Here is a 71,852-nt window from a genome sequence, read left to right as displayed (position 1 = left end):
TGTTTTCAGAGCTTCTCATATGCCTGCTGCTTCTTAAAATAATCAGCTCAACATGATCCTTTTGACAAAGAGGCATACTTTGGGGTGGCATATTCTGCTACCCTTCATTACACATGGTATCATTCCATGATATGACATTCTGGAAAAGGCGAAACTGCAGGGACAGAAAACAGACCAGAGGTTGCCAGGAGTTTGGGGTAGAGAAAGGGTCTGAATGCAAAGGGTTAGCATGAGGGAATTTTATAGTGTTGGAATTGTTCTTTATCTTGTCAGTGGTGATGGTTACAAGAATGTGCATGTGTTAAAACTCAGAGGTTGGGAAGGGAGAGGAAGTGGGGATTCTACTGGGCTCTGGGCTCAGGGGTATCTCTCTGCACCTCAGAGGGACTGATCACAAAAGGCAAGCTCAAGGCACTAAGGGGCTAGAGAAGTCATCAGATGGTCCAAACCAAGGGGAAACCAGACAGGGCTTCTGCATCAGGAGCTGGGTGTGAGGCAGGGATTGGTCATGGGAACTCGGGGACATCTGTGCCACTTGTCCCAAAGCAGATTACAGAGCAATTCCAATAAAGCCAGCTAGGTGCCCATGCATCAGGGCCTAGAGCTCAGATTGGTTTCACAGCCTGGAGTGGTGGTGCCAGGCCTGCAAGTTGGGGTCTAGAGGCTCTGCTGGGGAACTGGAGTGAGGGAGAGGGCCAGGGAGCTGGGGGTGACATGATGTGGCCAGCTGTGAGGAACACATGTGTTGGGAGCATCAGGGAGTGTGAGTCTAGAGTCGGATGTTACCAGGGATGTGCACTGGGCCAGACTCTGCCCCTCCCCGGTCCAGGTTGCTGACTGTAGAATGAAGAAAGGAAAATCAAACTGGAAAGGTTCTTATGAGCCTTAAATGACAATAATCTACAAAGTGCCTAATACGTAGTGGACAGGAAGGGGAGGAGGAGGGATGTAATTGGTTTAGCCGTTTGCTAAGGAGGCTGAAGGAAGAATGTAAACCAGTGGTTCTCAAACTTGACTGAATGATCAGAATCATGGAGCAGGTTGGGGTGGGGAGGGGGGTGGTGCCAAACCAGTGTGCTGCTTCCTACCCTTGGAATTTCTGAGTCTGTAGCTCTGGGGTAGGTTCTCAGATTTTGCATTTCTGACAAGTTCCCAAATGTTGCTGCTGCCGCTGCCTCCTCAGTAGTCCTGACCTGGAGATCACGCTTTGAGAACCATTGATATAAACAAGAGTTTGGACTTTTGAAGAGTGGTGGAAAATTCTGGTCCCACCACTTCCTAGCTCCAGGTCCTTGAACAACTTACTTAATTTCATTGTATCTCAGTTTCTTCACGTATAAAATAAGGATAGTTGTGCCTTAGGATTGTTGCGGGGTGTTGTAAAGATTAAATGAGTAAATGTGCTTAGAAGAGAACCCAATAAAATGTGAGCACCCGAAAAGTTCAGCTCTCAGTATGTGCTGGATTCTTAAAATACACGGTCTCGTTTAGTTGTCAAAAGACCCTTAGAGGTTAATAGTGTCATTTCCATTTTGCAGATGGGGAGACACAGGGCCAGAAAGATGAGGGACACCAGAAAACCCATCAGAACCAGGGTTATGTCCTGAACCCAGGTCTTCCAGCTTTGTAGTTAAGGCTCATTACATATCAGGTTTCACTGCTTCCTGGAGCCTGGTCCCCATCCTTTAAACTCCAAACCCTGGGAATGGATGACTGGGCCCTTAAGGCTGAGTGGAGGAGAAAGGAAATGGGAAGGAGAAGGCTCTGGAGGATGTTTGTCTGGGAGCCTGGCACAGAACGACTCAGGATGCACAACAGTGGGCATTTTTGTGTCTACAGAGGCAGATATACGGGGTGACTCAACATCCTGCCCACACATTCCCTCTTTTCTCCTGGCTGTGCAACTGATTGAAGTCATCAGTGAGTGATGTGGCAGGTGCAAATGGATCACCCACTGACAGTTTATACAGCCCTGGAGGACACCCCTACTCCCAGCCTAATATGGATAGAAAATCCAGCTACTGGACTACAGCATCAGCAAACACAGCAACCCTTTGTGGGATGAATCAGAGCATCCCACTCACCCACATGGAACACAATGTCACAAGAAGTAAGGATCAAAAACAGCAAGTTCTTCTTGGTGCAGGGCGGGGTGAGGGGCTCTCTGTATCCCCAAGTCCTAATTGCTATCAGTCGCCTTGCATTAAATGTTCGTGGACAACAGTGGAGATAGGGTGTAGGGTTAGCCCAACTGCTCGTCTGCCAGAGAGGAATCTCTGACCCATGCCAAGCACTCGATGGGTTTATAAATGAATGACTTCCATCACATATTTGCAGCCCGATTGTGCTCCTGAATTCTGGACTCTTCTGTTCCCTGGTATAGAAGATATACCTCCTTGGGGGTCTCCTGGATTCCCCAGATTTACCATGCCCAAACTTCCTCTCAATATCTTATTCCTTCAAAGTTTGCTCTTTTTCCTGTCCCCACTGTCTCAGTGGATGACAGCATCCACTAAGCACCCAAGCCAGAGGCTCAGAGAGAAGCCAAGGTGCACGTTCTAACGTAAAGTTTACCCATGGCAGATAGTAGTCCTGAAGTGGGGTACACAGAGTCTCTCCCAGAAGAAGAGCACTTGGGACATCCTTGGCAGCTGCCTCACCATCCTTGACCCCTTGCCCTAGGAACGTCCTCACCTCTGGTTGGTTCCCAGTTGCCCTGGCTCTGACCTGCTTCTTCCTAAGGGGAGTTGCCTGTGATTTGTAAATTAACCCTTATCTTAAATACCAAGCTGGAGGAATCAGCTCACAGGAGCTTTGGGATGATCTGATGATCACTGATGTAGAATAGATACATTAGATTTACTACAAGTCCTTCTTGACCAAGATGCCTGCAATTCATCCTCATTTTGTTCCTTGTCAGTTTCTTCTACTTGTTGACTGAGTTTCTACAGCAGGGTCTCCATCTCCAGCCCTGGATTCAGGGAGGGAACGAGCAATGGGGAGGCAGAGGGGACTGATGACAACTGGAATCCTGAAAAACCTTTTAGTCTGATGTCCATTTGCCCATGCTGGTCCCCCTTGCTTTTCTCTTCCCACGAAGGCCTCCAGGGCTGTTCCTCCTCTGAGAGGGGATAGAGTGAGAGATGGGGAGGGTATGGAAAGAGAAAGCACACGAGAAACTGAGAAATTAAGCCATACACCAGCTCTTCACATCCTCACAACTGAAGACTTCTGTCAGTCTTTCAACTTTTAGATGCGGAAACAGTTAACATTAGAAGGAACAATGGAATGATTTGGAATGCCTCCACTTGTAACAGGGAAAAGGAATGCATTGTTCAAATTTCTTAGCCTCTTTTTTTTTTTTTAATTTAAGAGATGTGGGCTATTCAAATATTTCCTCCCAAAAAAGCCTTTAGAAAATTCTGTGAAGGTAACCACCTTTCAGTTATGTTTGTCGTAACTAGACTTCGATGTGTATTTTGTGTACTGCTGGATATAATGTAAAGCCAGAATCACCTCTGTGATGAACATTCTACACCCTTGCCCAGAAAAATGCACTTTGATTATGCATTTCAACTTTGCATACATGGGGCAGGAGTTGGATCCTGTACAGTTACCCATGGCCACTAGGCTCACAAACTTTAAGAATCATTCTCATAGCCACTAAGAAGCTGAGTGACCTTGAGCAAATCCTGGCCTGTGGTCTCAGGTTTCTCACCTGTGAAATGTGGAGCCCTGACTGGCAGATCAAGATCTCCTAGTTTTCATATTCTGATTCCACACTAATACTAGCGTGTGTGTGTGTGTGTGTGTGTGTGTGTGTGTGTGTGTGTGTGAAGTGGCTGAATTTAATAAATAATAAAATTACTACACTGTGTCTATTGTTTTCTGACTCAACCGTTGCCTTAGAAGTCCCCACCAATACCCCTACCCTGCTTCTTTATGGGTCTAACCACTCCTTGGCATCAGCCCCTCTGGGAAGGGGCGTTCCCCTCAAAGAACCCAACTTCCCCTTCATGAACTTTTATGAATATTGTAGAAACATTTTTTTGTTTGTTTCAGTGGAAAACTACAGCACAGCCTATCAGGTTATCAGATTCTACTACGCATTGTTTTTGAGCTATTTTGCAACGCTCTGTAAATTTTAAGTAACTGATAGATATGGTTGTCTCTGTCAATAGGTATTCACAGGGGACTGATTCCAGGACCCCAGCAGACAACAAAATCCATGGATACTCAATCCCTTATAAAAATGGCATAGTGTTCACATATAACCTGCACACATCCTCCCATACACTTTAAATAATCTCTAGATTATTGGTACTACCTAATACAATGTAAATGCTATATAATTAGTTATAAATACAATGTAAATGCTATGTAAATAGTTGCTGGTGTGCAGCAAATTCAAGTTTTGCTTTTGGAACTTTCTGAAATTAAAAAAATTTATATTTTCGATCTGCAGTTGGTTGAACACATGACGTGGAGCCCAGGATAGGATGGCCAACTGCAGGTAAATCCTGTCCTGCTAGAGATTTGATTTTCCTAAAACCAGTTTTATGTCCATTTAACTCCAATTCCTCTCAACATTCCTTTACTCAATATAAATCAGTGTGCTTTTGATTTTTCCTTTAAACATCTGCCTGGCTCCCTCACATCGTGAGGAAAATAAATTCCTGAACATGTACATTTTTATATCTGTATGCAAGTCATGGTTTTATCTTTCTCTGAAAATTACCTTCCAATAAGATATTGTCTCTTGTTAACCTTTTAGGAGACTGTTTCTATTTTTATTCCATCATTTGAATTCTGTTCTAGTTCAGTGCCTTCCTATCCTCAGCAATCACTCCTCTCTTCACCTCCCCTATTGAGGTGCAGAGTTAGTTCCCACTCATTTATTGCCTCTCCCACAGTCCTCTGTTCTTTCCCCCTAGACTCGTACAGAATCAGGCTTGAACATATCCAGGCACTGCTGGAAACCAAATGTTTTGGGGTTTGTTATTTTGGAAATTTCAGCTTCAGTGCTTAAGAAATACAGCCTGGGCATGTTTTGGTATTTGGAATCATTTAAGAGCTGCCTATTTGGTTCCAGGAGACAGAGACCGTAGTTAGCTTTTTCCTATCTTTGGAAGGCAGAGGTAGGGCCTACATCTTTTCAGATAATTTGTATGACATCAGCTGTGGACAAAAATCATTTAACCCTTTGTTTCAGATTTTTTTCACTTTACAATAGAGGGGGTTTCATATGGAGCTGGCCCTCTGTTACCTTTAGTTAATGTTTTTGTTTTTGTTTTTTAGTGGCTTCCACTAAGAACTACAACAAACCCCGAATGTTACTTTGCCAATATATTTAGCTGGCCTATTTGGGTATGCATGTATGTGTGAAACACACTCAGAAGATAGAGGAAATGAGAGAATGCCCCAATAACTTGCAAACTGTATGAACTATGATGCTTACATTTATAGCTTCCGTTTTCTTTAGCTGTCAGGTTTGAGCCCCATGAGTTTCTTATCCCAGGGGAAACACAAGCCCTTGTAGGCAGCCCAAGTTCATGGCTTTCTTGGGCCCCTGGCAGGATGGGAAATACTTTGTTGCCTTGTTTGGGGGTCATCACCTGACAGCCTACACTTCATTTACTCTTGGTCACAGCCAAGGGAGGTAGGAGAGAAAGGAAGTGAATGCATCTCACTTGCTGAACTTTTTTTTCTTTTTCCTTTTTAATGTAACCCTTTCTTTACCCTGGTGTGGACAAAGTACATTGTAATCCCAAGAGCCACGGTTACAACAACTCACTTGATTAATGTTCTCAGATCTCCTGCCAGAAAACATGTTGCTGCTTCAAAAAAGGAGGGAAATTAAATGTGTGGTAGGTAGCTCAGGGAGGAACATTTTCTTCTCAAAATCAGGATAGAGGATGAATCACAGATTGGGACTAAACAGAGTTACTGTGGGCCTTGAGCACATTTCTCTGGATAGCTCCATGAGAAATGGGGAGGCCATTTCAACATTTTATAAATTCTTCATTAACACTTTTTTTATTAGAGAGAGACAGACTTAATCCTAGACTAACATAGGTACAGTACCAGAGATATTAATGTAATTTGAGGCATCATGTCATATTATAAAAATGTCATGCTATGAAAGATTCTAATTTGCCAAGCTCTACCGGGCACAAGATGAGACACTTCCACAGGGAAATCTTCCCCTTGTATAGGAGAAAGTCTTTGATGTCATAGGAAGGAGAAATTGAGGATGTTCAGCATCTTGATTTGGATACTGATGTTCCTTAGAACCAGCAGAGGAAACAGTCCAGCAGACAGATACCCAGAAGGGAAGCATCAGGTTTTATGGTCCAGGCTCTGGCTCTTTCCTGGAATTAGCCCTCCGGTTCTGACAGAGAGACTCAGAAGAGGTGATCGGAAACTCCTGGCATCTGACAACCCCTCTGATGGCTTCACAGGGATCTCATTTCCTCTGACCCTACCAGAAGCCCGCAGAGGAAACCTCTGATCATTTCAGACTCATCCTTCTCCCTCTCACTGTGCCCACATGAAGCACCATCAATTCCAACCCTGACTGTTCTGATCCCTGGGTTGGCTGCTTCCTGAGCTCTGTCTTCTTCATTCTCTTGTCAAGAAAAGCAGGGGGCTCTGCCCTGGGTCTCTCTCTGCCCTCCCCATCCTTTCCCTTCTACCTTCTAGATGCTGTTAGAGAGGTTTTCTTCAATGCAAATCCTATCATATCCCTCTCTTGCTTAAAAATCACTGGTGGCACCTTACTGCCTGCCTCAATAATGGGAAAAATTGACCCTAGACTAAAGGTTGTTTTGGTCCCACCAAAAAACTTGAATGCAAATCTCTAAAGATCAAACTCTATCCAACTAACTAAACTAAGTCCCAGAATATAGCTCAAAAATATTTAAAGAAAAAATAAATCCAGCATTCAACAATGTCAAATTCACATTATGTAGGATCCAATAAAAAATTATCAGGCATCAAAGAACTGGAACAATAAAATCCATAATGAGAAAAGTCAATCAATGGAAACAGATACAGAAATGATGCAGATGAACCCACACTTATGCAGTCAATTAATCTACAACAAAGGAGGCAAGAATATACAGTGGGGAGAAGACAGCTTCTTCAATAAATGGTGTTGGAAAAACTGAACAGTTTATATGCAAAAGGATCAAACTGCTTTATCACATTATATACAAAAAGAAACTCAAAATGGATCAAAGACTTAAATGTAAGACCTGAAAGAAATCATAAAACTCCTGGAATAAAACATAGGCAGTACATATTTTGGTATCGGTCTTAGCAATTTTTTTTTTTTTGGACTATCTCTTCAGGCAAAGGGAACAAAAGCAAAAATAAACAAATAGAACTACATCAGACTAAAAAGCTTTGCATAGCAAAGGAAACTATCAACAAAACAAAAAGGCAGCCTACTGAATTGGAGAAAATACTTGTAAACAATATATACATAAGGAGTTAATGTTCAAAATATTCAAAGAACTCCTACAACTAAATGTATTTAAAAAAAACTGGATTAAAAAATGAGCAGAGGACCTGAAGAGACATTTTTCAAAAAACGACATACAGATGGCCAACAGACACATGAAAAGATGCTCAACAGCACTAATCATCAGGGAAATGCAAATCAAAACCACAATGAGATAACACTGCACACCTGTCAGAATGGCTATTATCAAAAAGACAACAAATAAGTGTTGGTGAGGATTTGGAGAAAAAGGAATGCTTGTGCACTGTTGGTGAGATTGTAAATTGGTGCAGCCACTATGGAAAACAGTATGGAGATTCATCAACAAGTTACAAATAAAACTATCATATGATGCAGCAATTCTACCTCTGGGTATTTATTTGAAGAAAATAAAACACTAATTTGAAAAGATAGATGCATCCCTATATTCATTCCAGCATTATTTACAATAGCCAAGATATGGAAGCAACCTAAGTGTCCATCAGTAATGAATGGATAAAGAAGATGTGAAATACACACACACACACACACACACACACACACACAAATATTACTGAGTCATAAAAAAAGAATGAAACATTGCCAATTGTGAACAACATGGATGGACCTAGAGGGTATTATGCTAAGTGAAATAAATCAGATGGAGAAAAACAAATACTGTATGATTTCATTTACATGTGAAATCTAAAAAACAAAACAAATGAACAAACATAACAAAACAAAAAGAGTCACAGATATGGAGAACAAACAGATGATTGCCAGAGGGGAAAGGGGTAGGGGGGATGAAAGGAACAGGTGAGGGAGATTAAGAGGTACAAACTTCCAGGTACAAAATTAATGAGTCACAGGGATGAAATGTATAGCATGGGGAATATAGTCAAAAAATATATAATATCTCTGTAAGCATGTTAAGGAGAAATATGAAAGATTTTTGTAAAGACACAAATCAAAATTTTAGAGGAAAAAGAAAAACCCTTACCCTGTGTAAGACAAAAAAAAAAAAAACTGAATGGGAATAACAATAGATTAGAAACTGTGGCTGAAGAAAAAAAAATAAAAACAGTATCAGTAAGCTGTAGGAGAACTTCAAGCAGCATAATATAGGAATAATCACAGCCCCAAAAGGAGAGTAGAGAGATAGAGGGAAGAAATAGCTGAAAAGCTATTTCTAAATTTTATTTTTAAAGATCCAGGAAGCTCAATGAACCCCAAGCACAAGAAACATGAAAAAAAAAAAAAAAAAAAAACTCATGGGCATGTGAAATTTGATTATGTAATCAAATTGCTTAAAAACAATGTTAAAGAGGAAAATATTAAAAGCACCCAGAGGACATTCATGAAGAACAAAGAAAAGAATGACAGCTGATTAATTGTTGAAGACAATGCAGTCCAGAGGATAGTTGAGTAACTTCTTTAAAGGATAGAAAGAAAGCACTGCAAACCTCGAATTCTTTACCTAGTAAAAATATCTTGGAAAAATGAAGTGAAATAAAGATTTTTTTAAACATACAAAAGCTGAAAGAATTGATCACCAATCCTACAGGAAAGTTCAAGAAGGACCTTTGTGCAGAAGGAAAATAAAATCAAATAGAAATCTGGTTTCACACAAAGGAATAAAGAGATGGCAAGGGTAAAATATATGGGTAAATACTTTTTTAAAACCTTAAATTTAATTGTAAATATCATTAAGAGACATTTGGTTGTTTAAAGTAGCAATAAAAACAGTGAATTATGAAGTTTATATTATATGTACAAGTAAAACATTTGGCAAGATTAGCAAAAAAGTCTTGGAATGAGGCTGATAGAAATCAAAGTATACGGTAAGGTTCTTATGTTGTATGTGAATTGGCATATTATTTGAAGATAGACTGTGATAAATTAAAGGTGCATTTTATAAACTCTAAAGAATCATCAAAAACAAAACAGATATCAGTAATAAGCCAATGTAAGAAATAAGATAGAAGTATAGAAAACAGTCTAACCTAAAAGAAGATGAAAATAGAAGAAACGGGGGTCAGATGGCAAACACAGGGAAAGACAGTAAATTTAAAACCAGCCACAGCAATAATGACATTAAACGTACATTGTATATACAGTCCCATTTTAAAAGCAGAGGTAGTCAGACTGGAGGTTTAAAAGGTAAATGCTAACTATATTCTATTGGAAGCCAAATTGAAATATGAAGACACACGTCAATTAAAAGAAAAAGGGTTGAAAAAGTTGCGGCATAGTCACACTACCGGGAGAAGCCTCTTCTCCAACCAGGGGGCAGTAGTAAGAAGGCAGGGGGGTTGGAAGGGATGAACAGACAAAGATGCCAGCAGTGTTGCTTCCAGAAATTCCTTTGCTGGGGAGCTTGAGTCTCCTGCCTCCATGAACTGCATGGAGTGGGGCATCCGCAGTCCCCAGCACTCACTCTGACCCAGTCTTGCAAGGACAGCCAATGGGGAAAGTGGAGGAGAGAGGGCATCTGGCCGAAAGACTGGTTTTGTCTTCACATCAGGGCAGGACTGGCTTCCGCCCACAGGGAGAGCTGTGGGTGGGGTGACTGGAAGAGATACCTGGTCAGCAAGGCTCCCAAGACTGGCGAGCTGAGTGACTATGGTGTTGGTATTATTTCCTATTAATCAAACCATTTCTTATACTGTTAGGTGACGAATGATAGCAAGTTGGGAGTTCTGCACCATCCAGCGGGGAGAGATTTTCCCCAGGTCCTGGGTGTGAGCTAAGGCCCAGTAGAGTGCAATTCTGCCCACTTTGTTCAAACTAAATTAGCTCTTCCTTCACCAAAGCTTGGCCATGTACACAAAGCCAGAATTGAAGACTCCAGAACTTCCTACCGTGGCCACTGGTGATTACCTTTGTGCCAACAGAAGCTATCATGATTGTGAGGGGAACTTGCACAGTGTCTGTTGGTGAGCACGTGAGTAGTCAGACAGATGGCAAGGCAGGGCAGCCAACCCCTGAGGGGTAAAGTCAAGGCCACAGGGACCAGGGTGGACCAAGGAGGCTCTACCACGACCAGGTTAACTGGTGGTCCTATCAGAACATCCTTCTTTGAGGGTGGGGGGGACACATGGGTAAGACTACTCTGTTCTGGGGGGCAAAGAGCTCAGGACCCAGAGCAGCACTTCTGAAACATTTAGTCATTTTAGGCACTGTTTTTTCAGAGTTGGATTCACATCAGAGATGCCTATCACCCCCTACACTTGACAAAGCAGGGAAATCTCCATGTAGGTGGATGGTAGGGGGCCCACGAGAACGAGGGACATTCTTTCAGATGTAACCAGATAGCAGGGACACATAGGTCAAGGACACATGAAGCTCCACAGCTCGGCCTTGTTTTTTTCCCTCTCCCACTGTTTCTTCCAGAAGAGAGCAGTCACCTCAGGCCACCAGACAATAAGCACCCCAAAGTTGCCTGAGCAGCTCCCAGACCGGTGCCACAGCCACCAACCAGACCCTGTCCCGGCCTCCGTTTTCTCACTCTACCCTCCACACAAGAAGAGGTATTTCTTGCCCACCCCTGGCACTGTTCTTAACACAGGGCAGGTGGCCCTTTTCCAAAGGCCATTGCCCGCCCCCACCTCAGCCCTGTAATTCCAGCAGTGGAGCTGGTCAGGGGAAGAGAATGAGGGCCCGAGGGCAGGCCGGGTGCGGCCCTTCCCCAGATGACTGCCCCCGGCCCCACCCCGCCCCGCTTCTGCTTCTCTCCACTTGGTCAGCAGACGTGAACCGACACAGCTGGCCTCTGGCCCAGCTGCCCGAGGCCAGGACTCACATATGAACAGCAGTAGTTCTGAGAGTGTGGAGGCCTCCCCAGGCTAAGTGCCTTGGAAAGGAGGGGGCAGCTGCTGGAAAATACTAGAAACTCCTGCTCTAGGGCAACTGGAGCCTGGCCACGAAGCATCTCTTCCTTGTTTCTTCAACCTTGATGCAGACCCTCTTCTCCCTCCATTCTGGCCTTGGTCTCTACCTGTGGCCCTTGTTAGTCTGCTAGATTTGAACAATTCAGTATTCCAAGTCAGGGCCTAAAGCGGAGTCAGGCCCCTCCAGTAGTAGTGGGGGAAGGGGGACGAGGCTGAGACCGCATCTCCCCTTCCCATCCCCCAGGGCAGGGAGCAGAGAGTTTTACAGCCTTCCCCACTCTGGAAGCCCGCCCAGTAGCCTGCCTTAAAGAACTGCTCCAGACCTGTCTGGAGATCCCCAAGAGGAAAATCCCAAAAAGCTCTGGCCACACACAAGAACTTTACATAGGACCCGAGTTCAGTACCATGTCGTCGGCCAATTCATATGTGTGTTCATTACTTTAAAGTCACAATTAAGTAATGTGATCCCATTAGCTCCTTGATTTTTTTCATCCATCCAGCAAACGAATTATCTGCACTAGCAGAAAGGACCACAATCAGGAAGTTCACTACAGCAGGAAGAATGTCCATAAGCAAAAATTCTGCAAGGAAGAAAAGACTATCAGCTTACAGAGAAGGAGGAATCTAACTTCTGCCTGAGGGAACCAGGAAGGAATTGTGGAGAGGGACTTTTCAGACTGGGTCCTGGAGGATAATAGGAGTTTTCCAGGGGAAAAAACTGAGGAGGCTGTGGACAGGGCTGGTACATGCCATGGACATGGAAAATGTACCAAACTAGGGGGCATGAAAGAACATGTGTTTCTTTATTTTCACTTTGTAAAATTTTATTAAAAACCTACTAGGTTCCAGGTAATTGGATTAGGGCTCCAGGAGTACAGAAAATAGCAACGCAGACAAGATCCTTCCCTCTTTCTAGTGGAAAGACAGAAATTAAGACAAAATCACACAGATAGCTCTGTTTATATTGTGCCAGGTCTGTGCTTGAAAAGAGAAAGGACTATGGGAGCTTGAATGGGATGAGAGAGGGACCATGTGATCTAGGAATCAAGAAAGGCCTTTCTGGGGAAGAGACAGTTAAGCTGACCCCTGAAGGATGAGTGGGGATTTGTCAGGCAAGGCCTTCCAGGAAGAGGGAACAACCTGTGTGACAGTCCTGAAGCAGAAAGAGCGTGGGGTCCAGAAAATCTGGAAGTATCTAGAATGGACAGAGCACTCAGGCAGTGGGAGGCAGGCAGGGTGAGATGGTGCAGGACCAGAAGGCTTTGATGGTCATCCTGAGAGCAAGGGGAGTGACGTATGAGACTTGCGTCATGGAAGAGACCCCCTCTGGCTGTGTGGAAAATGGAGTGAAGCCCCAGTGGATGTGGGGAGACCAGTTAGACAAGTGAGTCTCCATCCTACCTGGAAGTTAGGATTAACTGGGGAGTTTTTAATAAGGATGATGAGAGCCCACTCCCAGATTTTTTTTTAACTTGTTTTGGCATGAGGCTTGGGCATTGGTGATTTTTTAAAGTTCTGCAGGTTCCTTCAATGTATGTCTAGGGTTGAGGATCCTTGAGTTAGGACATTGCTTTGAAAAAATAAAAGGAAAAGAAAAGAAAAGAAAAGGAAGAAAAAAATAAAAAAGAAAATACATTGTTCTACTGTATATGGTAGAAGATGGTGACTTGGCCTAAGGGTGATGAAGATGGAGAGCAGACAATGGGTACTCTTAGGAGGCCGAATAGATAGTAGTAACCAAGAAAGAGTCAGATTTTTGGCTTGGGCAAGTCACTGAGAAATAAAGCCGTAGAGGGAACCAACTGTGAGGTTCATGCCATGAGTTCAGGTTTGGACATGTTGAGTGTAAGGCACCCATGAGCTATCTACGTGGAAGACAAACAGTTGAATACGTAGATCTGGAGCTCAGAGAAGCCTGGGTTAGGGTATGAATTTGAGAGTCATGGATGTAGAGATGATATCTGAGATGTGGCTGGGATTGCCCAGCGAAAGGAAAGTGTGTGGAGTGGGATGAGAAAAGCAAGCCCAGGACTGATCCTGAGGTCCTCAAGTGCTGGAGGTTGAGTAAAGGAGGGAGTTGGCAATGGCATCTATAAATGAAAGGCTCAGGGGAGCCTTGAGGTCCAGAGGAGTCAACATTTCAATGTTCCTGAAGGTCAAAAAGATGGGGTCTGAAAATGTTTATTGGATTTAGCAACTTCTAGGTCACTGATGACTTTAGAGAGAGATGTCTTGATGGCATGGTTAGGGTAAAAGCCAGACTAGAGTGAAAGGAAGGGAAGGAAATGTAGGGGACATATCAAGAGTTTGGCTGTAGAAAGAAGAGAGGGTGGTTTGGCTGTAGAAAGAAGAGAGGGGGTTGTGGGATTGAGGAAATGTCTGTTAAGATGGTAGAGAACTAAGTGACTTGAAATTCTGGAGAGGAGAGGGAGGGGTTGCAGACAGAGGAGAAAGAATGGATCTAGCACCCCAGAGGAGGGACTGGGACCCCCTTTAATGACTCTCCCTCTATCAGAACAGGAGAGGGGGATGAGCGGTGGGTGCTGAAGTGGATAACTTTGTCCCTTTAGAGTGGGAGGGCGAGACACCTCTCACCTGATAGGTTTCATATTCTGGGTGGAGTCATCCACTGGGAATCAGGGGAGGGTGCATATTGGGAAGGAGACTTTGAGGGTGGGTGGTAAGAGGGTTGGAAATTTGAAGAGAGTTGGGATGATCAGCAGTGTGTGATGCAGAGAGATAAAGACTGCGGTGGCTAGAGAAACGGGAGAATGTTAGGCTGTTGAAAATGCAGATCAAGAATTTATAGTGAAGCTAAATTCTAGAGAGACTTTCTGATGTAGTGAGAATTAGTGAGGTTGTATTGTATTCATTACTTATTGCTGTCTAAAAAGTTATTCCCAAACTTGTTAAAACAACTAACTTTTATTATCTCAGTTTTGGGTCAGGAATTTGGATACACCTTAGCTGAGTGCCTCTGCTTCAAAGTGTCTCACCAGGCCGTGGTCAAGGCAGTGGCCAGGGCTGAGGTCTCATCTGAAGGCTCAACCAGAAGATTTACTTCTAAACTCACACAAGGGGCTGTAGTAGGATTCAGATTCTCACGGGCTGTTGGGCTGTGGGCCTCAGCTCCTCATGGGCTTTTGGTCTGTGCCTTCCTTCCATTCCTTGGCATGAACGCTTCTCCACAGAGCCATGCATAACTTGGCAGCTGGCCTCCCTTGGAGCAGGTAAGAGTGAGGGAGGTGTGCAAGACAGAAGCCACAGTCTTCTTGTGATGTAACCTAAGAACTGCTATCCCATTGTTTTGGTCTTACTCATAGGGTGGAAGCAAATCACCAGGCCTAGCAACTCTCAAGAGAAGAGGATTATACAAGGATGGGAATATCAGGAGATGTGGATGATCGGGGCCATCTCAGAGGCTGCCTCACGTATTGCTTGGAGTGTGCAGTATGGGAGATAAGGCTGGGGAAAGGCTTTGGTTAGGGCCATGGATGCCAAACTAAGGGATTAGAGTTTCCTTCCACTGACCACGTGGAGTCATAGGCAATTTTGAGGCTGGAGGGGAGTGCATAGGCTTATTCTGGGGACAGGATGGATGATGGTTTGGTCGGGGAGAGAGAAGATTTGGGTAGAAAAGCCAGGAGATTGTGGCAATAGTCTCAAGAGGGGATGGTGACTTAAACTGGAGACTGAGAGTGGTTATGGGGAGGGAAAATGGATCAAGAGACAGCTGAGCAATGTTCCAGGGTTCTCAGCCAGCCCTCCTGGTTGTGACCTAAGGGACCGCTCCTGACAAGGAGTCAAGCTGGACTATTGGGTCTTCAGCTCTGGGAAAAAAGGTGTTTTCTCTTTGTGACATGAGCATGCCCGGGTGGGTGAGCCTCTGAGAGGGTGGGCAGGGTGGTACACAGGCCCAGTCATTCAGGGAGGGTGGGGACTTTCACAGAGCAAAGGAGCTTTAGGAAAAAATGCAGATTTTTAGAAGCCAACAGAAGGTGGCCCGATTCAGAGTAACAAAGTCAATAGGAAAACTTAACGGGTTAGAGAAGGAGGAAACAGGAAGGAGAGAGTTGCTGGGTGGAACCCGGGCTGGGCGGACTGAGGTGGAGGCTCAGCCACAGAGCTGAGTGACAGGGCACAGGGCCAGGGAAGCCAGCTAAGTCACAGCTCGCGGTAGGGGGGTGGGGCAGGGCCACGGCCGCCCACATTGGACAAGTGGCAGAACACTTCCACGGAGGTTCTATCGTAATTTCCCAACAGCGAGGCGAGGCAGGCAGGGTGGGGAGCACAGCCTTCAATTCAAGGTGAAGAAAGAGTCTCAAGGAGTCAGCTGACCTGTTCAAGTTTATGCAGCTCGTCTGAGGCCAAGCTGGATGGTGAGCCCAGGGCCACACTCCCCACCTATTTCACTGTGCTGTCAGCAGGAAGCCCACACAGGAGGTCCCACCCTTGTAGGGACGCAGATGGCCAAAGGCAGAGCACCTTCTAGGAAGAAGCAGCAGCTAGAAGGAGAAGAATCCCAGAAGTGGGCTCTGGAGCTCACTTGGGAGAAACAAAGGGAGAGGTGGGAGTAACTACAGAGATACAGGGATATCTGGTAGAATCCAAGGGTGGGAACCAGGAGAGCCTCTCCAGGGAGGGACAGGAATCAGGAGCCTGAAGCTATTGGGAACCCCAAAAGTGGTCTCCCTCCCAACACCATCCCCCTAGTCTATCTCTGCATCAGCGTCTCTGGTCTCTGCCTCTGGCCATCCCCCTCTCCTTGTCTCCGCACATCTGCTTCCCCAAATCTTCACCAACTATTTGCTCTGCTCCTGTAAGTGTGTGTGTGTGTGGGGGGGGGAATGGGGCTGCCCTATATCACTAGAGGCCCGTCACAACTGTACCTGAGAACAGACCAGACCACCAGCAGAATCTCCCAGAAGACAGGATCCGATAGGCTGAGGGAGAGCAAACACAACTGTGCCCACAACTCTTAGAAAATGGGGTCCCTGTGAGTTGGGATCTGAGAACTGGAGTCCTCAGCAGGGGGTATAAGAGGCTGATGCTGAACAGAGGCGTCCACCCACAGGGACACAGCAGTAGCCCTTCAGGGCCAGGCATGCTGCAGCCTCAGGACCTTTGCACTTGCAGTTTCCTCTTTCTGGAATACATGTCCCAGATACACACAGGGGCTTGTTTCCTCACACTCTTCAGCTCTTTGCTAAAATGTAACTTTCTCCATGAGACCTGTCCTGACCAACCAGACTAAAACTGCGCAACCGGCCCCATCTGGCTTTCCTTAACCCCAACTTCATTTTCCCCATTACATTTCACTGTCAGGTCTACCAGACATTTTGTTAGTTATTTATTTTTTACTGTCTATCTCCTCCTCCTAGAATGTAAGCGCTGCAAAGGCAGGGAATTTTCACTGTTTTGTTCTCTTTTGTATCCCCTGTGCTTAAGTGTACAGAAAAGCTCAATGAAGATATGCTGAGTGAGCTAATTAGTAAGTAAAATATATCTTGTCTTCCCAAATGCCCTCTCCCCACCGAAGTGAATGTGAAATGACTGTGTCTCATGATGTGGTGGCCAGTGGGGTCCCTGAACGGATGAAAAAATAAGAAAGATCATGAACCCATAACGCAGACCTTTAGAAGGGAAATCATTCCTTCTCTGGTCCTTCAGGGTTTGCAGAGTTACCTAATGGTTTGGAAAAGAAGACAAGTAGAGACTTTCTAGGTAAAGTAAGAATAATTACAGATGTGACAAACTCTGCCAAATGGAGTAAGGGGTGTAGATGTTACTAGCGAGGACTGCCATATAGTAGGGTTCACTGTGGTCCCTCCAGTGACCTCCCCGCCAGCAAACACACAGACTTTTATGACTAAAGCTAGCTTCCCTCAGCTTGATTCCTTCCCTTAAGAAAACAAAACGTGCCACCAGGAGAGGAACTCTTGGCCTGAGACATTGTTGCCCAGCATACCACGAGGAACCATCCCCGCTTGGTCAAGACCCAGGCAAGGCCAGGCCCAGGGTGAGGCAAACCAGGTGCCTAGGGCACAGTGTTTAAGGAGGCATCCACTCTGGGGTTCATGACAGAGCAGGGTCTGTCCTTGCCGGGACCTGAAGATAAGAGGCTCCTTAAATCCTGTGCTTTTAATAGGACACTCACTCTCAGGGCAGAAAGCATGAGTTCCAGGGCCCTGGGCCCATTTACCTTTGTCGACCCCTTCTTCCGTTAAGAAACATATATGAATAATTATATTCCAACCTGTGTTGATATAATAACAAATAGAATCCAACCTGGATATATTCATTTTTTGCTTCTGACTTTAAAATAAATAAATATTTTCAGGGCCCCTGAAAGGTTCCTAGGTCCTAGGCAGTGTTCGCACTGTGCCTAATGGCTAAGTTGGCCCTGATGAGGGGTCACACAGCCTGAGAGGGAGTCCTCCTAATTTCTGCACCCTAGATGCCGCACTTGCTTCACCCTAGTCCCAGCCCTGGGCACAGGAATATTTACAGTCCTAAGTTAGCAACCTCCACTGAGTGATTTCATTTCCTTCACTTCTCTGAGTTTCAGTATCATCATGCGTAAAATGGTTATAATCAGGTAAGGCTTGTTTATCCAATATCAATAGAAAAATATAATAAAATCTCTCTGTAATCCAGCAATTCCACTCTTTTGTATATAACTAAAGAATTGAAAGCAGGAACTCAAACAGATATTGTACACCCATGTTCACAGCATCATTATCCACAATAGCTGAAATGTGGAAACAACCCAAATGTCCATTGACAGACAAATAGACAAAACACAGTGTATACGCACAGTGGGATATTATTCAGCCGTGAAAAAGGAATGACATTCTGATACAGGCTACAATATGGATGAATCGGAAAGCATTATGCTCAGTGAACTAAACCATATGCAAAAGGATAAACAGTGTATGATTCCATTCACAGGGAGTACCTGGATTAGGCAAATTTATAGAGACAGAAAGAAGTTCAGAGACTCTGTTAAGGATGAGGAAAACCTTCTGGAAGTGGATGGTGGTGATGGTTGCACAGTATTGTGAATATACTCAATACCACTGAATTGGACACTTAAAAATGGTTAAAATGGCACATTTTACCACAGTAAAAATAAAGAATACATGCATAAGCACTTTGCAAAGGATAAAATGTCATATAAATGTAAGAAATCATTATTATCATTATTGATTGTTACAGTATTGCTGTGGTGGAGGAGTGTTCCAAAGTTCACAGACAGGCAGGCAGGCATAAAACTGCTTTGTAAACATAGACTTCTCCAGCCCAGACCTGTAGCTCCCCGGCCACGGCAGCCCGCAGATTTAATGACCAAGTCGAAGAATGAGTGGACAATGGCCAAGTCTCTTGAAGTGCTGGGTATGATAGAGCATGTGCTTCCATTCTGGAGACCTGTCGTTCCTTGCTCTCCAACAACATTCCCTCGGGGGATGCTGAGGATAATGGACTTGGCCAAGATATCTAAGTTCTGGTGTTGGGGCATTGGGGAGAGACCCATGAGAAGCCAGGCGACCCACCAGGCCCTGACAGTGAGTGTTTTGTGCTGAGGTTGGCCTGATCCAATTTCCCAGTTTGGAAAGAATGTTTTGGTACCCGCCTGAGCTGAAAGGGGATCTCCAGGGGTGTTGTGACCCAGGACAGGGACCCCCAGGCCTTGGCATCAGAGCTATTTCTCTTTCCATGAACAAACATTATTTGCCAAGATGAAGTCATACAAAGCACATGCAAGAAGTGAGGTGGGTTGAGGGATTCCCAGGACAGAGAACTCTTCACAAATTCCCCAAGATAAGTCTATCCAGTGCAATTTTTGGTTCCAGAGACACCCTGCCTCTCAGAGGAGCCCTTGAACTCCCGGAATCTGTAAGCACTATGTTAGTATTTGTGGGAAGAAAGTCAACAGCTTCTATCAGATTCTCGAAGGAGTGCATGACCCCCAAAATGCTTTTAAAACCACTGTTCTTGTGAATTTAAAATATGATCTTAAAGATCAGTGTTTAATTTATACTCAGTTTTCAGGGGGCTGGCGGGCTGCTTCAAATGACGTGTGGGATTACACACACCTGGCCGCAGAAAAGGGGCAATGCCCCAGTGGGGTCACTGCTCAGTCCTCCCACCATCTTCTCCTAAGTGAAGCAATTCATTTTTAAACAAGCCAGCTTTATATCTGTGCATCAATGCTGGCACCAAGGGATGCCTTCTCATTCCTCCTGGCTTTTGTATGTGTGTGTAAATGACACGCCAGCATCACCAGTCAGCCCAGAGCCCTGATCCCGTAAAAGAATGACCCTCCAAGCCTTACTGATCCCTTTAATAACTCTTTGTAGTTTATTTTAAGCCCCCAGAGTCTTGGGTGCTCCACAGGGACACAGGGCCAGGCTGGCACATCAGGCAAATGCCAGCCTGTAGGGCCCTGCACTTCCCTGCGAGGGGCGGGGTGGCGGGGAGGAGAAGGGTCAAAACGAATGGGTAATTTAAAGGCTCTGAAGAGTGACTCAGACATTCCAATGGGGCTTTTATTTTTCCTTTTTGTTGGTGTGTGAAATGTAATTGTAGTCAGTTTTTCCAATGAGTTGATAAACAGTGATTATCCATGGAAGATTTTGAGCTGGGGCCAAGGTGATGCAGTCAAACTACCAACGTTTTTCTCTCTCCCACCCCCACCACACCTAAGATTACCACCCCCAAAGCCTAAGGGCAGAGTTTCCTTGGTCCCAGGAACTTTAGCCATGGTGCAGCCTGCAAGTGGTCAGAGGCTGTCTGGAAGGGTGGCCTGACCGTCAGCCACACCTCCTGCTCCTTTGTACCTGGGATGAAGGAAGGAGAGAGAAAGGGCTTGTTCTGCGTCAGAGAAACGGTCACCAAGAAAGGGGCAGAAGTCACAGAACATTTGGTGAGCCCCCTGTGTAGGCCAGGCGCTGAGCCAATTCACCCTTTCCACATGGATCATTTCATGTAATCCTCACAACAGTAGAGAATTGCTTGAAACTACCGCATACTAAATGCCAGACATTACACATACTTGGTCTTTATGATAATTACTCCAATTAGTTATTATTGTCTCCCTCCAATTTACAGATCAGGAAACTGAGGCACAGAGGATTAAGTCACATAGCCAGTTAGCGAGAAGTGGGACAATTGGGATTTGAAGCCAGGTCTGTCTAACTCCGAAATCCATTCTCTCGCCACCACACAAGACTGCCTCCCATCAGAGAGCTGGCCCTGCTGTCCCACAATGGCCCCTATGACAATGCCCAGCTGTGACAAGGGAGTAGGGCCTCCCAGGTATGTCACAAAGTGGAGCAGCTCCTGGTTTCCTCCTTACCAACCACAGAGACACAGGCTTCCAAGGAGAACCTGTTTTATTCACTAACTGGTAGCTGGTTAACAGCCTGCTAGGAAGTGATGATGGACAATGCTGGTGTCACTGCTGTCTGCTGTCTGCTGTCATCTGTCCTGCCCCAGGCAAGGGGACAGAAGGATGGCTCCTCAGATTCTGCCAGGGGCATAGCCTTCACTTCTATGAGGCAATCCTCTTTGGTGGCAGGGTTGCTGGGGGGACTCCCCAGCCAGGACCCCATAACCCAATCCTAGCTGGTCATGTTGGGTAAAGGATGGATAAGCCAGGACTGAGGTGGCTCTTTGAGGGGCTGTTTAAGGTCATTCTAGCTAACCCTCTTAGTGAGAAGCCCTCGTGTGTGGCAGTGGGGCCAGGCTGGGGTGGGGCAGTAACACTGGCGAGAAAGGGAAAGGGCATTTGGGAAGGAAGTTGGGTGAAGTTCTGGCTGTGCAGGGCAAGGAATCTGGGTTATCAGAAGTGAACAAGAGATCTGAAGACAGATAAGAAAAATGGCAGGGCCTTTTCCTAGTTGCTTGCACTGAAGACTGGGTGCGTTTTGGGCCCTAAGGTAAATTTTTATTTAGATCCAAAAGTTTCATACAATTAAAAAAGAGGTGGGTAGGAAGGTGCAGGTTATATATTCAGAAGAGCATTGGTGTCTTGGCATTAAAAATGCCGCTAACACTGTGGTAGATACTGTTTCTCATCATTAAAATGGGGGACTATCATTTCTCAAAGTTAGTTTGTTGGGGGTGGCGAGTGTGCCAGGGAGAGTTCAGGAGTCACTTTACTATTAATTCCACTGAAGTTAATCATCTTTTTCTTTCTGGCTGCTTTCAATATTTCCTTTTTGTCTTAGGTGTTCAGAATTTTAACTTGCTGTGCCTAGGTGTGTATTCCTCTTCATTTTGGGAGGGGGCATTCAGCAGTCTTCTCAAATCTGTGGACTGTTGTATTTAATCATTTAGGACAAATTCTCTTCCATCTTCCATTTTCCTTCTTTGTTTCTTTTGTTTGTTTTTAAAATTTCTTTCAGTTTTATTGAGAGGGAATTGACATTCAGCACTGTGTGAGCTCAGGGGCTTCCTCCTCCACCGTCTTGGCCACTCCCTCCTCATCCATTTTCTTGTTGGATATTGTATCCTTTTCATTTTTCTTCCCATCACCTTCATAAGCCCCAACTGGATGTATATTATGTATTCCATTTCTGCTCTCTGTTTCTACTCAACGTTTTCGTATTATTACCCTCCTTATTTCTCAGTCCTCAAAGTTGTTGGGACAATATTTGGCACATAGAAAGCCTGTGATAAATCACTGTACTATTTCCTGGTAAAGGTGGGTAGATATAAAATTATTGGCAAGGAGTAGGTGAGCCTTATATTTAAGAGACAGACTAAAAAAAGAATCACTGCAGAATATGTTTGTATGCAGGAGGACTGGGACACAGCAAGGTCCTCTAAGTTTTGCTACTCACACACGGTCCCTGGGCTGCAGCCTCAGCCTCAGCCTGCGGCTTGTTAGAAATGCAGGCTCTCAGGCCTCACCCCAGACCTGCTGGATCAGAATCTGCATTCTAGCAAGAGCCCTGGAAGATTCACATCTACTGTAAATCCTGAGAAGCGCTGCTGTTTACAAACTTTCCTGAGAATATTGGAATCACCTGAGGTGTTTTAAAAACTACTGGCCCAGGTTCACACTCCCAGAGACACTGACTTAACTGGTCTGGGGTGAGGCCTGGGCACTGAGACTTTTTAAAGTGCCCTTGTGATTCTAATGTGCAGCAGGTGTTGAGAGCCACCACTCTGCATCCCTGGGGTTTCAGGTGCGGCGGGTGTCTGGGCAGGGAGAGCAGCAGAGGAAACTGGATGCCTACTTAGCCTCCCCAGGGGAGAAACCTCCTTGTCACAACGGGAGTCAGCCCTGGCTTTTGCCCAAAGGAGCCTGCAGGGCCTAAAAGGAGATTCTGGGTTCTAATTCCCAGTTCTGTCTCTCTAACAGGCTGTGTCCCTGAGCCCAGTCACTGCTAGCCAAAAGGACCAAGGAAGTGACATGTCCCTCGGAGTCCTCGTGTCATCACTTGAAAATGCAGGTATTTATTCCCTCCAACCATAAGGTGTAAAGTTTCCCCTACATTCTCTATCCCTCCTGTTCATGGTCCTGCTGGGCTGGCAACACTGGGACCTTAAACAGCTTCAGAGCAGGTGCGCTGCTGAGGGGTACAGAGCGTGTGATACCACTGACATGAGGGTGGTGGGGACTGAATAGTGGTTAGCCTTTGGAAGAGTTCTTGACAATGAAGGGGCACTCAGGAGACTTCTGGGCAGTGATGGCTTTCTATATCTAGACCTGGGTGGCGGTTTTATGGGTGTATAAACCTTCACTGAGCTATTCACCTGGGACTTGAAGACTTTATGTAAATTATACCTCAATTAAAAGCAAACAGCAAGCAGTGTTCAGTAGGCCCTCGGGGGAATAAAAAGTTCACATCACTTGACAGCCAGGAGCTGGGGGACTTTGACTAGCTTGGGAGCTAAAGCAGAAACTGACTAGGTGGGGAGAGAGTACGAGCCAGAGAGAGACCCAGAGAGACAGGTACAGACAGAGATGGACAGACAGAGAAGGTGCCTATGGCAATAAGCTGACCCAAATTCCAGACAGTTGAATTAGTCTTAGGTAAAAGGGGTGGGGTTTGGTTTCCAAGTAGGGTGGCCAACCGTACTGGTTTGCTCAAGACTCCCGGTTTGGGCACTGAAAAGTTCTGCATTCTGGGAAACATCTCAGGCCGAAGCAGTGGGGACTATTCATCACCCAGTTCCCAGGCCCTGGGCTGCGGCTGGCAGGGAAATGGAGCAGGTCCAGGGAAGAGCTGCCCCTTCCCCAGGGCCCCCAGGATGGCTCTCTTCTCTTTGGCCATAGGTGGCTGTGAGTCCACTGAGTCTGCAGTGAGGTAGTAGCCTCCCGCGTCGTGGCCATCCCAGGTTTTCCCCAACTAAACCATCTCTGCCTTCACAGCACCATTGAGTTAGTTTGCAATTGTTCATTTGCTTATGGGTATTTCTCAGCTTTGCACCACTGCAGTTACGGGGCCCTTGCTCACTCTGCTCTAGCTCTGCTTAGGGCCCCAGCACCAGGGCCTCAGGGTTCCTCATCTTTTGGAGCCATGGATCCTTTTGTCAGCTTGAAGAAGTTTTAATCCTCTTTTCAGAATAATGCTTTAAATGCATAAAATAAAATGCAAAGAGTTGCAAAGAAAATCAATTATGCTGAGATACAGCTACGCATTTGCGATAAATCAGACATGTCCTTTGCGAATGCTTTATCTAATGAAATCCAGCAGCAGGTGTGATTTTGAGGTAGCCATGACTACAAATGGTGATTCATGATACCTGCAACAGGTATACCATGAAAATAAAAATACCTGTGACTTCTTTTGGTGACAGTCACTTGTGCTGCTGACACTGCTGTGGTTTGTTGCCTATATTCCTAATAGCCGTATGTGCTGAATTTCACTTAGTAGTTAATGAAAATACAGATGTAATTTTTCTGTCCCATCCAAATTCACATGAACCCCTGAATTCCACCCATGTGCCCAGGTTTAAAAAAATGCTGTATAAGTTACTGAAAGATCAGAAGTGTGTATTGTAAACTGTGGAGTGCAGTTCCTGTGTAATGTTGTTAGTCCTTGGGGGATGTGGGTGCTTCTGGGGTGGGCATGGGAGGTTGAGAACCAAGATTATTAGCCAGCAAACTGTGGCGCCAGAAGCAAACAGAGGCACCTAGTCTCCGTGTTTCAGAGCTGGCTTTGTTGTAGTAAAATAACATTTGGCATGACCCTTGCCCCCTCCCTCATTCCCCAGTGTGTAGGGAGACTGATCGCTGGCGGAGCTCAAGCACTGAGGGGAACAGGGAGGCTGGAGAGAGGACTTTGGGGGACCAGCAGGAGGTGCCTTGGGCTCAGACCCCACCCACAGCTGAGGGAAAACGCTGCAGGGAAGGCCTCTGTCCTCCCTTCCTGAGAATCCCCACCAATGTCCGTTGAGACAAGCTTCGGTTAAGACTTCCTGGGCTCTCTTTTAAGATGAAAGTCCACCTGGGAGAGGTGCTGCATTCAGATGTCACGATCTTAGCGTGAGTGATTCTTCCATCACCCTGTGTAAAAGTGCAGGGGAACAGAGACCCTGGGCGCAGGGGGCCCCATTCCTGGCACTGGCCCAAATGACCTCCAGCTGGAAAATTGCCCTCTAATTAGCAATCAGGAAATCAAAGCAGAGCAGAGTGCCAAGGAGCATGACCTCAGTTGTAGCCTGGTGACCTTCCAGCCCTTTAGACAGCGTGCCCCTGCCCTAGGGCTGCAGACCCCATGGGTTATTTTTTATCTAAGGGAGCTATTGTTGATTGGCTGAGAGCTGCTGTGGTGGGTTCCAGAAGCAGCCAGCTTGCAGCAAGGATTTCCTGTGCAGCTTCCTCCTCCTCCCTTGTGCAAAGGACCCTCCCTTCTCCAGTGCTCACCAGGCAATACGAGGGAGGGCTGCTTGGAGCTCAGCCCTGGACTTGGAGGAGGCAAAGGGCATTATGGTCCTTTCTGGCTTGTCCCCCTAACATGGGCCACCCCAGCTCCACCCTTGGGTGCTGCAGCCCCATTTCCTCTGCAGAGAAAGATATAAAGCTACTTCTTCTAGATGCCTCTGTCCCACCCCACAACTCTATAAGGTAAAAGCACTGCTCTCTAGAAAGCCAGGTTCACTAAGTCAGTGGCTCTCAAACTGTTTTGACTGTGAAACAGCAAGAAAATTCTTTTTTCATGACCTAGTACACACATTCATATACATGTAGGAATGAAACAAAGGTTTCAGAGAATGACATTTAATCTTCCCCTGTCTGTTGCAGTCTGATTTTTTTCTCATTCTGTTCTAGTCTTTTCTATTTGTTATCTTTCTTTTTAAAAATTCTGGTTGCAACCCACAAATAAATTTCACAACCCAATAAGGACTCATGATTCAGTTAGAAAAATACTGTACCAAATACATCTTGCTGGAGCTGTTTTTCTTTTCTGAATGAAGGAAGGGCACTAGAGTTTATACAGGGCCTCTGAACGAGGCACGGTCCTAGTTTTGTAGGTATCTATCCATTTTATAGGAAAGGAAGCTGAGACTCGGACAGGCTGAGTAGTTTGTCCACGAAATCAGCTGGAGTGGGAGCATTTATGCCATAGAAACTGACAAAAGCTTTAAATCAGGGTTTTTTTTTTTTTTTTCCCTTGAGAGCCAGCTCTTACACATTTACCAGCACATAATTGATTCTAACACCCCTCTTTCTGGTTCCAAAGTCAGTACATTTCGAAGCCCTCTGACCTCAGCTTCCTCATCTGTAAAATAACATTAAAAATGCCTACTTCATGGGAAAAAAAACATTCATTGAGTACATTCTGGTAAGTATGAGGGACAGTGACTGGAACGAAACAAAAATGCAAATTGACTGTGATGTGCTTTGAAAGACAAGGTCCCCAAACTTCACTGTCTTGTAGAATTTCCATCATTGCTAATTGTAGTTTGTACAGAAAAAAAACAAATTTCATATATAAAAACCTACACTTTGCAAAACTGTTGTGAGAATGAGAAGAATGACGGTAAACCTATGGCCCAGTGCTCTGTCAATGGTAGCCAATATTAGCAGAGTGAATTCATGTTTTTCTAATTGGAAATGGTAAAGGAAGTAGTGTGAATGAATTTCATTTCAAAGCAGGACTGCTAAGTAGGTAAATGGAGAGAAGAGAATTCTAATGAATATTCTGATACACAGACTATATTGACAAATAAATCACACATTAATCTTTGATATTTCAAAATTCTAGAATAAGAGCTTTACAGTGTCAAATGTATCCAGTCCCAGTGCAGCGGCGCCCCTGCCATCTGACAGATGCCTCTGCCTCGTGACACTCTGAGAAGACTCTGAGCCTTAGGACAGTGTGGGCTCCAGTGCCGGACAGTGGCCTTGGCCTGCCCGGAACCTCCTCTGTCCATTGCTACCCTGTTCTCTGGGTCACACAGCAGAAGTCTGTGTCATCATCACCATCGTCATATGATAATAATGGCTGTATTGGTTTCTTACTGTGGCCCTAACAAATTACCATAAATTTAGTAACGAATTAACAGAAATTTATTATCTTACCTTTCTAGAAGTCAGAAGACCAAAATGGGTGTCACCTAGCTACAGTCAAGGTGTTGGCAGGGCTATGTCCCTTCTGGAAGCTTTAGGGAGAATTGTTTCCTTGCCTTTTCCAACTTCTAGAGGCTCCTTCTCCCATCTTCAAAGCTAGAGTCTCTTTGACTCTGGCATTTACTCTTCTCCCCCTTATCAGGACCCTTATGATTAGATTGGGCTCACCTGGATATTCCAGGCTCTCCCAAGCCAAGGTCAGCTGATTAGCAACATTAATTCCACCTGCAAGTTTAATTCCTACCTGCTATGTAACATAGGAGAGTCACAGATTCCTGAGATTAAGATGGGGACATCTTTGGGGGTTGGGGGGTATTCTGCCTACCACGAAAGTTAAGTTTTTAGCACTTACCATATTCTTGGCACTGTTCTAAGCATGTTACTTGTAATAGTACATTTAAACCTCACCACAACTCAAAGAGGTATGTACCGATTTTACAGAGGAGGAAAGTGAGGCCCAGAGAAGAAAAGTAACTTGCCTAAGGTCACACAGCTAGTAAGAGGCAGGGCTGAGCTACTGATCCAGGAGCCTGATCTCAGAGCCCCTTCTCTTAGCTATAAGCACCTGTCAGTAATTGAAGGACAGATGTACAAACCAAATTCTATTTAATTTAATTCTCCTTTGATGATCCAGAAGCCCCTTCAGGATGTGCCATTGCCTCAGGTCCATCAACACTGACTGCCATTTGCCGCTGGTCAGACAACTTTGGTTGGGCTGACCAGTGGATTTCCAGGGGCTGGGATGCCTGGTAAGCCTGCTTCCTTCCCCAGGGGGCTTCTCACAATGGGTAATAGTAACTCTAAACTGGTGGTATCTGACGTGGTATCTGATCTCAGCTACTTCTCTTTCCCTCTACTCTGGCCATGCTGGCTTCACAGACATTCCTCAAAAAAGTCAAGCCGATGTTTACCGTGGGGCCTTTGCACTTGCTGTCCCTCACACCTGCAATCTCTCCGCACTTTACACAAAACCCAGCTGTCACTGCAAACAGGTCTCTGCCCAAGGAGAGCCAGACCTCAGGTCTAGCTTGATAGACGTCCCCTTCTTCCCTCTCCAATATTTTTGTGGACAGAAGGCATCAAATTTCCCTTTTTCTCCCTCATGGTGATGAACAAAACGGGCAGATGAAGGCAGGTGCATTTGTGGGTGTCCTCACCTTGAAGCTCTCCTTGACTCGTGTGCACACAGGATCCAGAACAAAAAGCAGGGGAGAGAAGGCAGGGGCCAGTTCCTTAGCTACCAGATCTCTAAGAGGAAGAAGTAAAAAACCTTGACTTGTGGAGTGCCTACGGACAGCTCAATCTTCACATCCCTCTGCAAAAAGTAGTAGAAAAGAACACTGAGGATCCTGGATATTAAGAAACTGGCCGTGACCAACACATGGAGGGGCTGAGCAGGACTTGAATAACACAGCACAGTTCACCAGTTGTCACCAATATTCCTCCTTTAGGGACAGGGGAAGTGGCATGAGGTGGAGTGGGAACAGCTTTGAAGTGACGGGCCAAACATGAAAAAGGATTATTTTTTGGTCCTAAATGAATAATTATTCTACTCAGAATGTCACATGGAGACAATGAAAGACAGAAATAAAGATTCATGTTTCCAACCCTGGGGGATATTTGCATATGGATATACAGGTGTTCTAGAGTCGTTTGTTGAAAATACTGTCCTTTCTCCACTGAGTTGCCTTGGTACCTTTGTCAAAAATTGAGCAACCATGTATTTGGGATCTATTTCTGGACTCTCTATTCTGTTCCATGGATCTATTTGTCTATCTTGATGCCAATACTAAACGTTTTGATTGCTGTAACTTTGTAATAAGGTTTGAATTTGAGATTTGGGTTCTCTAACTTTGTTCTTTTTCAGAGTTGTTTTGGATAGCCTAGTCCTTAGTATTTCCATGTGAACTTTAGAATCAGATTGTCAATTTCTGCAAAAATAAAAAGCTTGCTAAGATTTTGATTGTGTTGAATCTATAGATTAATTTGGAGAGAACTGACATCTTGACAACATTGTGTCATCAGATCCATGAACATACCTCTCGGATTATGTAGGTCATTTCATTTCTCAGTAGTGTTTTGTAATTTTTTATTGAACAGGTTTTACACATCTTTTGTCAGATTTATCCCTAGTTAGTATTTTTTGATTCTAATGTAAGTGGTATTTTAAATTTCAATTTCCAGTCGTTCTTTGCTGGTATATAGAAATACAGTGAGTTTTTGAATATTGGTCTTAGATCCTGCAACCATGCGGAACCCACATATCAGTTCTAGTAGTTTTTTGGGTAGATTTCATAGGATTTTTCTACATAGATGTTGTCATCTGTGAATATAGTTTTCTGTGGGGCTATGTTCCAGGAGGCTGTGTCCTAATCATCTCCATCCTCCGGCTGTTGGGGGAACACAGAGGGAAAATCCAAGATGAGGACGGCCAGGGCCTGAACGTTATCATCAGGGCAGCAGATCCATACGAGTGGTCTGACTTAGGCTAATGCTAAAATGGATTGAGATTCCATTAATTCCGGGGGGGGGGCACTCTCAGCACAGATCATTTGATGGTCTATATTCACCATGGTTAGGAGCCTAGATGTGGGCCGAGTGAAGGCAAAAGTATCCAGCATCAGGTTCAAAAAATGTCCAAAAACCTTTTCCACAAAGCACCACCTGCTCTCACTCTGACCTTGGTGAAGCCCCCTTCCTGGTCTCCAGGACTTCCACCTTGCCCCCTCCAACCCCATCTCCAGGGTCAGATTGGGTAAAAATGTAAATAATACCCTTCTAGGCCCTACACTTGGAATAAAATCCAAACTCCTCACCAAGGCCCAAGGAGACCTCCTTGCACTGTTCCTCCTCCCCTCTTCCCTCTAGTCAAGCTCATCCCAAGACTTCTCTGCCAGAAGCACTCTCTCCATGCACCTCCTCCCCTTCCTTCATCTCCTTGTCACTTCTTCAGATGCCCTTCCTGACCCTTCCAACAGATACTCAATCTAAGAGCACCTGCTTTTCCTGCCTTGCACTCACTTTAATTTTACACTAGAGCAGTGCAGTGAGGACTGGGACCACAACTATTTTGTTTAACCCAACCTCTTAACAATGCCTGAGAAGTGCTAGGCACTCAGTCAATGGTTTGAATACCTCCTGGAGCTCTCTTGAGTTCTATGCACGCTCATCTATTAACTCCCAGTCTTTGTGAACAACCTTACATTATTATCTGGGGTGTTTCTCTTCCCTTATAAAAGTGTGTATGTTAAACTCTCCCCAGGTGATTCTGAAAAATACTAATGCTTGGACCTCACTCTAGGCCACTGAAATTCAAGTCTCTGGGGGTAAGACTCAGGTATTTGTATATTTTTTAAAGCTCTCCTGGTAACCCTGATGTGCATCCAGAGTTGAGAATTGCTGGCATAGAAGGAAAAGCTGCTTTCATTCAACCAGCTAATAAAAATCATGAACAGGCTGACCCCAGAAGGACTAGCAGGTAAGATATGTAAGGACCCTCACATGGGGCTTCCCCGAACTCAGCCTTCTGCGAGAGCAGCTTCTGTGCTTTGTTTGTTTCAACGGAGCAGGAAGGAAGAAGGAAACCAGACCAGAGTGGAAAGCATTTTCAAACTTTATTTACAACTGTCACAGTGACAAAAAGTAGTTTGGAAAAAAAAAAATGCTAGTTTCTCCCTGAGCCTCAAAAAAGAACAGATAGAAGTTACAGGAGGTTCATCTTACAACAGGCATTTTTACTGAAATACTAGGGTTTGTTTTTTTTTTTTCCCAATATGATCAGTTAGAAATACACACAAGTTACTAAAAAAAAAAAAAAAAAAAAAAAAGAGGAGGCCAGACAGGAGCTCAGCTACTTGTCCAAGAGCAGCTGGGTCCCCCCAGCAAGCTCACTGCTGAGGGTCCTGACTTGAGCTGTCAGCCCCTGGCCTGCCCAGACTCCACATGGTCATACAAAGGGGTCTAGCGACCAGCAAAAATAATAAACCATAATAAACCACCCCCATAAACACACATATACACAAAGTAGATTTGTTATGCAGTTTACAAGCACGTTACCATCACACAGCAAGACCGGGACAGATGATACAGGGGAGCAGATGAGAGGAGGACACAGAAACATGGGATTTTCAAAGGCAAGACCCCATCCACAAAGGGAGACACGGGATGAGAACTGCTGCTGGGAGAGAATGCGAGTAGCGAGGAAAGGCTTTCTGCAGCCCAAACGGGTGGAGAGGGAGAGAGAGAGAGAAATCCCCTCGCAGGGCAGGCTGCAGGCCTCTCCCACTTGCTTGAGGAGCTGGAAGAAGTTATTGCCATTGGTGTGTGCAACACGAGCAGGCAACACAGAGGGTGGGGGCCGAGGGGTGAGGGGGTGAGCAGTGGCTTCCAAGAACCAAGCCCCGCTGACGTGTCCTCCTGCCCCAGCGTTCTCCAGACCTACACTAACCTGGAGGTATTAAATAAAACCCAACAAGCAAGTCCTGGCCGGGGTCGACCTGGACTGACTGGAGACCTGAGGGGACATGGTGGGTGTCTTGGTTGGCCGAGTTCAGTCCCAGGGAGGGTCTTGAACTCACCTCTTGGCTGCACTGTCCTGCTGTGAGACAGAGATGGTTTGAAGAGTTTGTTCTGCAATCTTTGCAGCTCCAGATGGTTTTTAACTATGATAAGAAGCTCTAAGTCCAAGCTAGCTTTCTCATGCAACTGTGCCCTTGCCGGGGACAAGTAGGAGGTGTCCCCCATGCCACCCTCCTCCCACACTCAGGAACACCATGGAAGAAGCCAGGGATTTCACAACACCCTTTAGTTCCAGGTGAATACATGAGAGCCAGTCACTGCCATCCAATAATTCCCAGGCTTTGCCAGCTCTTGGGACCTGCATGAAAGATTCTGCCCCCAACAAGAAACAGAAAAAGCCTCCTCTGCTTACCACTCAGCTCCCACCAGAAAAAGGCCAAAATCCCACAGCGTAGTGGGTGCTGTGGCTGGTCAGGCTGGCTGGAATCTGCCGCAGGGCTGGCAGCCACATGGGCCTGACTGCTGTGGCTGGGGCTGAGGAGGGTGGAGGGCAGGAGAGGGAAGGGCCGGCCTGGGAGAGCCCACCGCTCTGGGCCTCGGCTCAGGGAGAGAGCAAGTCTAGGGGGAGCCGCTGGAAAGAGGCCTTGGTGTTGAAGCATCTACCTCGGTCTTCCAACAAGGGTGGGAAGGGCTCTCACTACTTCCAAAGGGCTGGGGGGCAAAAAGGATGAAATCAGGGGAGAGCTCAAAGGTGCGGCCTCTTAAAAAACCCTCCGGCTTACAGCAGGCAAGTGCACCTGCCAGGGCCTGAGGGGAGGGGCGTGGGGAAGGAACTAGGAGACTTTTTTTCTTTCCCAGCATGACCTCCAGCTGGCTTTGCAGGCAGCCAGGTTCTACTGCTCCTTACCTGCCTCCCCATAGCAGACTAGCACACCCAAAATAAAAGCGAAGGCTGACAGTGTGTGAAACTGGAGCGAGAAGTCCCCGCAGCTAGAGCAAATGGCTGCGGGGTCGGGACTTCTCTGCTCTATGTTTTCTTTACAACATGTATTTTCTCTTCTGTCTCCTATTCGTTTTCTTACCCCTGGATGTTCCTGGCTGGCTTTGCACCTCCCCCATCCCACCCCCCCAGCCCAGAGCCCACTGGAATCCCACCACTGCCCCCAGCCTGCTTGGGTTCAGATAAAGATCTCAAAGATGCACCGCCTCGCCGCACCCCCACCCTGGCTCTAAGCAGCTTCCTTTCTCAGAAGGCCTGGCACGTCGTCGCAGAGGGCTCTGCTGCCCAACATCTCAAAAAAGGAAAAGAAAAGAAAAGAAAACCAACTCAGTGATCTGCAGGTGCAAAACGGAAGCCATCGCTGGCCATTTTCAGAACTAGTGTGGCGCACGCTCTCCTTCCGTCGCAGTGGGAAAGAACACAGTTCAGGTACAGACGCTGGCTGGTGTGACCCGGGGGCGCCGGCCGGACTTTACTGCTCCTTGTTTTCATTCGCTGTCTCTTCACAGTTATCCTGCTCATCCTCCTGGACCAAGAACTCCTCCGGGGGCCACCGTAGCTCCCCGCTCTCCACCTCCCCCTCTGTGGGCTCCACCACGATAGAGGGCAGACGGTCCTTCAGTTTGCAGCAGCGGTCGAAGTCTGACGGATCCGGGAAGATCTAAAATGAAAGTGGAGACAGAACCAGGTCACCTACACGGGCAGGATGGAGCCCCCGCTGTGCACCAGGGACCGTGCTAAGCCCTCAGGATACTGGACAGAGCCAGGATATAGGCAGGAGCCAGGGAGCAGATTCTGGGGCAACAGATGAAACCATCCCTTAGCAGACTAGCCCTGAAGCTGAAACTTTTCGCAGCAGTGTTTGTATTTTTTGTTTTGTTTTCAGATAAAATAACTCAAAATCACATCATTCCACAGTAAGTCACATCTCCATTTGCAGCAAGCATTTTACTCAAGAAAGCCAACGCATACAACAAGTGCCAAACATTAAATTCCTCCCAGGATAATTATTGGCATCTGGTATGAGCCAGCTACCAGGCGCTTTACATGTATAATTTGGACCCAACACAGTCATGCTGAAATGTAGGTGCTGCTAATGCTACTAGAAAGAATCCTGGGAGATTCTTGGAGAAGGAGGTTGCACAAACCACTCAGCCTGGAAATGAGCAGTGGTGGGATGAGATTCAAACCCAGGTCTAATTTGACTCCCAAGCCTATTCCCCAATACCACCTGCCCCCTCAAGGAGATGGGTTCTGATCTCACTGCAACTGTAAAGTCAAGGCCAAATCAGGGTTGAGGGAGTGGCCCCAGAAACAGGCAAGCTGGGAACACAACCCCAGACTCCTTTTCTACATGTTGAATGACGCCTGGCTCCTTGATGGTTCCGTACCTGAGAGTCTACTTCTCTTTCTAGAGTCCCGTCAACAAAGCATTTTTTAATGCCTACTGTGTGCCCTGCCAAGAGCTGGGAGAAACCCCAAACCAGGCTATAAAATCCAGGCTCTGCAGATTCCCTTTGCGCACACTGCCCTGTGACTACAGCTGACCCAATTCTCTGCCCAGCAGCTTAAGTACTTAATCCAATGGGCTGCTAGTCCCTCACCACTCACAGCCCTCAGGGACATGCCCGAGAGCCGGAGAGAGGGGCCCTGGGGCACACAGAAATCACATGGCACCTTCAAAGCCATCTCTTCCAACTTCTCCACTTGACAGATGAAGAAACTGAGACCCAGAGGGGTCAGGAGACTTGCTCAAGGTCACACAGCTTGTTAATAGCAAAAGAAAAGAGCAAAAACTGGGGAGGGTGGAGACACACATTTGAAGAGATCCTGGGGTGTCCCTGTGCCTGGCTCTGGTCTTCAGAGGGTGCAGAAGTGCTCTCCTACAAACTCAGGCCTTCCCAACCTCCAGGGCACTCCAAGGGTGCCCAATCTTACTGCACCCAACCCCAAGCAGTGCAGTACCAGGCAAGTCCCTGACCACGTCACAGGCCATGTGGGCCTTCTGGGAATCACGGGCCTCAATACAACTTTCCCAATCCCCACAGACGAGTGATTATTAACCATTTATCCAATAAAGCCTTATTGCTGGGGATTAAGTCTTAAGCCAGCTGCACAACCAGGCATCATTAAAGACTTAACAAGGCTTATAAAAAGTATCGTAGTGGCAGCCAGGAGGAGAACAGGGCATGGAGGGGCTAGGCTGGTGGGGTGAAGGGAGGCCTGGGGAAAGTTGACCCCCACTGTGGGCTTTCTCTTCCTGCTGCGGCCAGCCCTCAGATCTGCCCCAGACTGTGCTGTGCACACAGACCCCTGTGCTGAGGAGGGAGAGGGTCAAGAGGCTTACTTGGGCCCCTCCTCACTTCTCATGTGGAGCTGGAGCCCCTCCCTATAGGTGAGGACACATGGGCCCTTCCAAGCACAAGCTCTGGACGTGAGTGAAGGGAACCCTACAAGTGGAAAACATGCTATGCTTTGCAAAGCTCTGTCAGAGTTCACCTCCCATAGGCCTCACCACCCACTATGGGCAGAGAGACCCTGGGGCTCTGAGGGTCACATGGGAGAGCCAGGATTCAAGCCTAGATCTGCTGTTTTCAGTACCTGTGACTTCTGGGAAATGAATGGACACCACTGGGTCAACATGCCCATTTCACAGAAACCTGAGCAGGGAGGATGGGCAAGGCCCTGGGCTATAACAGCCCATTTGGCTGCTGGAGGCCCCAGTTCAAGCCCCAGGATGACTATCTGGGCAGTCAGGTCCAAAAGGTGAGCTTCTCAGTCTGGACAGCTGTTCTAAATCTTTAAGGACTGAGCTGAGACATAGGAAGAGGAGATGGACGCCTGGCCCAGGACAGACCTAAGCCCCTGCCTCCACCCTCTGACCTCAAGCCCTGGGCCGTGCCTACCCTGTGACTCCCCAGCTGAGAAAGGTGGCAGCCAGCTTCTAATTCTGATCACTCAAGCTGAGGAAGAGCAAAGAGACAAGCAGCAAGGAAGGAAGAAGAGGACAATAAGGGTGGAGAACATGTGCTTTCATTTTTAGCTGGGAATGGGTCTTTAACCAAAAATAGGGGAAAAAAATGTTAAAGTAAGGATGATGATGATGATGGAAGGTATGCCAGGCACATTTGCTGAGCAGGACCTGTCTTCATAATCCTCTGAAGTATGTCGTGGTGTGATGACTATTTTATAGATGAGGAAACTGAAGCACAGAGAGGGCAAGTGACTTACTCAAGGCCACAGAGCTAGGAAGTGGCTTAACAGGGACCCAAACTCAGACCTCCAGGACTTCAAATGAGGTGTTCATTTGATAACACATAGTGTCAAGCCATAGACCCCAGATTCTATGTCCTCGATGCCACTTGTATAACCTTAACCAAGACCTCTCAACCCCCTGTGCCTCAGTTTCTCCCTTTAAGAAGTAAAGTCACATAAACAAGTTTACACTGTATAGCACAGAGAACTTATATTCAATATCTTGTAACTTATGGTGAAAAAGTATATGAAAATGAATATATGTATGTTCCTATGTGACTGAAGCATTGTGCTGTACTCCAGAAACTGACACAACATTGTAAACTGATTATATTTCAATAAAAATATATTTAAAAAAAAGAAAAGAAGTGAAGTGACCTTCTGGTCTTACTAGATGGGTCCAAATCCTTGGCAAATACAGAGACGATAAAATGCTTTGAGGACATATGCTAAATTCAAATTGGAATGTCCTCTTTGGAGCAGTTTCAATAGGACTATAGTAAGTATTCAATCTCCAAGCAAGAAGCAGCAACACTAATACAGTAATTAAAATAACTCCAGACAATGCCTTTCATACCAGAAGCTGCACAATTAAGTCTTTTAAGTCCTTGGGGGAAGTCTGAGCATTGAACTTCTGATACTGCTTAGTTGCCAGAGAACTTTGCTCCCTGAAGCAGGCACCATCAAAAAAAAAAATTTTTTTTTTTTTTTGCAAAGCCTAATGACATTTAAAAAAATCACTGTAGTAATCTAACCCTCCCATCAGAGATTTTATTTTATTATCAGATAGTACCAATTTATGCCTCGGAAAATTGTAGCTCTCTCCAAAGACAAACAAAACGCACCCAAAACCAAACAGCTTCTCATTTCCTTACGTCCAGACAGAAAGGCTTGCAAAGCGTAGCTGAGTATTTTGCTAGTACAATCTTATCTCCAATAGCTGCCTAAGAGGCTGACCCCAAGGAGGTCAAGATTTTTCCACTAAGTCATGCTTTTTAATCATCTAGGCAGCAGAAAAATGAGAGGTTGCAACTGCAATTTGACGGGGTGGGGAAGGCAGTGGAAAAAAGGACTCAAATCAGACTTGCCAAGCACATGACAGGTAGGGCTGGGGCGGCAGGCCAGCCTGGCATGCTGTTTGCCTGCAGGAACTGGCAGGGAATAAAGCACTGCCCTTGTTCCAAAAAGAAACTGCTTCTGGTTAAATCTCTTACCCCAAAGCGTCCCTTCTCTCTGGACAGGGGAAAGGGGGGAAAAAAGATCCTTTTCTCTTCTCTCTGCAGCAAAAGCTCATCTCCAAGAAGTCTAGAAAGGAAGCCTAGAAAGGAGGCTCTGAGAGGCATTTCCCACCCTCAGTCTCAAAGGCAGGACAGATCTAGAAGCATCCAACCCCAGCTGTGTTTCTCTCAGCCCTGCCCTTTCCTCTGTGCGCCAGCACTGGACTCCACATCCAGCTGTCACACTCAGCTGCCAGGGATGATGGCTCGGATGAAACTAAGAGACATCAAGTTCCCTCCTTTGCAAATGAAGTCTTGGAGATCACACACACACACCCTAACCCTAACCCTAACCCTAGAACATCCCAGGTCCCGCATGTCCCACTGCGGAGGAATAGCAGGCATTCAACTTGGTAATATGAATTTTACAGGGGACACTTCTTCAAAAGCATCCTTTGCCAGGTAGCCTCCAACTCAAACAGGCCCTGACATTTTGGGAACTCAAATGAGTTCACTTGAAAGGTCAAAGGCATTTTAGGACCTTCTAGGAAGAAATGATCTGTGCAATATAGTTTGGATGCCAATATACTGGAATTTCTGGCTGTGTAGATCAGAGCTGTCCAATAGAATTTTTCCACAATAATGGAAATGTTTTCTGTCTGCACTGGCCAACTGTAAACACTAGCCACATGTGGCTATTCAGCACTTGAGGCTAAAATTTTTAATTTCCTTTCATTTTTATTAATATCAATGTATATGAAATATGTAAATATAAATATAAATAGCCACACAAATGAATGGTTAAATATGGAAACAATGAAAGCAGAACTGTTCGGGAAAACTGAGGATGCTTGGCTGATGGACCCCCATGGGCAGCGTCAGAGCAGAGAAGTCTCAGGTGAAGGTGAGCTCCTGGAGATGAGGAATCAGTCAGCAGGCTTTTGTTGAGGATAAAAGTTGCCAGTCAGTCGGCTCCCATTTCACCCATGGAGTGGAACTGAAAAGTAATACCAGGACCCCAAAGGCCCGAAATTTAGGGGCCTACCTATCAACTGTCTGCCTCTAAGCCAGGTGACCTAAACCCGGCTGCCTCTGGGGTGGGAGAGGAGAGAGGTGTCTGGCACCTGGGATGGAAAATGTGAGCGAATCTGGTTGGAGCAGCCCTCCCCCATGCGCATGCATCCCTCAGCCATCATCCTGGACAGACAACTTGAGCTGGCACAAGGAGGGTGGAGGGCTGGGCAAAGAACTGGGAGATGCTAATGGGGAAAGCGGACACCAGCAGGCAGAGGAGACGAAAGGTGGTTAACTCGACACAAAGGGCTAATGACCAGTTCTGCAAGCTGAGACCCAGGGAGCTTGGCCATCCTGCTCCTCCTTGCTGGGGTGGAACAGAGGAAAGAGGCGAGCTGGGGTGCAGGGGAGAGGTGAGGTGGGGCAGAGAGCCTGAGGTGAATAACCAGGCCACTCTCCAAGGCCCTGAGAGGGATCTGCCTCAGCATCCAAAACCACACAGTTAGCCTCTCCCCTCTCTGGTTCCAGAGTGGGGAGAATCAACCTCAAATCTGCAAGGGCATAGCACCACTCCCACAGGTAGACCAGGAGTCTGAAAGATCTGACTTTTACCTTGTCCCCATGTCTGATTATCTCTGTGACTGGGGTCAAGTCATTTTAACTTCTCTGAGCTTCGGTTGTCTCCTGAGTAAAATGAGGAAGGAGTTTCTACTTTACAGTATTGTTTGAAGGACGACATGATATTTCAGATAGAGTGCCCAACACGGTACCCAACAGGCTCAAAGATGTGGAGGCCCATCTCCCTCGTCTCCTCATTTATAAATTAGGATGCTAATTCCCACCTTGTGGAGCTTTGGAGAGAATCAAATACAGCTACGTGTGAACATGTTCTGTGAACTTTAAATTCCTAATGATGGTTCTTACTAGGTAAAGCTGAGGTCCCCAGGAAGCATTTAGAGTGAGGGACTAGGAAGTCTGTAGCTGTGTGGCTTGGGCAGGAGCAAATCAGCAGCACTCCTGGGCTCATGCTCACAAGTTCTAGGCCAAGTTCTTTGGAGAATTAGTGGTGACTTCATCACTTCCCCTCCAGTGCCTCTCTTTTCTCAGGGATCGGGTTAGGCCAGCTGGAATGGAAGCCACTGCCGTGTCCAGATGCTGGCCTTTCAGTGGAAGCCCCTATAGCTAGAAGTCTTCCCATTATGCACACTCCCCTCCTCCACCCCCAGCCTACTGCAGGGGCCTGGGTTTCTTATTTTTCCTGGAGAACAACAATGGATTGGCCTTGTGTGTTTATTCCTTCCTAGGAGGGGCTGGTTTATAACAATGGGCAGATCTCTACCAGCATCCTGCTCTCTGCCAAAGGCTGAATGAATGAGCAGTAGCTAATTCAAAAGAAAAGTACAGCCTGCTTTTTGTCCCTAACAGTATGTGAAGGCAAGAAATATGTTCTTTGAAATCCTTGCCTCCTGCTATTTTATCATCATCAATCATTATTTGGATTTTACTGACTTTTCAAAGTGTGGCTGGTAAGAACAGAAAGAATTATAGCAAAGGGACAGTGGCTACTAACTGGATTCAGGGGATGGGAAAGAACATTCTCCCGTCTCCACTCTGATGCTAGTGACCTCATTCTCCATCCTTGAGAATCACCTCGGTTGAATCTCTCCTGGACTGGGTTACAGAACATCCACCTCACCCTCTCCTACCCTTCTCTGGTATCTCACTAACCCTTTGGGAGGCCTGAGCAGAGACTTGGGGCTTTATAACAACTGTTGGAGCTCCTTCCTTTGGATTAAAGATGCTTAAGCCTCCAGCCTAGAAACTTAAAAGAAAAGGAAATCCTCTGGATAAACACCATCTTTCATAAACATCTCCCAAACACACACCCATCCTGCAAGTCAAGAGTTCCAAATTCCAATTAATTAGCACTAATCGCTGCTGATAACTCTGGGCCCAGCAAGCTGATGGGCCTTTTGGAATGTTAAAGAGCACCTCTCAAAGTTCTCCAGCGTGGTTAGGAAAGATCGCAGCCATCCAGCAGAGATTTCAAACACCCGCATCCTATCACCTATATCATAGGTGCCCTTTGAAAAGAAGACATGCTTCCCAGTCATCTCTGGGCCTCTGGAGATGGCCTCTCTCCATCTCTCCTGTCGGTACTACCGGTGTCCCACAGCCACACTCCCCTCTCAGAAAGCCCAGACTGACATGGCTGCCATTTCCAATCATCCCCTCATTCTTTGTTTTGGAGACAAAAATCTTGATTATTTGGCCTGGTCCAACAGCCTTTTCATCCTTGTCTGGGGTTCCCTTCTTCACCTCTACCACAGGGCTTCCAAACCCATCCCTGGATGGAAACAACGCTTTCAAGTCTCTAAGGACTTGCTTACAGCCCAGCCCCAGGGCCTTTGCTTGGACTTCAGTCACCACCACCTCTGCAGAACACTACCTGGGCAGCCTGCTTCGGGACTTAAGCTCTCCCCTCATTCTCATGACCCTCCTTAGGTTCACCTAACCTGTGTAACCTCACCTTCCATGTGCCCTCCCTGAACTTGGTGTCACCCTAGGCTTTTCTCTGGACTCAGGCAGCTTCTTGGCTTCACCTGTCCATGTTAGGCTGAGGATTCCCCAGTCCGCAGCTGCACCTCCCTTTCCACCATCTGTGGAAAATGTCCACTTGGATGACATCCATCACTTCCAACTCACCTTTTCCCAAAGTGAGGTCATCAGCTAATTTATCTGTCTTTTTTTAAGTTAAAAACTCTTTTTCCCCCTCCCAAATAGGAAGCCTTGCTTGATAGTAGGTCCAGGAAAAGAGGCCTGGAGATTTTAGTTGGTCATAACTACAGTATTGATGCAAAAACACTGGATCTAACTGTCCTACGTTCCTAGAGGTCTGCTCACCTCATGGAAGCCATTTACACTAACAGGGAGGTGATGTCCTGCTGTCCTCTGATCAGACACAGTCCGTTCAGTCTAGAGAAGTGGTTCTCAAAGCTCAGTTCCCAAGGTCCTTTCCAGAAGAGAGTGTCCATAGAGTCAAAATATTTTCTTAATAATACTAAGATGTTATTGACCTTTTTTCCTGTGTTGATACTTGCACTAATGGTATAAAAAGGAATGGTGGGTGAAATTGCTGGTACTTTAGCAAGAACTAATGATCAGCAGCAAATTGTACTTGTCCTCATTGTATTCCTCACCATCTCACAAAACAAAAAACTTCATGTCCTAGCTGAAGCAATAAAGATTAATTTTTATGAAATACTGATTCTTAAGTACATGTTGTTTTACTAAATGTCCCTCAACAGATGACTGGATAAAGAAGTTGTGGTATGTATATACAATGGAATACTACTCAGCCATAAAAAGAATAAAATAATGCCATTTGCAGCAACATGGATGGACCCTGAGATTATCATTCTAAGTGAAGGAAGCCAGAAAGAGAAAGAAAAATACCACATGATATTGCTTATATGTGGAATCTAAAAAAACGACACAAATCAACTTATCTACAAAACAGAAACAGACTCACAGACATAGAGAACAAACTTACAGTTACCAGGGGGTAAAGAGGGTAAGAAGGGATAAATTGGGAGTTTGAAATTTACACCTCTTGGGGAGTGATGGAAATGTTTGCTGTCTTGATTGTGGTGGTTGTTTTATAGGTGTATACATCTATCAAAATTCATCAAATTGTACATCTGAAATATGTGTAGTTTACTCTAGAGGAATTATGCCACAATAAAGGGGTTTTAAAAACAAGTACATGTTGTTTCAATATTCTACATGATGGAATGGAAAGTTGGCATAAAACACTTCTGGTGCATGTCAGAGCACCACGGTTGTCTGGAAGAAAAGCACTTGTGTGATTGACTTGCAAGCTGAACTAGCCACTTTTTCCATGGAACTCCATTTTCAGTTGAAAGAATGACTGACCAGCAAACCATGGTTATTCAGACTTGGGTATTTGGCAGATAGAAGCCTGACATTTCAGAGAAAATGACTGATGGTATTTGGTACCAATGATAAAAACTGAGGTCTCAAGCAAAAATTAGAATTTTGGAAAACTTGTATCAGCCACCATTAGCTTGATAGTTCCCTATTACTTGAAGAATTTCTGATGAGACCAGTGAAGATATTAACTAATGTGATTTTTTTTGATATTGTATAATGAAATGTGTTATCATTTGGAAGATCTGCATAACTCAGTGAACCTATATTTTCCTAATGATCAGTGTGGCACGTTATGAAACCAAGCTTGTGTAAAAGATTCATTCAAAGTGCAAGACAGACTAATGAATTTTAATGTAAGAGTACAGAAAGTTCATTGATAAGGGTTTAGATTCCTCATTACCACTAGCCGTTAAGAAACTACCACTTGAGTTTTGCTGAAATAGCAAAGAAAAATATATGAAAAGGCTGTTAAAATATTTCTTCCTTTTCTAACTACATATCTGCATAGGCCAGATTTTCTTTATTTACCTCAACTAACACATACACAACAGATTGAACGCAGAAGCAGATATAAGACTTGAACTGTCTTCTATTAAGCCAGATACCAAACAGATTTGCAAAAATGTGAAACCTTTCTTCTCGATAAACTTTTTTATTTAGGAAAATATATTTATTTTTATTAAAAATGGTTATTTATATTCACATGTAATGGTTTTATTGTTATTTTAAAGGAAGTAATAAATAATAAAAATTTTAAACACTGTTATAATATCAAAAGATATAACCCACAGAAACAAATATCTCTGGGGGTCCTAAATAACTTTTAGGAATGCAAAAGGGACTGAGATAAAAACAACTTGAGGACCAATGGCCTAGAGAAAAAACCCTCATGAAGATGATTCCGTAAGTCAAGGTTGAAGGATAATATGTTTTAAAATTGGAAGAAATTTGATGGGAACATAAAAGGTTCCTTCAAATATCTGAAAGGTTGCCATGAAGGAGAGAGATTTTTTTTAACTCTAGGGGGCTGATTTAGGGTCAGGATGGAAGATTTCACCTCATCATACAATATACTAACAAAAAAATCATAGAATCAACTCTCCCTGTTACAGACGGGGAAATCAAGGCCCAAAAAGGTGATGTGAGTTGCCTGAGATGACAGATACTGGCAAAGCCAAGATTAGAAATCAGTTCTCCAGATTCGTAGTCCACAATCTGCTGTGCTGAGAGGTTCTGTGCTCGGTGTCACTGGCAGGGTCCAAAGAACATGCAGTGACCCAATGCCATATTACTGTAGACCACATTCCTGTCTGAAAGAGACTGGCCCAGTCTTGAAGGTGCCCTCCCACTCCGAGATGCTGCAGTACCACAGTTTTGATCCCAAAGAGAGTGTCTAAATCCACAATCTCCAAACTTGGCATACTCCCTGAAAGAATTTTGATAACCTCTGTCTCCTTTCAAATCTTTGAAAATTGACACATAACGCTTCTGATACATTACAAATATTACCATTTTAAAACAAAACTTTTATACCACTCTTTTAAATATATACCTAATGGCTTATAAATACCATAGCAATTTGATATCAACTACCATGTATTAAAAAAAAAAACTCATAAACAAGCTCTTAAGTCAAATCTTATTCCTTTCTCTACCTAAAAATGTCTTTCTATTCTACTGCTCCATAGAATTCTATCTTAATATATTTTCATGTTTAAAAGTACTTAGTCTTTAGCTTTTTCCATACTTCTCTGCAGTAAAAAGATGTACTTATGTATACAAATTGACTTGAAATGTTTTTCTGTCCCATGACCCTAAGGCTTATGAGTAAAAAAAAAAAAAAAATCTGGATTGGCTTATTGCAGCTATTAGTATAAAAGTGATCATAAACATACCACATGTAAGTATTAGACAAAAAAGTAATTTTTATTGGTTTCTTATTGCAGTAGATAGGTGGGATTTACAAAGCTTCTTAGACAGTAACATTTTAAATGGCCCATTTGTTTGATGGCCCTAAGGTTTCTACACCCTGGGAAAAAGACACCTTAAAAAGATTCAGGAAAGTGAGAATCAGGTCCTTTTAATAAAAGGGGTAGAGGGCAATCTTGACAGGAAAGGTAGGGAAAGAAAACTAGTGAAGCCTGTCTTCAGGAAATGCAGTTTTAGAAAAGCAACAGAAGGAAGCAGAAGATGTGGAAATTGATTTCCCCAAAATGCTCTCTGTTGGCACATCCCTTGGAAAGTTTGTGTGAACCCCAGGACAGCTACCCTCTGGTTTTAACACTTTGTTAAAACATGAAGTGGTGTATACACAGGACATTATTAAGAAGAAATTTGGGGTTAAAACCCCCAATATTAGGGTGCCAAGGAAAACAGCCAGAAGGTTCCTGGTGCTTCTGCTGCCATATCCAAGGGGCAAGAGACCAAAGAAATACAGAAATCATAACTTAGTATTAGCTGAGCTTTAAGAGTGCTTCCATCTAAGAGGACACATTCAACCCTTCAAGAAAAAAAAAATTCCTTCATGGTAAGAACAGTGATGCCAGCCTCAGGAAGGCAGACACCACCATCACTATTCTCTCCTGTCCATGTACACACTATGGCTCCATTGCATTTTTCATTGACTCACTTGTTTAAAACATATTTTTTTAAATAAAACTCTTTCACTACATAAATGGAAAATTAGTATTACTTGTCATAGGTAGTAACCATAAAATACACTAACATTTTTAAAGTTTGTCTGTGTAACACCTAAATTAACTTTGTAAACCACCAGGCATAGGTGGACCCTACTGGAATGTTGGCCTAGGCTGTTTACTTGTTGCAAGGAACCTAGAGCCTTGCAATGCTATTGGTGGAAGCCCCTCGAACACTGGCCCAACACTTCTGTTATGTTCAGATCTACCTCTAAGAGCCTGTTTATCTTTAATTCCAGGGAAGCAATATTTCTAAACCATGACTTATTTCATGAGCCAGACCTAGAACCCCAGGAAAACCAAAGTGGGTCTGGGGACTAAATGTACATCTGGTCAACCTTCTTGGGGTTCCAGGCTGAGGCAGCTTCTCTGGTCTTCCTCAAGGTCACATGGTGCTCCAATGTCATTAATAGAATAAAGGAGATGAGTAGGGCAAACACGGACTCATGTGCATTCGTAATCCACAGAGCACATCAATTTTCCCACTATGGGACAAGAATACGCTCCCCGGCCGTTTGGCAATGCTGACAAAATGTTGCCTAAACATCTTAATTGTCATAATCTCTGCTCAAAATAAGCAATTAACAAGCTAGAGGAAGATGTACAACATCTCCCAAACCCTTTAAAATGACCAAACACCTTTCTGACTTCTCTCCACAAAGTTCCTCCATTATCCCATCGATATAGATTTTACACCCCTGAGATTCTATTTGCTAGAGCTTTCAATGCTGGAAGCTTATATTATGATAAACTCTTTTCTTTGTTTTCTGTTTTTAAGGAAATATACAATCAAGAGGCTTAATGAAGTTGAGTCTCTCTGATTCAGTAATTCTACTTCCAGAAATTCATTCCGAGGAAACAAATCAGACCTGTGCAGAGATTTGTGTAAAATGATGTTCAAAGCAGTGTTCTCTGTGAGAATAAAATATGCCACAACCTAAATATTCAGCAATAAGTGGTACATAACAAAATGAAATGCGGTTTTACAAAGAAAACCAAATGACAGGAACACAGTCACAATATTATACTAAGTGGGAAAAAATTGACTTAGAATATACAGTATTATCTCAATTTTATTTTTTAATAAAAATGCATAGAAAAATACTGGAAGTAAACATACCAAAATGTTTCAGTGATGGGAATATGGGCATTTTTGTCCTTTGTACTTCTCTATATTTTCCTAAATTTCTAAAGGGAATTAATATTACCTTTATAATAACACACACATACACACACTTATACTTTTTGACTCAGAAATTCTACTCTCAGTCTCCACTCTCAGGAAATAGTATAAACTATGGATAAAAAATTTATATGTAAAATTACATATAAATTATCACATTACTTATAAAAGAAAATGTATAAAATTTTTTAAAATTCAGTAATTGAAGACTGATGAAAAAATCATGTTGTAACTTTGTGATATAACATTGTGCAATTATTAAAATGCAGGCTTTAAAGCATTTTTAAGATAAATTTTAATGATGCGATGCTGCTGACTTTCATACCTTTAAGTAAAAAAGCAGAACACAACTCTGTGATCTTGGCCCCATAAAAATATAAGCGCTATGGAAAAGAAGGGAAAAGATGCTAAAATGTTAACAGTTGAGAGTCACTCATGGTGAGATTGTGGTGACTGGAAAACAAAAAGTTTAAAGAAGAAAATAAAAATTCCATAATGGGCATATGTTACTTTAAAAATTTGAAAAGTAAGCATAAGAATGATAAAATACGCCAATTTTACCGAAAATATGAAATTACTCAAAAAGGTAGGAAGGAAAAGAAAATTTTCCTATAATTACAGCACTCTGACCTAAAACAACCGCTATTAACATTCCGCTGTCTGCCCTTTCGGTCATGAGTAAGTGTGAGTGTGTGAGTTCACGTAACAGTGTGTGTGTGTGTGAGCGTGCACACCTCGGTAGGCATCTCAGGCTCTGTCCACAGGGATCAGCGGCTGAGCTTGGCGATGCCCACACACCTCGGGCTAATGCTCTCCTACTGACAAATTAGAGCTTATAAACAGGGCTGTTTCTGGAGAAAATGCTTAGGAACTTGGGAAAACCAAGGATGCCTCTCCAATCCAGGGTAGACGAGTGTTTCAAGCTCTACAGAGCAAAGGCAGACAATGAATCCAAGGCATATTATTAATTCTGCCTGGAAACTACCTTCAGGTTCACGTTAGGAGAAAGTCAGACCTAAAGACCAACCCTCTCTGGACTGAGGCTGGTTAACTGCCCTCCTTGCTCAGGCCAATTCTACTTTGGCTGAGAGGTCCAGAACCTTCCCTCCCGCTGGCTCCAATACAATTCCTGGCCAAGCTGCAAATAGTCAGCGTTGCTCCAGCCAAGTGCTCAGGTGCCTCTTCTATACAATTTACCTAAAAGGAACTTCTGACAGTGCAAGGCAATTTATTCTACCAGGGAGGGGGCTGAGGGAGCCCCCAAACTTCCCTTGAGGTCAAAGGCTAGCTGGACAATGGTCTGGAGAAAGTTTTAACAAATTTTAATTTTTTTCTAAGACAGGTCTGTGCAATAAGGGGCCCTCCCCCAGACGAAGACTAAGGAGCAGACACAGGATTTGATTGACTGACAGAGCATCCTCCTGAGCCGGGCTCAGGGACAACGGAAGGGTGGGTGGTGAGGTGAGAGGCAGCCAGTGGGGCACAGCAGCTAGGAGACTGAAAAGGAGTGAAGCCCTGGCAACTCTGAGCCCCATACAGATGAAGGCCTGTCTTTACCCTCCGAGGATTTTATTTCAGGACTTGGGCCTGAAAGATCATTTCGGGACATTCACTAGACACCCAGGAATAGCTCTTGGCTCCAGGCACAAGATTTACCACCCAAACTCATCCCTTTCCCTAATGGCCCAATCCTCCTCTCTATCCAACTTGGGAGACTGGGTTGGCATAGAGAAAATGCTGATCCTATAAAAATCCATGCCACGGGATGGCCAAGGTAGAGGGATAATTCTCAGTGTAGGAAAGGGAGAGCGGTCGGGTCCAATCAATCACAAAGCATCATTAAGCAACTATTTGCAGGACACTGCACTGAGCATCGTGGGAACAAAGAGCCATCTAAGACACAGAGCCTGGGTCTGGAGAGTGATGAACGCACCACCGATGGAGAGGCCTCTGGCCTAACACAGGCCCTTTGAGAGAAGGCCGGGCTGTGTGGCTCTAGTGTGTGACATGCTGTCTTGGGAAGTGAAGCGAGCTTGTTCTCTCCCTGGCTGTGCTACAGACTCACTGTTGTGACCACGGTGTGTGTGTGTGTGTTGGGGGGGGGGGGCATGGGAATAATTCCAGCCTTCTGCAGGCCCTCACCCAGTGGCGTTCTAAAACAGTGAACACCAAGTTTGTATTGAGGCTTTGGGCACTGGAAGGGAGGTGCTGGATCCCTCATACAAAGTAGACGAGACCTTACCAACGTGGGCACTGACTCAAAAAGAGGCAGCACGTGCAGATACAGGCCTAATGCCACTCAAAGAAACAGGCTCCTTGTGCTTCTGAACTGTGTGGCCTTATCTGCCTGTTTTGCATCACATTCTTATGAACTGTACTAAGCAGGGAGCAGGGGGATGGGGTAGGAATAGGAGAAAGAAAACTCACTGGGATTCCAGTAATGTGGCGTGTCCATGGCTGGACGTCTCCTGCCAAGTGCTTTGGAATTTTAGCTTTATGTCTCTCCAGGGACAACTGAGGCTTTTAAAGTCTGATGTGAAAGACGATTTCCTGGTGAATGTGGGACTTCTGTGCAGCTGCTCAGTAGGGCCTCCGAAACTCTCGAGAACAAGTTGGGTACCCAGCTGTGGGTAGCCAATCAGACAAGGGCACAAAGATGAGGACACGAAGGTAGTGGATGAACTCCACCTGGAGTGGCCTTGTGAGCAGGGGCTTGTGGGAGACGGAGCAGAGATGCACTCAGGAACCTCAACCCACCAATGATTTCAACATCTGCATTTACAAAGGTGGGAACAGGGAAGCCAGGCTCAGGGGGTCTCGTAAAGAAAAGCTCAGCGGAGATAGGAGTGAAGAGAAAGTGTTTCTGAACTGCTGCCTGACCTTAGCTGTTAAACTGAGCCTGTTCTTTGAGAGAGGAGTTGCTGCTTCTGAGAAGGAGTGAGGAGGGGAGATGAAGGAGTTGGCTATTGCTGGGCCTTGAAGATGGAAAAGGCAGAGGTCCCATCTGGGGAGGGGCTAGCTCCCAGCCAGCATGGTGTTTTGAACCCACCCTAATGCAGAGCCAAAACACAGGCTCAGACTGCAAGAAACAAAAGACAGGGCTGTGGCAGGAAGAGGTCACCCACCACTGTCCCTCCTCCCTATCATATAAAACACCAGGATACCCCTCCCTCTGTCTAGACAAATGCATGGGAAGATGCAGGGAAGATCTTAGCTCTGCAGATCAAAAGCAAGGCCCAGGACATGGGACACTGTGGTGAGTGCAGAATTAGCACCTCTGGTTTACAGTGCATCCTCCCTGGCTTCCCCCTGCCTGCCTGACTGGTGGATGTCAAATGGTAGGAGTATGTGACCAAGAACAGCAGGAGGAATACAATGGGCGACCAGTGAGGGACATGTGTGCTGATCAGAGAGGAATTTAGAGAGCCTTGGGAAGGATAAAAGTTATCATCTTGGTCCAGTTGCTTTAGAAGGAACAGTTTTAAATAAAAACCATGGAGCCAGATCTCTGTCTAGAACTTAGCATGGGCGATAAAACTGCAGAAGCCTCAGCATGCTGTGCTGTGCTGGCGGAAGTGAGGCAGCAAGGCCAGACTATCATAGCCCTTGGGTTGTGGCAGCATCAGTGTCCACAGGCAAACACTCAGGACCCTTCCCCATTCAGGGCCCAGACCATTCGGGCACAGCAGGGAAGGAGACCCAGCCAGCGAGGCATTCGGAAATGCCACATTCTTAGAGCCCCTGGAATCAGAGGAGGGCCCTGCAAGGCAGCTACTGACCCGCCTTCTTGAATTAGGAAAAGTAAGAAGGCATTAGGCACAGACATTCCTGTCCCATGAGCCGGAGAACAGGAGGCCCACAGACACAGCGTGGGGAGGGAGCTGCAGACAGCAGGGACATAAACATCCTCATGGAGACCCTCCCACTCAGCCCCATGAGCTGGCCGCCACCCACATCCCGCCCAAAACGTACTCAAGACTTTCTAGTAACCGTTTACTCACCCACCCGGCAAGGTGTCATAATTCATGCCAAGTGAGAGTGCCAACATGGATTTTGCATATTGAATTGACTCTCTAAATAAATGTTAAGACGACATAAGGCACCAGCTCTGTTGATTTTTATACATGCTCATAAAATGGCACTAACTTCCTAAGCACAAGAGATAGGGCTTACCTGAATCCTTCAGGGGATAAAAAGACATCTATCGGAGTCTGAGAAGGCCCTTTAAAAATCCTATGGCAGAGGGGAAGGTGGCCAGCTTTAGAATCAAGAGACTTGATTTCACTGAGACAACCACCATCCACTTAGCACCTGCTCTGTGAAGGCCCTGGGCCGGCAAGCACCGTGGGTTGGGGAGGGGTATTAGAGGGGTGATGGCTGATGCACACAAAGAGGGAATAAGTCATCCCCTGCCCTCAGAGACCTGGACAGGGAGAAGGTCAGGCAGGATCAGGGCAGCATCATTTAAGCTCAAATGCCACAGGTGTTAGAAGAAGAAAGGTCACATCTGGGACAAAGAAATCGGGAAAGCTTCATCTGGGTAGGTCCAGAAGGTGGGGGAATGACTGACCAAGTCCAGTGTGCCTATTTATTTTACAACCTTGTTTCAAGGTCAAACCACAAGTCTGAGATTCTATTTCATCTGCCAAGTCAAGATTGATGTCTCCTTCCCACTTTTAGTTCCTTGGAAAAGCAGGTCGCAGTAAAAGCCATGTACCATTATTACCCTCAGGACAAATGCCAAGAACAGAGCTTGGAGACCTCCCACCCCAGATCTGAGCCCAGCCTGAGCATGCACAGTGAACAGGCTCTGGCCAAGTGCAGCTCCAACCAATCCCCAGAGCTCTGGTGGGAATGTGTTTAATCGGATGGCACTGGCTTTGAGTGGGTCTAGAGAATATCAGTCATATGACAATTGTCAGAGTAGCTCTCTGCAGAGCCCTGCAGCTGGCCTAAACAGAAGCAAGTCAAGCGGTATTTGAAGGTGCAACAAAATTAGAGATGGAGGTGCCTTCTCAAAGTCCTAATTTTCTTTCAACGCCCAGCCCCAGTCTGACTGCCTTTTCCCAAGCCTTCTGATTGCCACACATGCCTGGGTTGACCGTAGCTTTTTGTATTGTCCCACCAGACTGCCTGTGCTCCAGTTATGTAGATACTGGTTTCCCACATGGGCCCTGGACCCTCCCTAAGGTGCCCAGCATAGCACGTTACATACAGCGAGTACCCAATAAATGTTGCTTGGTTGAAGATAACCACCTCCCCCTTTTCTCTTCATCAGGCAACCAGAAGAACTTTCTGAAGTCCTGTGACAAAATCTTGTGACAGAGTGCTTTGAAGTTCTAGGTAAGATATTTTGGAACTGGGTAGTAGCCACCACTCAGGTAGCAGGGACAGATTTCCTGACAGAAAACTGGGCCTTCACTCTAGCACCACAAGGGAAGATTTGAGGGCCCTTTTCTTAGGCAGCAACAAGTTATTTCAGGAGCACAGAAGTGATTTTATTTTCCTCCTGCCACTGCAGCCCCAAGTCAGCTGTCCTCACCCAGCATTGCAGCCCCTTCTCCATCATCACCGGCAATAATCCTCAGATCCAGTAGAATGATCTGAAAGTGAAGAAAACTGCCCTGTAGGACCTGGCCCTTTATCCTGGGACGTGTTCAAAAGGAGAATATAAAAAGCATACACAGGATATATCGAAGGCTGTGTTTGGAAAGGTTCTGTGATGGAAATCTAAAACCCAGAACTGAAAAAAAAAAAAAACTCACCTGTAACCACAAAGAGATTCACTCTGATTCAGCGGCTTGGAAACTGGTATCCAAAAACACCCCAGCCAGTGGGTCAGGAAACTTCTACCCTCCTACAGGCTGTGGGCCTCCAATTGCCTCTCTCAGACCCACTGTGGGGGTGGAAGGTATAAAACCAACCAGGAAAGGGTATTCCCCCTCTCCCCCTGGACCCCATCAGGCTACCTAATACATATTTCCAGCCAGCCAAGGTGCTTAGCCATATTGACACACAACAAAGGGCCTTCTTGAACCTCCCCAGCATGTCTGAGGTGACTCTGCTGTCACCAGCCAAGTTACCTTACCCAACCTTAGCTTTCATGTCGCCTCCCTTTGATCACGCTCCCTCCATCACACCCACTCAGCTTCCTAGTTTCTACTTCTTTTACAAAACAAATGGCCTTGGATGGTCGTAAGGAGTGACTACCCAGAGCCAGTCTAGATTCTAGCCAAGACCCAGCCCCAAGGCACAGACACGTGATACATCAGAAAAGCGAGGCTTTGGAGTCCAAGACCCAAGTCATCCACTCAGTCTGAGTCTGTTTCCTCATCTGTGAAATAGAACAAGAATTCCCACCTCAGAGCTACAGTCAAGAGTGAATGAGTAACGTTTGTAAAGGGCATGGTGGGCATTCAGTTACTATCTGCTGAATGAGCCCATCACACTATTTATCTTCCCTGGCCAGCCATCCTGCACAATTTCCCTAGCTCCAAAGTCTTTGCTTAAAAACAGACTCTTTCCTCGCCCAAATGTAATAACCTAGACACTCTCCTTGGAAATCTGAAGACAGCTCACTGCCCCAGTTGTATGTGAAGGTCTCTGCAGTCAGCCAGGGGCAACTGAAAAGCACATGGCCAGCCAGAACCAGCACTGGGCTGAGAACCTGAAGGGGTTACTTAGGCCACTTGTTTGGTCCTTATGCATTCTGGATCCACCACACAGGATGATCTCTAAGCTGGATTGCGGCAATCACATCCCTGAGATAGCTACCCTTTGGGGAAAGGTCTCCTCAACTCTAAGTAGTTTGAACATTAACCCTGTTGGAATCAGTTGGTCAACCATCAACCAGAAGAAGAAAGAAGCATTTGGCACAGCCATTCCTCCACCAGACCACCCTTCTCCATAAGCTGCCCCTCACAGTGATGTTGTTATTGCCCAAGGCACAGCTGGGAAGGGAAGTTCTGGTCTGAACTGACTGCACAAATCACTTCCCCTTTGCCACTGTGAGGGGGAGAGTCCACAGCAACCAGGACGACTAGTTAATAACATTGCCTCATGCTTGCTGAACACTCACTGTGTCCCAGGCACTGTGAATGCCTTATACGTGTCATTTCATCATGTTGAATCTCACCACAATTTAGATGAAGACTATTGTTGCCCCATTTTACAGAGGAAGACTGGCATTAGGGGAGTTTCTCAAGGGCACATAGCTCTTACAAGTGGCACTGGGATATAGAATCAAGTCTGCCTCCAGCCCTGGCATAAGCCACCACGCTCTTAAGAGCCAGAAGAAAGCCAGTAATGAACTCACCTGGTAGGAAAGGCCATCCTTTCGGGGGTTAAGGCCAATCTCCTCCATGGATGGAGTGTTCATCATCACCTCAGTCATCTTGGCCGATCTCAGATAGTCAGGGCTGCCAAGAAACCCAGAACAAGTTAACAAACACACACACTTTCACATTCCTACTCTCGGTGCATCCTGCTCTTAGAGCAGGGGACTGTCTGGAAGCAGGATGAGAGGTGTTCGAAACAGAACTCTCAGAAAAACAAGCTCATGCCCCGAGGAAGCACCTTACAAGCCCAGAGAATCAAGCTCTCAACCTCCACCAACAAAGCTCATTGTCTGAAAACCACTCTGCGAACCTCCTCTTCCCTCCTCTCCTGTACTTGTCCCCACTGGCACAGAGTGACTCTGGATTTTCTTTTAAGTGACAGAACTAGAAAAAAAAAACAAAACAGTAGGTAGCTGAGGCCATCTATCTATATTAACACCAATTCAACCCGTCTCTAGGGGAACTGAATATTATTATTACATAATGATAGCAGGTCAAACTCAGGGAAACCAAGTTCAATAATGCTGCCTTCCTAAATTTCTGTCTCTCTGGTGTTCCTTTTTGCAAAATGTCCCACTTAAAGCCCCAAGGGGTCAGCTCTCTGCAAGCTTCACATCTGCAATCCAACCCCCTTCTCCAGCCACAGCCACAGCAGCTGCAGCTCACAGCTTGAAAAACATCCCCTGGATTAAAAGCCTTAAGGATGCCTGGACTCTGATTGCAAAGGAAATTTCCAGAGGGGCCAAGCTGGCCCACCAATGGCTGACATGTGAAAGTGCTTTGTACTTCGTAAGCAGGATACAAATGCTCCATTATCCTCACACAAGCCATGGGCACATACAGGGTCCCGAATGTGTAATGCCAAGTAGCACATACCGAAGTCAACGTACCGGCCACATAACATCCAGTATTTTCACCATCATGCCTTTACACGTGATTTAAAAAAAAAAATAGGATAGGCTTTAGAAAGACTAAGGAAACAGGAGTACCAAACTCTTCTTCATTTTATGGCTCCTACATGGAGTAGAAACGGCATTGGATTTGGAAACAGAAGCGATAGGTTCTGGTCCAAGCTCTGCCAGTCAAGTGCAGTGTGTTCTTGAACAAGTCATATAACCTCTCTGAGCCGCAGGTGCCCTGTTAGGCTGTTACCACGATACTAATTATGCATATCTCACAGTTACGCTAAAAGACTAATCTAGGGGGAGGGCATTGCAAACTGAAATGCTCATCAACTGTAAAGTAATTCCAAACCTTAATCTCTCAGGGGACGATAACTCTGATAGGCCCTAACACCCATCTTAGCAAGTTTTGAGTGGCCAGGGGCACACAGCGTCCAAAGGCCTTCCAAGTCTCACCCATATGGTACCTGGCTGCTCAGATACCACGGAGGGAGTGAAGGGGCGCTCAGAAGAAGAAGGACACTGCAAGCCTCAGGCGTGAGGAAATTTTCACTTTGTTATGAGAGTTCAGTCTCCTCTCTGAAAAGAGCCAGACTAGGATGGGGGAGGGAAAACTAAGAGAAGATGCTGGGTTTCCGGGCAAGTTTAAGGTCGGGAGCCAGGACTCCGAAGTCCGTTTCCTCCTGAGTCATGGAAAGGCTACCGCCGACCCCCAGAGAAATTGGCCAGAAGAGCGCCCACCGGGCTCTCTCCAGGCTTTTAATCAGGTTTCAGGGCGCTCACTTCTCGCTCACGGCTATGCGCGGCCGCGAAAAGTTAAAGTAAGAAGCATGAACTTTCCGGTTCCTCTGCTGAGGAGGACTGCGCGGAGCTGGAGCCCGAGGGGCCCGACTTTCCGCGCCGGCACCTGAGAGCGCGCTTCTGGGGCCGCCAGCGCTCGCCCCCCGACCGCTCTTCCTCTTCCCTAGCGCAGGGAGGAAGCAGCAGCCTGCGCGCAAGTCCCAGCGGCCCGTGGCCTCGCTCCGCAACGAACCGGACGCCCAGAGCGCATCCCTCCCAGCCCCAGCCGGGGTTGGGTGCAAATCTCCGCGTTCCCCCGCTCGGCCAGGGCCCCTTCCAGCCGGGCCCGGTGAGGGCGGCTCCTCCTCAGCCCGGGCCCCCATAAATGCTCGTCGGGTTTAGGGGCCATGGAGAGGAAAGGGATCGAGAGGGTGCAACGACAGCTTGTGCTGCTGCTTGTGGTTTCAGCCGGGTTAAGTGTGGGGAGAGCGTTTTCCTCCACCCCTCGGAGCTCTGCAAACGCCGCCGCTGCACCAGCTCAGCCCCTCTGCCGCCGGCCTCGACGCCGAGACTTGCATGCAAACAAAAAGGAAAAGGGGAGGGGCCCAGGGAGAGCAGGAGCCCCCTGCGCCAGGCAGGGCGCGCGCCTCCTGCAGCCCTCCGCATAGGGGGTTTTATTAACTGGATTCAGCTGTGACCCCTGGTTCCGCACCACCCCCCAACACCACCACCACCATATACACACCCTCCCAGCTGTCACTTAAGTGAGGGCTTCGAGTTCACTTCCTTTGTCTGGATGCTCAGCACCACCTCCCCCCACCCCCACCTTTGCAACCTTGACGTTGACTCCTGCACGGGCTTCGGCAGCAGTTTAATGCCAGGCGCCCTCGCCGCTCACTGCCCTCGCACCCGAACCGGCGCGAGCAGGCGCCCGGGACCCGCAGCCACGGCCACGAGACAGATGCCCGCCGAGGGCGCAGGATACTTACCAGTGAATGGGGAAATATACAGACATGAAGTCCTAGGGGAGCCTGACCCACGCCCTTGTGATTTAAAAACGGTCACTGCGTCCCGTGTAAGGATGTCACGGGCGCAGACAGGCGCGGCAGGCAGCCGAGTGCGGGCACTGGGCGTTCGCCGGTCCGCCTCCTGGAGACAGCCCCACCGCCAGCGGCGTCAGCAGAGAAGACGGAGCTCTCAGTTCTCCACCGAGCTCGCAGCCCCACAAAGGGCCCAGGAAGCCGTATTTATAGGAGCGGGGGCGGGGCTCGGCCCCGGGAGGCCCCGCCCTCTCTCGCCCACTCCTGGAATAACGTCACCAAAATCATGAATGGCTTCGGCGCTCTCAGCTTCGGCAGGCGGCGGCTCGGGGGCGCGCTAGGCTCCGCTCCCCGAGAGCCGTGGTTTGCTGCAGCTTGTAGCCCGACCCCCTCCCCACGATTCACACAGGCAGACACGCGCGTGGACACGCGCGCGCACACACGCACGCAAGGGGGCCGGAGTTCAAAGTCAGCGCCGCTTCGCGTTTACAATCCCGCCGGCGTCGACGCCCCTCTCCCTGCACACACCCCGGGGGTGCTTGGGGGCAAAGGACGTGGTGTGAGGAGGGCGCCCGGGCAGGCTCCGCTTGTGACCGCTCAGAGCTGGCCCTACGCCAGGGAAGGGCGCCATCCCTTAACCAGCGCCCCCTTTTCCACCCACTAGCAGTCCATAGCCCCCACCTCGGGACTCCTCTTCAGCGTTCATCCCCCAAACTAGGCCTTTCCCAGGCATCCTCGCTCGCAGCACCTCGATCGCTGCGCCCGAGGCACGTCTCCTCTATCCCCAGGAAACTGAGTGGAAATGAGAGCACAGCTAAAAAAAGAGGCGGTGGGAAGGTGAGAGGGGAAGCAGAGCTGGAGGACCTTATGGCCCTGGGGTTGCGTTAGCTTCCGAGGAGCTGGTCTGCAGCCCTGAGAGCCGCGGAGGGTCTTATTTGTATAAGAAAGGATGTGTTGTCGTCGTAGGGTTTTTCCATTGGATACGTACACCCAGCCCGCGGCGGGTGTCTTGGGATGCTGGTGGACGCCGCGCAAGCAAACTCCACCAGCTTTGGCTCCCAGATCTGCTCCAAGAAAAAACAAAGAGCTTCAGCCGAACCCCTCCCACACTGCCCAGGAATTGCAACGCCAGGAGTCTCTCCGGGCGGTGCGCAGCCCCTAAAGCCCGGATGGGAGTCTGCCCCTCTGTGGCTGGAGTGCGTTGCTTCACACCTCTGCCTCAAGACTCCTCCTGTAAAATGTCTTTATAACCCTGACCCAAGTGTGTCCTCGCGACGGAGGAAGTGTGTGTGTGGGTAGGGACGTGGCGGGGATGGTATCCAAAACTAGGCAAAATTAAGTGTGCATGGAAAGGTAGGGAATGTGTTGAATCCATATATATGTGTTTAAAGGGGGAAATATCAGCCTATCTCAGGTAGAAAGGATAGGATTAATGGTGAGGGTTTGACACTGGCAGGGCTATGAGGAGACCCTCATAATTTTGATCAGCCCTCCCAAGCCAACACAAATAAGAATAATAGATAAGAATAATCAAATTAAAACCAACTTTGCTATTTTTTACACTCATTCATATATACAGCCTGAATAAAAACAGTGTACTTCCCATGAAAACGCAGCTTCAAGACCAGACCCCGGGTTTCTCCCTCCAACCAGAGAAATTCAGAAGCTTCTCGCCACAAAATAAATCAGAAATTGATTGTGCTGCCAAATACGACCTCCATTCTGCCCCTCTGGAGGTAGAGTCCTTGATGGTGGGCGATGTTTTTCTGTGGACAGGTGCTATGGCGGGGCGGGGGCGAGGAGTGGGCGGCGGGGTTGGGGTGGGGGGGGGTCCAGGTGTAGGGCTACTGCCGACAGGGGGCGCTGTGTGCCTTGTGCTTAGGATTTGGAAGCTTCTCAAAGGCTAGATGTGACCTGTCGTCTACTTCTCCAAAGGAGAAGCCAATGTTTGGAGAGCTGGTTTCCAGGCTGGGCTTTCTGGGGCACTTAGAGGACAGTGCCTGAGTTAGGCCCTTGGTGAGCAGAACTGATGCCTTCTGCCATCTCTCCCCAGTAACAATCCCTGGCAAGGCCTGGCATGAAAGACGGTCTCACCACTTTCACTTAGCAACAGCCCTGTGTTACATCTTTGTGATTATCGCTTTGTGAAATTTTCAAAATTCAGAAAGCTGCTCCTATCACTCACAGACACACAGACACACATACATCCCTTAGTGTCAAAATGGCCTCATTCTGGAGAAGAGGATGGGAAGTAAGGCCTTCACCAGCAGATATCCAGCCTCCGGAAAAATTCCCTACTTTGGAGAACATTGAGGTAATTATCTTATGCTCCTCTTGGATAAAACTTGTTTTAATGCCCATTTTAGCTAAACTTCACCTCCGTCAGTAAGATGGAGTTGAAAGTAAGCCTTGGGTTGGGACCCCAAATCTACACTTTCTGTTTCCCTTCTGGGTCCCTGTGACACATTCATTCATTTGAAAATATGGGAAGCATGGGGCTAAACTTTGATACAACTATAATGAGTACACCACTCCTCAATCATAATACTTTATATAGTGTCTTGCAGGTTTCCAAAGCATTTCTATTATCTCAACTTTCAAAAGAATGTAGAAAGATTACCACAGCACAACATACAGTCCCCAGTTTACAAATGTGGCAACCGAGGCGGAAATAAATGATAGGGCTTCCAAGGATCACACAGCCACTGTGCTGCATTGCTCTGGATCACGCGTTTCCTTCATCTCTCTAAAGACACAAGTTATTTTAACCTGCAGACTGATCATTTCTTCCCAATACCCCATGAGATAGGTTTCTATCCCTACTGCCTTTGAGTAAATGAAGAAACAGAAACACAAGCAAATGAAGTTGCATAGAACTCCAGAGCTTAAAGAGCCCTTCCAAATCACCAAATCCAGTCTCCTCATTTTACAGGTGAGAAGACATCTAAGAGATTAAATGGCATGTCCAAGATCGCCAGGATATTAAATGGTATAGATGGAACCTGATCAAGGCCTTCAGATGGCTGGTCAAATGTTCTTTCCACTGCAAACCTACGCCCTGCACTGCACTTGCCAGGAAGCCAACAGCAGAGGTCAAACATGGGATCTGGTCTCTTGAAACCCCCTCAGTCCACCACCAACACTTACTGAGCATCTACTAAGTGCAGACCAGGGAACTAGACACCCTTCTGTATTTCCTTCTCCTACCTTTGTCTGCAGGAAATAGAGAGCTGAATTGCAATTCTGCTTCAATAAAAATCCAAGGGTAATCAGAACCCCCTTGCTTTCCAATGTTATATCAATCCAGTTTCCCAGCTCCTTCTCTCTCTCATCTGAAATAAGGATTTTAAAAAAGAATAAAAGTACCAAGTTTTATATCTTATTAGCATTAGCTCAAGCATCACTGTGTCACACACTCAGGACATGTAGCTAATTATTCATGGAGTAGAAAAAGTCTCCAATTACATTCATTTAGTAACATATTCCCACACTTTATTCCTCTTCTGGCTTTGCAAAAAGGCAGTATTGCTTGTAATTTGCCTAGTGGTGAAGCTGGACCTTGGGTTAGCTAGAAGGAACTTCACAAAGTAAGCTTGCTGAGGTACACTCCTATCTGTTAGAACATTTATGTCTCGCAAACAACTTTAAGACAGAGGCACTGTTGCCCCATTTTATAGCTGAAAAAGGAGAGGCTTTGAGAGGTTAAGTAACCTGACTCTGAAATGGGTCAACTAAAATTTGATTCTGGGGCTCGTTGGTTCTAAAGCCTATGTTTTCTCCACAGTATGACATTTATCCTGGCCTCTGTGGTTTTGTTTGTTTGTCTTAACAGCTAATCCATAAACTGAATACAAAAGTGTTGATTCCAACAGCAAAGATCAGGACTATTTTGTGTCCATCCTGTGGGGTAGGGCTGGCAGAATAAACAAATTTCCCACCCTGGGAATCTGGGAATGTCTCAAAGGTGTCAGTCAAAGGCTTGGGGTTAAAAAAATAGTGAGTGGGAGAAGGGGAGTTTCTAGCCAATTTTTCGGTGAAACTCATTTGAGTATATAAGAAATCTGAAAGGCAAGAATGTGTGTGGGTTGATGTGAGGATGAAATGAGATAATGTTATGAAAACACTTGGTAAGTTGGAAAGCACTGAACAGACGCACAGCTTGTTTTTAAGGTGTGGGGGGAGAGAGGAGGTTCAGCAGACGTGATTGCATCGGCCTCAGTTTTTCACTTATTTCAACCACAGACTGCCCCATTTTCCCCTGGAGCCCCTTGACTGAAGTTTCCAGCTTCTGGGGGAGGGGGGCAGACACCAGAGGCAAGCAGTGAAGCTCTGCCTGGTGGGCACTGCTGTGGTCCCAGTGTCCCAGCAGCTCCCCTCATACCCTATGAGTTCTTCCCAGCAAGGATTCAGCTGCATTCTGGATACATGATGAATGAGCGGGCCTGAGAGCATGGACACACTTTCCCACCTTGGCCATTATGGAATTAGCAGTCCCCCACACAAAGCAACCCAAACCCACCAGACGGAACCCTCCAGCCTTCCACTGACTTCGCTGTAAGTCCCCAGGCAAGTTGTGTGACCTCTCTGTCTCAGACTCCTAAAGCAATAAAAGCAGGCAATAGATGTCTCTTTTTCACTCTTGGAGTGCTAAGAAGGCTGAGAGAAATTGCTTCTATAAATGCTCAAAAGGGAAGTGCTTTGCAGCCCATCACCAGGGCTCTGTAGCCAATAAAGCCCGTGGGTACTCTTGTGCTGTGCCATCTCACAAGGAGCCTCCATCGTTCTCCAACATGCTCACCCCCTGGGATCTGGCAGCCCGTGAACTCTTGCTTTCCCAAATATCAAAGAGATTCAGCCCTGGCTTACTCTTTATTTCTACCAAGGGGCCTTTGAACCAAAGGGATTTTTCAAAGAAAGAAAACTCTATGGAACGTTTACAGTCCAGGCTCTTAAAAGAAAACACTAAAACTGGAACCAGTTCAAGGCCCTCGTGTCCAATTAAGGAAATACTCACATTCCTGTCCTGGCTCCGGCCCTAGCGTGCTTTCTCTCTTTCCACATCTACCCAGGAATGCACTTTAACAGCCAGAAAAGAGGTTACTATCACCAGGACACAGATCATATAGCAGAGGGCTCCTCGGGGTGGGCTCCAGCAGGCTAATACCTTCCTTGAATTAGACAAAGAGCATGGACCACAGAACAATCCAAATTCCCTTCATACCACCCTAACACGCCGCCTCCCCCCATTTCACCCACAGCTCTGGACCAGAGAAACTCCATGGTACCTGTGGGGTTAGGAAAAAAGAGAAAAACATTTACAATAGTTACTTGTGAAGAAAAGCACTTTCAGTTTTCTTTTCAAATATACAGGATGTCAGCTAGCTTCCTCCAGGGACAGCTGCGTCCGTCCCTGTTGATTTCACACCCACCGCTCCTCCTCGGAGGAACGAGCAGTGAATTATGCACAAGGAGCAGCGCCTTCTGAATGCTTCTGCCAACTCCGTAACCCGAGCTAACGCCAGCTCGCTGGAGCCCCTGGTGTACTTCACACCCACGTGGAGCCTGGCCTTGGGATCACATAGCTGGGTCCATATTACACCTTCCTGACCTTTCAATGACAGTTTTACCAACAGGTATTAAGCACCTACCACGTGCCAGATGGTGGAGTTCCAAGGAATTGCTTTAGGAGATCTTTAGTTCTCTCCCATCTCCATCACCCTCAAAACCATCCCAAATAGACACACACACACACTACGTGATCACAGGGGTTCTGCCAGGCCAACACAGCTCTGAGACAAATCACTAAATTGCTTTAGTGCACCCCTAAATAATTATAAAGCCTAATAAAAACAGCATATATGTTATGTAAGTGCAGTTTCCATATAAGACCCCTAGCCTCTACCCTTCCTACCAGATTTTCTACCCTCAACTTTCTTTTATCAAGAAATCAGAAGCTGCCTCTGATGCTTGTCATGGTGTCTATCACCAGGGAGATTGGGAGAACCAGATGCCAGACCATCTGATACCTGCTGTGATAGAAATGTGTGCATGGGTAGGGGGATGTCCTGATTTGTCTTGGAGAGCCGGTGCTGACCACCCGAATGTAAGCTCTTTAAGGGGAAGGACTGAGTCTGTTTGGTTTACTGCTGTACCATCACCACCCAGAAGGGTGCCTGGCACAGAATAGGCATGCAAGAAATATTTGTTGAATGAATGAATGAATGTTATCAGGAGAAGCTAGGAAAGGATGCTACTGAGCTGGCCTTAAAGGATGGGTAAAAGCCAGAGAAGGACAGTCTTAGCAACAGGAACAGCATAAGCAAAGGCTGGGGGTGGGGGTGAGAAAGTGCCAGGATGGGCTGGGAACTAGCAGTGAGCAGAAGAATCTGGATCTGGTGGAGGGGCACTGCAGGCCCCTAGGACTCCGCATCTGCATGTGGAATGGAATACTTGTTTGTTAGGAAAAGGCCTTGTGCTCTGCAGGATGGACTGAGCTCTGAATTTCTGGCAGGAAAAAAATCTGTCGCTTCTTAGCCAAACCAATCCCATTTTCCTCGCCTCTACATTATTTTGAATTAATATCAGCATTTCTCCTCCAGTTGGGTGGGGTCTCAGCAGAAGTGTTAATTAGGTCAGATAGAGTTTACATGAATTGCTTCTTCTGAGACTTCCCCTTTCCATCTTCTCTTGTTTCACACCTCTCTTTGACCACCTCCGGGCACCCACTGATCGCAAGAAACCCACGCTCCCTCCTCTGTAACAGCTTTCCAAACTCCAAAGCCACCCTTTTCTTTTCTGCTGCAATGTCCATCCTTCAGCTCCTTAAATCTCAAGCAGCTGTCAGGCAAGCAAACTTGATCTGCCAAATAAATTCACACTATGGTGAGAATGACATGCTCACAGTACCTCCAGGGCCTCCGTCTAATAGGGCCATTTCTGGCAGGGTAAGTGGGTAAGAGGGAAGATCTCTGAGTCCCAGAGGTTGGATGATGGTTGGCAGTAGGAGTCTGAGGGGAAACCACGCTGTGAGAAGACAGAGAAGGAAGTGAACCCCTCAGAAGTGCTGGGTGGATGCCACCAAGGGTACACATATAAAATGACTTCCCTAATAGGTCACAGCCCTTCTGGAGGGATCTGATTGGAATCCTCCAGCGCTAATCTGACAACAGCACTGTAGCAGACTAATTCCACTGATCAATGGGGAGGGGTAAAAACAAGTCTGGGCAGACCATTTTCTTCCTTTCTTTTTACTAAGAAGGGACAGAGCTTCAGACCAAAGGAGACTTCTCCAAGTGGACTCCAGGCACTCAGGGCCCCTGCCCAAGCCCAGGCCAGGCCAAGAAGCTCAGGTGTGCACCAGGAGAGGTGGTTCTGACGTCCCTGCTGAAGTCCTGCACCAGCCTGAACAAGGCTGATGACGTGGTGATGGAGAGAAAGGCCTTTTCACATGCTCGATGAGGGCCTGAGGCAACAGAGGCTTCCACAAAGGGTTTCTAAGCCTAGTGAATAAACAGTGTGGCATATTTGGGCTCAGACAGAGCCGGACACAGTACTGCTCACCAGCTACTGAGGACGATGGGGCAGCTGGCCGCCCACACCTCCCACCCCGACATCTGAAGCCTGAACCACTGCTGGAATCTTGCCTTGAACCCCCAGCCACCCCCTGAGTGAACATCTGGCCATCTCGCTCCTCCTCACCCAGGCCTCCTCTTAGGAAATGAAAACTGGAAAGAGGGAAGGAGACCCTCCCTAGGCTCTTTCCTAACTTCACTCTTTAATGCCTCTGATGCTACTATTGAAAAATGCTAGACCATTAGGCATGTTTTAGTCTTTCTGGAGGCTAGGGTAGGGGCAGGGGTGGGCGTTCCCCAGCCCTAACCATGTGCTTTTTTTTATATGGGGGTGGTATCTCTGAGACCCTAATCTTCCACAATGCTTACTTATTTTGCCATTTAAAAAGAAAATAGAAAGACTAATGAATTATACATCAGATATGATGTTGTCTGACCTTCTGAATAAGAGAACGAACAGGTCTCTTCACTTGTCTAGCCTCAGTTTGCTCATCTGCAAGATGGGCCTGATAGTCCCTGCCCTCCGCTAGTCACACATGATGGAGCAGTAACAGCAAACACTCAACTTCCTTGGCAAAGAAGTGTGGTGTTAAATTATCCTCTACTGGATATACTTGGAGATGAACAGTAAAAAGAAGGGAAAGTGAAACCTGCATCAATTATTTCATTTTGTTGCTTGTTAATGGGAAAACATAGCAAAGGCAACAACTCTTTTTTCTTTTCTGAGTAAGAGAGGCTAAGCCAGTTCTCTTAGAAGAGAATGATACCAAATACAGTGGTTGATAACCCATGCCTCCCTCTTCCCAGCACGTTCCTTGGATTGTGTGCACCGAGGACATGGTGTCCCACCTTCACAGCACTCCCTTTGGCACATGGGCACACAGGCAGATGAAAGTTATTTGTTCAACAAGGAACATTAAGAACTACCCTGGTATTGAGTGCCAGCAAGTCACCCTACTCTTCTTTTGTCCTTGGGACCTCCACATGTCCACACAAACATGTACACTTATGTGCCAGGGGCACCTCGGCAATTAAACAAATGCTCTGTTTTCTAGGTCTAAGCTAGGGAAATAATGCTGATCTCAATCCAAATAGAAACAGAAACTTCTCATCCAATTCATGGTGTTTTACCACCTTTGTTTATGTCTGAGTATTTGTCACAGGCAGCAACAAATACCTCCCCGTGACTTCAGGGGAAACAGGTGTGAGGGCTGGTGTGATTCCAAGGTATCTTGCATTCTCTTCCTTCTGCAGAGTGATGATGCAGCGGGGGCCATCATTGTGATGGGGGTCCACTGGGGGATGACAATCTGATAGTTGGAAAGGAGGGGCGGACTGGAGAAAGGGAGGTCAGAAAGGGAGCTGCCATGATGGCCAAAGAGGGAGGTTGTGTCAGTGGGAGGTGCAGACGATGAGGGGAGAGGCCACAGATGGAGGCTTCAGAACTCAGTAACTGTTTGGATGTGGGAGCAGAAGAGGGAGGGAATTGGAAAAGACTTGGAGTCCTTGAGCTTGAGTGACTGGAAAACTGTCACTATATGCTGGAAAAGCAAAGTTTAGAAGGGGCTGGTTTGGGGAGAAGAGGGTCATGTCCGTTTTAGACCAGGGAGTGGGGGGCGTCCACGTGATGACTGCCCAGTGAGTTGCAGCTGTGTTGAGCTGCAGCACATGACAAGTGCTGTCATATCACCTACACCAGTTGTTTCTCTCCTTCTGGGGTCCATGATGGCTAAGACTTCTGTTCTAAAGGTCAAGTGCCTGGCAGGTCTCTGTGCCATGGGTGCTTCGACCTTGGTGCAGATTGGGTTCTTCAAAGGCAGCTGTGGAGACAGGGTTTTGGACCAGCACCGATGAAAGGAAGGAGAAGAGCAGGCTTGGGCTGAAAAAGAAGTCTAAAGGTGATGATGTTGATGTAGGCTCAACACATCTCTGCCAAACCTACGGGGAGCTTTGGGTAAAGACTACCTACCAGAGTGTTCTGCACTGGGACAAAATGCCTGGACCTTTGTTCCCCTGCATCAGCGGTGTGGGCTGTCCTGAGGAAGGCATGATCTTAGGTGAAGAGGCTCTCTTCAGCCAAGGCTGACCTTGCAGGAGCTGGCAGCTGGAGGCAGTGTCCTGACCCACTCACCACAGCTGGCAGCGTGGCCTCCTCTGAAAGGGGGGCTGGGCAGCACAATTCCATTTCTCCCACAGACCCCAAAGCTTGCATCCCTGCTTTACTGCCTCTCTTTGGTGTGCTGTGCATTGCAGAGGACACAGGTGGGGGGATTCTCAGAGAAGGGACAGGTTAGATGCCAGCCCATCTTCTCTGTTTTGCAGGCAACAGAACTAAGGCCCAGGGAGAAGAGTTGACTTTTCTCAACTCTGATATCAGAGAGCAGAACTCGGTCCTCTGGCTCCTCGGCCTGTGCTTGCCCAGGAAAAGAGACTGCTCTGTGCCCAGCAAGTCATGCTGAGAAGACCGCTGCCCAGCTCGCGGACGGGCTACATGTCACGTCACCCATCTTCACCATCATTGTCTGTAGATTTGCTGGAAGCGCTAGGGATTCACACTCCAAAGCACTTGAGTGAGGTGGGCACAAGACCTGGAGAGCAAACCGAACTCAGATTCCCAGAGAGGCAGGCCTGGGGAGTGCTTAGAAATCGGGCAGTCAGATTCCCAAAGCAGTTCCTCGCCTCTGATTTTTATAGTGGGATTGAGCCAGCTCAGTGGGGTCACTCTGGAGTCAGTCACAATTGCTCTCAGCGGACTAGGCCCTGGCACAGCCACTGGCCTGCACTGAGCACATTACAGGGAATGTCCCCACAAAGCAACCTGTGGGGTTTCCCGTGGAGCTGGTATGAGGACACTCGATGACGTTCCACTGAGTTGTCTGATTCTCCCTTGTGAAGCCCCATGGGGGCCTCAGCATCAGACACAGATGTGCTTCTCTGAAGCAGGTGCTTAATTTTTTACAGCATAGGAGCAGTGAGTGCTGCACAAGCTTTCCTTGCACTTTGCCTGGTAGGTTAGGAATTCAGAGTTTCATTTAAAGGTACCTTAGTCCAAGTGCGTGGGACCTTACAGTAGTTGATGAGGTATCAACCGCACGAGGCTTAATCTTCTTCTACCTTTTATTTTCCCTCCTCCCATAGTCTCTCCTCTTATTTTTAACTTTATTTTATGTGGTTTCCATAAAATCCCTCAAATACTTTCTAGGATGATATAATATGTAAATAACAAATTAAATACGACGTCTTTGGAGGCCTTCAATTTGTCCAGAACTTGCTGCTCTGTGTATTTTCTTCTGCGTAACAGCTTCCCAGGGATGGAGCTGTGAACCTCCAGGAGGGCCTGAACCTGACCTCCCCCACCCTGCAGTACCAATCACAGTTGCATTTGGAACCACTATTAATGAGATTCAAATGCTAATGGAGCTCTAGAAGTCCGACTGGAGTTCAGTCCGACTTCCTGAGCGGTTACCAGAACTCAGGTCTTCCAAGGGTCTGGGGGAGAGTCTCATATTTTTTTTTCCCTCTTTGCCTTGTGTGTGGCCCGAAGGAGCCAGTTGGCCGCCTTGCTCCTTGAGATGCAGACGTGATGCAAGTTCATACCTGGAAGCTGTCTGGGTTCTGCAAGGGCGCATCACAGTTCTTCAAGGTATTTGAGTATCTCCAGGTGGGTCAGTCAGTTATAACTGCCTTCACTTTGGTATTTCCACAAGCTGGGGCACTTTTTTTTCCCTCCTGCAGTCATGAATGTCCCTTAAGAGACATTCTTTCCAAGCTGACACATCAAAGCATCTCCTCCCGGTATTAAGAATCTCAAATCACATGTCCTCGGGGTGAATACATCAGTACCGGAGGAATTTGAAAACCTGACACGTCCACCCTTCTGAGTGACTGTCTCTACTGAGGCCAAGGCTTACAGGGCCAAACGCTCACCCCAGGATTCCTGAATTCTTGTGCTTGGCCCTGATGATTCTGTACAAAAGGAATTACTCATTCTCAGGCGTCAAGAGGACCGATCAGCACAAGCAGACAACTCCCAGCCCCACCACGGGGTGTTTATTATCCTTTGGGTAACTTCAGATCGCTGGGAAAGGGAGGGAAGGCAGCAATGAAACTCTTGGAAATGACACTTACATAGCAGGAATTACCCTCTCTTAACCTCAATTTCCTTACCTGCCAAGGAAGGGGCAGGGATAACAACGCCCACTTACAAAGCTGGTCCAAAGAGTTAAAGGGCTAGCTGAGAGAAGACACCTGGTGCAGCACCTGTCACAGAGTCCAACGGAGCTCCTTAAACGGTAACTCTCTTGATTGTGTAAAATGCACAGTCATCTGAACATTAAGGCTTTGCTAGCTCACAGTGTGATCTGGAGACCAGCACCACCAGCATCACCTGGCAGCTTATTAGAAATGTGATTTCTCAGCCCTGCCCCAACCGGCTGAATTAGAAGCTACATTTCAACGAGAGCCCCCAGGTGACCAGATGCACCAGATGCAGTTTGAGAAACACTGAATTAAGGGACGTCCGTTTCACCTTTGAATCTAGTGGGTGTGATGGCATTTCTCTTGGCAACCAGACAGTAAATGACAGTCAGTAAATGAGTCGGTCAGTCAAGTGTAGGCAATATTTACTTATAACATCCTGCTCGGGGCCAGGCTGGTTCTGCAGTGGCTCCGGGCAGCACATGGCTTGCTCTGCTCACCTGCTGTGGTCACCTGCTTAGTGGCCAAGGCTTCAGAGAGTTCGAGGGCTCCTTGTTTACTGGGCAAGCACAGATAAGGTTTCTCACAGCCCCACCTGAGCTCCCGTGCCAAGGTAAACTTGCTCTCCAGAATTGCTCCCTGATTGGAAAATGTGTCAGCCTATTTATTTCTCACTCCCACTGGAAAAAAGGTGGGGTGGGGGGAGTGGTTGGTCATGATGTCATTCTTTCCACGGAACTTCTCAAAGGCATCGCATTTCACGGCGACTTCCAAGCACCGCTTGTGTTTCGCTGCACGGTGCAGAACAGAACTGGCCAGAGCACAAGTTTCTCTTCCTTCTCCCAGCACTCTGCCCCCACCTCTTTCTGGGGTTTTTACTCCTTGAGGGTTTTGCAGGCTGCCCTGAAAGGGAACCTGGAAGTCACCAGATGTGGGAAAGTTTTCTTAGCATTTCTCAGAGAGGTGACCTGCATCTGGGGAAACAGTTGCTGGCTGGTGAGGATGGAGGGCAGATGTTGGCTCTAAGGGGGTAGGGAAGGGACTCCCTGGGGGCAAGCCTAGTGCTTTCAGAGAATTAGGAACAAAGGGTGAAACAATTTTTCTAAAACCATACAAAGAGTTGGGACCATTGCATTCATCACAATTCTTGTTTACATTTCTCTGGAGAACTGCGACTTTCTAACTGGGTTTCTGGCTCCCACAAGCTGAGGAGAGATGCTGTAGGCTAACAGATAGCAACTAGAGGAAATCTGGACTCATGCTAGGAGTGCAAGCCCATCATTCTTTCCCCTTACCAAGATATCAAGATCTCCTGTCATTCAACACTGCTTCCATCCCAAGTTCAAAGTACTTACTAAGAAAACAAGAATTAGTAAAATAAGAGGCCTTATTCAGACCAGTAAAGGTAAAGTGCCATGAACTGAGAAATATGTTTAATCCAGTCCAATTTAAAAACTATTTTTGTATTTGTAACACATAATACAAATATAAAAATATATTTATAATATTTCAACATGTAGATAAAATCAGAGATTAATATAGTGAACCCCAGTGGACACAATTCCTAGCTGTATCAGTCAGGACAGAGTTGGTTGTGCTTTGGTAACAAACACCCCCTGAAAGCAACAAAGGTTGATTTCTCACTCATCCACCTGTCCTCTACAGGTTACCTGGAGATGTCATATCTCCTTAGGGCCTGGGAAGGAGAGAAGTTTTGTCTCTGGGCTGCCATGTTAGCCAACACTTTTGTGCACTGGCTCATGAGGCCAGAAATGTAAGTCCCTTCCACTCCATTTTTTTGGCCAAAGTCTTCAGGTCAATCCTAACTTCAAAGCAAATTGAAAATGCAATCCTACCATGGTCCTGGAAGGCAGAGAGCCAGAAATATTTGATGGGTAGCACTAATGATGGCCACATCAGCTTTAGCAAATATTAGCATATTGTCTTATTTGCTTCAAGTCTTCCTACTTTAAAGAAAGTAAATATTAGAGATACAATTGAGTTTCCCTCTGTACTCCTCCCCGCCCCATTCTCCTCCCTCATTTCCCAGAGCAAAGCACTGTTTTGAATTCAGTGTTAATCATCCTTGTGCATGTTTTTATATTTTTTACTATATTTATTGCATTTTTATATATCCATAAACAGTATAAAGTATTATTATGCTGTGCCAGCTTTTCAACTATATGTGTGTGTATACATAATCATAATCTTCTGCAATGTGCATTTCTCCCCTAGCATTTACAATTATGAGATTTTTATCTATACTGACACATACTGTATTGTATTCCACTGCATAGTTATAACTCAATTTAGTCATTCACTCTCTTGTTGATGGACATTTAGGTTGTTTCCATGCTGTAGCAAACATCTTGATACATGTCTCCTTGTGCACACAAACAAAGCCATATGCCTAGGGTGGAATTTCTGGACATGACCACCTACAACTTTACTAGTAACTGCCAACTTGCTCTCCAAAGTACTTGTTTCAATTTATAATCCCACTAGCAGTGAATGAGACTCCGTGATTTAATAGATCTTTGCCAGCACTTGGCATTGGATGACATAAATTTTTGCTGATCTAGTGACTGTGTATAGTATTACATTATTGTTTTAATTTGTATTTCTTTGATTAATAGTGAGAGCAAGCATCTTTCTGTATTTTTATTGATCTCCCAGGGTTTCTCTTCTATAAATCAATAGTTTCTATTCTTTGCCCATTTCCCCCCATGTTTTGTTTATCTTTTTCTAATTAATTTAAAAGATGTCTTTACATGTTACAGTCATTGCAAATATCTTCTCCCAGGCTATGGCCTGTTCTTCACTTTGCTATAGTGGCCTTTTTTTGTGTGTAGAAGTTAATTTTAATGTCGTCAAAGTTATCCAATTTTTATGGTTTCTGTTTATGTGTGTGTATTTTTAAAGAAATCCTTAAGTCATGAAGAATTTTTTCTATACTTTCATCTTGTATTTTAAAGTTTTACTTTTTGTTTTCAGTTCTTTAATCTACCTGGGGTTGATCTAGGGTAGAAATCTAATTTTGTATTTTCCATATGGAAAAGTTGTTCCTTAGAGTCATTAAATAGATCCACACTGATTTCTAACATCGTCTCCGCCTTGTATTGCTTCCAAGTGTGGGTGGGCCGGTGGCTAGGCTCTCTATTCTGCTCCATTAATCTATCCTTTTGCCCAAATGATACAGTCTTCATTACTAACTATTTTGATAATAAGTCTTGATATCTGGAAGGGCAAGTTCTTTCACCTTGTACTTTTTCAAAACTGCTTCTCAGTTATTCTTGGCCCTTTCCTCTTTTGAATCAATTTTGGGTTCAGACTGTCAAGTTCCAAATAAAGCAAAACACCCTATTGGACTTTAATTAACATTCTATAGATGAATTTGACACCTTTGTGATTTTGAACATTCCTATTCATTTTATTTTGTATAACATGCGATTATGATTTTCAAGCCCTCGTTTCCTCCTCTGCTCCCCTCTCCAGCCTTTCCCACTTTGACTCAAACATTGTTCACTTCCTATTTCTTACTGTAGCTTCAGTATTTTTACTTGTAGTATTTTTCTCTTCCAAAGATCTCCTAATTCTTCCAACCTTTCCCAGTGTGCAAAGGATAAACCCCAGACACGTATTATAGTGACAAGGGAGTAATAGAGAGTGTTCCAATAGTCCCCAGTGAGGAGATATGATGGCATAATTACATATAGGGGAGTGAACAGTAATCTTTGCTAAGTTTCAGGAGATAGTTTGGGTAGTGGTAGAGACCAGACTGCTGAGTTGAATCCCAGCTCTATTTCGGGCAAATTACTTAACCTCACTGTGCCTCCGTTTTCCCTTCTGTAATGTAGGGATGAGAATATTAATTATCTCATAGCATTATTGTGAGAAATAAATAATTTAATGCATGCAAAGACAGCACCTGGTATATTGTGTTACCTACTGTTGTCGTTACTAAGATGGGATTTCCATGGCACATTGGGAATGTGGCTAGTTTCAATGTTCAAACTAGATAATGTCAGAGTAACTCACTAATCTTAATGCCAAAGAACTTACTTGTTAGTGCTATATCTTCTCATTAAGCAGAAGGGCACCATCCACATAGCTGCAGGTTTAATCATTAGTGGTCCTCAGTGGTGCTAGTTTAGTTTTAACCACGTAGCAAATTTTACAGAATCAATGAGTTCAGGGTTGGATGGTGCCCAAGATAATCAAATCTA

The 71,852-nt window shown here is 46.1% G+C and overlaps 1 protein-coding gene across 1 annotated transcript; it reads right to left on the bottom strand.

Annotated features, from left to right (window-relative positions):
- Positions 1–31,071: 31,071 nt before the first annotated feature.
- On the bottom strand, positions 31,072–56,056 carry LBH (LBH regulator of WNT signaling pathway). Its single transcript, XM_010948440.3, has 3 exons — positions 55,808–56,056; positions 53,115–53,217; positions 31,072–33,141 (listed from the first exon to the last, which is right to left on the bottom strand). The coding sequence occupies exons 1-3, from the start codon at positions 55,831–55,833 to the stop codon at positions 32,953–32,955; spliced, it is 318 nt and encodes a 105-aa protein (XP_010946742.1). The 5' UTR covers positions 55,834–56,056; the 3' UTR covers positions 31,072–32,952.
- Between the last annotated feature and the right edge of the window lie 15,796 nt (positions 56,057–71,852).

This window comes from Camelus bactrianus, chromosome 15 (assembly GCF_048773025.1).
Source record: "Camelus bactrianus isolate YW-2024 breed Bactrian camel chromosome 15, ASM4877302v1, whole genome shotgun sequence".
NCBI classification, from domain to species: domain Eukaryota; kingdom Metazoa; phylum Chordata; class Mammalia; order Artiodactyla; family Camelidae; genus Camelus; species Camelus bactrianus.
The sequence above is the reverse complement of the archived record's forward strand: the minus strand, read 5'-3'. Positions and strand labels throughout refer to the sequence as shown.

What these genes read in the sequence shown, in the direction of transcription:
- LBH (XM_010948440.3), bottom strand. Translation starts at nt 55,833, where the DNA reads ATGTCTGTATATTTCCCCATTCACTG. An exon ending in GTATATTTCCCCATTCACTG is followed by an intron (nt 53,218 to 55,807) that starts GTAAGTATCCTG and finishes GTTTCTTGGCAG; the next exon opens with CCCTGACTATCTGAGATCGG. An exon ending in AGGATGGCCTTTCCTACCAG is followed by an intron (nt 33,142 to 53,114) that starts GTGAGTTCATTA and finishes CTTTCATTTTAG; the next exon opens with ATCTTCCCGGATCCGTCAGA.